At 37.2% G+C, this 58994-nt stretch overlaps 6 protein-coding genes across 12 annotated transcripts; 2 read left to right on the forward strand and 4 right to left on the reverse strand.

Moving 5' to 3' along the window:
• Nucleotides 1-580: 580 nt before the first annotated feature.
• LOC125241303 (HIG1 domain family member 1C-like) lies at nucleotides 581-3599 on the reverse strand. The gene is made up of 3 exons (XM_048149709.1): nucleotides 3406-3599; nucleotides 3199-3296; nucleotides 581-2982 (listed from the first exon to the last, which is right to left on the reverse strand). The coding sequence occupies exons 2-3, from the start codon at nucleotides 3290-3292 to the stop codon at nucleotides 2789-2791; spliced, it is 288 nt and encodes a 95-aa protein (XP_048005666.1). The 5' UTR covers nucleotides 3293-3296; nucleotides 3406-3599; the 3' UTR covers nucleotides 581-2788.
• Nucleotides 3600-15732: 12133 nt separating this feature from the next.
• On the reverse strand, nucleotides 15733-28996 carry LOC125241421 (beta carbonic anhydrase 1). The gene is made up of 5 exons (XM_048149902.1): nucleotides 28863-28996; nucleotides 18161-18245; nucleotides 17888-18075; nucleotides 16793-16981; nucleotides 15733-16415 (listed from the first exon to the last, which is right to left on the reverse strand). Exons 1-5 carry the CDS (start codon nucleotides 28953-28955, stop codon nucleotides 16206-16208), a joined length of 765 nt encoding a protein of 254 aa, XP_048005859.1. The 5' UTR covers nucleotides 28956-28996; the 3' UTR covers nucleotides 15733-16205.
• LOC125241420 (serine/threonine-protein phosphatase 2A activator-like) lies at nucleotides 28399-31668 on the forward strand. 6 transcript variants are annotated; one of them, XM_048149898.1, is made up of 2 exons: nucleotides 28399-28441; nucleotides 30345-31668. In XM_048149898.1, exon 2 carries the CDS (start codon nucleotides 30345-30347, stop codon nucleotides 31332-31334), a length of 990 nt encoding a protein of 329 aa, XP_048005855.1. In that variant the 5' UTR covers nucleotides 28399-28441; the 3' UTR covers nucleotides 31335-31668. The 6 variants fall into 6 exon arrangements, with proteins under 6 accessions (XP_048005855.1, XP_048005858.1, XP_048005853.1 ...); XM_048149901.1 differs by lacking the exon at nucleotides 28399-28441 and adding an exon at nucleotides 28571-28594; XM_048149896.1 differs by lacking the exon at nucleotides 28399-28441 and adding an exon at nucleotides 28683-28847 and having other exon boundaries at nucleotides 30345-31667.
• An 8000-nt stretch (nucleotides 31669-39668) lies between these two features.
• Nucleotides 39669-41955, forward strand: LOC125241842 (zinc finger MYM-type protein 1-like). The gene is made up of 2 exons (XM_048150504.1): nucleotides 39669-39795; nucleotides 40454-41955. The coding sequence occupies exon 2, from the start codon at nucleotides 40507-40509 to the stop codon at nucleotides 41953-41955; it is 1449 nt and encodes a 482-aa protein (XP_048006461.1). The 5' UTR covers nucleotides 39669-39795; nucleotides 40454-40506.
• Nucleotides 41956-44603: 2648 nt separating this feature from the next.
• On the reverse strand, nucleotides 44604-47894 carry LOC125241607 (HIG1 domain family member 1A, mitochondrial-like). Its single transcript, XM_048150168.1, has 3 exons — nucleotides 47739-47894; nucleotides 47502-47604; nucleotides 44604-46310 (listed from the first exon to the last, which is right to left on the reverse strand). The coding sequence occupies exons 2-3, from the start codon at nucleotides 47593-47595 to the stop codon at nucleotides 46093-46095; spliced, it is 312 nt and encodes a 103-aa protein (XP_048006125.1). The 5' UTR covers nucleotides 47596-47604; nucleotides 47739-47894; the 3' UTR covers nucleotides 44604-46092.
• Nucleotides 47895-50675: 2781 nt separating this feature from the next.
• Nucleotides 50676-58768, reverse strand: LOC125241606 (ras-related GTP-binding protein A). 2 transcript variants are annotated; one of them, XM_048150167.1, is made up of 8 exons: nucleotides 58712-58768; nucleotides 58516-58587; nucleotides 58331-58430; nucleotides 58038-58255; nucleotides 57564-57730; nucleotides 57380-57473; nucleotides 55931-56083; nucleotides 50676-54115 (listed from the first exon to the last, which is right to left on the reverse strand). In XM_048150167.1, the coding sequence occupies exons 2-8, from the start codon at nucleotides 58525-58527 to the stop codon at nucleotides 53936-53938; spliced, it is 924 nt and encodes a 307-aa protein (XP_048006124.1). In that variant the 5' UTR covers nucleotides 58528-58587; nucleotides 58712-58768; the 3' UTR covers nucleotides 50676-53935. The 2 variants fall into 2 exon arrangements, with proteins under 2 accessions (XP_048006124.1, XP_048006123.1); XM_048150166.1 differs by lacking the exon at nucleotides 58712-58768 and having other exon boundaries at nucleotides 58516-58698.
• Between the last annotated feature and the right edge of the window lie 226 nt (nucleotides 58769-58994).

Genomic DNA, 58994 nt, shown 5'->3' on the forward strand with positions numbered 1-58994 from the left:
TACGTGAAATAATTAAGACATACTTGATACGTGAAAAATAAATTAAATTTGTTTATTTTTTATACATACCTTTTATTAAATAGTTTTGTTACCATAAATTATAAAAACAAAACAAATTGTTTCCTTTTCGTTTCACGTATCAAGTAGGTATTAATTATTCCACGTAGGTATGAGTAGCTTACTTTTGAAGTCATTTGTACATGATTAAATTGATTGATGAATAATGATTACAATAAAATTATTTGAATCACCTATAAGCAGCGTGACGTTAAATTGATGTCATCGGCATGAAAACGACGGGGCCCGATAATGATGTTATTGTTAGTAAATTTTATTATAATCCTAGCTAGGGTAAATTGCCAGTTAAATTGTTAGGTTGATTATGTTGTGTCTTTGTGACATGGGAGTTTCCTGACTGGCCGCGTTCATGACATCCGGTAAACGGTGAGGTAACCGAGAGCCCTATCCAGTAGGGACGCAGAGGCGACAGGGAACACTCATGACACACACCTCCTTCAGTGATAGTTGTTCCAGATCAGCGTGAGGTATCTAAATGAATGAGGCAGTTAAATAATACAAATTATTTGGTTCATCAAATCTATTGTTTCATTTATAAGTTAAGGGTGACATCAAACTTGTTCTGGCTCAAAATAAGTTATTTTTACAGACATTAATCAAGGGGCCAATATACCTTTTGGTTACCTTTCGTTCACTCTGCATTATTTTTTTGCGGAGAGTTGCCTACACACGACCACACCGCACCTGTAAGATGGGCACCGCCGATGACCTTAGTGCGATACGGTCCTCGTACGGTCATGTTTTAACAGCTTTACGAGAAACACCAGACCACAGAATAAACGGCACAAGCCGGGATATTAAATGACCTTGAATTGCGCGCCGTTTACGTCCAGTCCGCGTACGACTGCGAGCTGCGTGCGGTCGCAATGTTGCACACAAACACGAACACCCGATAAGCCTCGCGCCGCGCCGCCTCCCTGCAGCTACAAACGCAATAGTGCCTATGGACGTGCAGATAATTAAAAATGCAAACTTATATGAAATTATGACTATGACGTTTACACAGGCAAGGCTATCAAAATCGTTGCCAACGTAGCTTGGTCTGAGTCTAGCTGGTTTGAGCTGACTGGTTTAATAAATGAAACGATCATGAATCATGACATCTGCAATAACGTGATTGTTTAATTTATTAGTGACTAACATTTTTACTTATAATCTAAAAGACTAGTTTTTAATCACATAGACCCATTTCAAATTAAGCTGCAAATCTTAATAGAAAATAAGATCACTAATTAAGTATTAACTATAATCTAGATCGTCATTATCATCACAGTTAATATTATACACATTAACATTGTTTTGTTTGTGAGATTTGTTTAAAAACATCGGAACCAATAGCTAGGTACTATCAGCTGCAAAAGTGCATGGCGAATTTATCAATGAATGCCTTCATAATTTCTCCATGCACTTTTGCAGCTGATAGTACATTGCACTACAGAACGTGTGAAGCCCGTTCCACATGCAAAACTACATACCGGATGTGGCCTACAACTGGTGCATTCAACCAAACTGTATGATACTCCTCAATCTGACCAACATTGGTTCAGCAACTTTTAAAAATTACTTTACTATTTATTTAAACAACCTTTGTCAGTTTATTAGTTGCAATTTTGTAATATTTAAATAGTGTCAGTCAATTGTAAATAGTAATTATTAGTGTTAAGAGTAATTACACTTCAATGGAACAGTGCAAATCAATATTTATTTATATATATATATGTTTATTGTATACCTACATTTGAGGACTATCGTTAACATACGTTTTAATTATTCACTCCTGTTACTGGCCACAACCAGTATAACTCAGATAAATTTAGTTTTATTTGTAAAAGGTGAGCTCACGTGGGGGTAGCCTCTAGTAAATAATAGATATAGAAAAAAAATACAAAACATATCTAAAGAGACCTATTCATATAGTTTAAGTATTTGTTTATAAATTGCATGGACAATGGGGTTGGATCAAAGCAGTCACCACATAACGCCAGCATAGCAGCAGCAGCTGTCAATCCCTTAAATTGGCTCAAAAAAAATTTTTGTTTTGGAAGCAGCCATTCAAATGAAAATCTCATTGAAGGAAGTTTGGTACAGGAGCAATAATCCTATGATGGCACCATCAATGAAAAACTTTGACAACCCCATTTTATAGGTATTATATTATTTCCCCACCAGCCCCTCCTTGATGTTATAAGTGTTATGACCTTATGACTAATTACGAGTATTCATCTTTAAATGTGTTATGCAATTTTATAAATGATTAAATAAAGTAATAACATTACTATTACAGTTTTCATTATAGAATTACATATTTGATATGTGGCCAAGCTGCACTAGGGGGTTTATAGACAAAAAATAATGTGTGAACATTTTATAGGAAATTTGGCAAGATTGCCACATCTCACTTATTTATTACCTAATCAATGTCTAAAATAATATAACAACATCTTAATTACAAGCGAATTATTCTTGTACATACTACTATTTCAGATCTAAACACTAGATTAACAGGTGTATTCATTTAAAGATAGCATAGCACATTAGCTTTCATTTTTTGTTTCATATTATGTAGTTGCCTAGTATGAAAATAATGACTTGTTTTTGGTTTGTGCTGTTGTTTAATTTTAATATACTGTAGGTATAAAATACCATTTTATACTAAAACTGTTTTCAAGAATAGTCATGGCTACTAACAAGGAAAGTTGAAATGATTTAATTATTCGTCTTTTTTAGTATCCTTAAATAGATGCTGCTTGGCTAATGTGTATGCCACACCTATGGTCAGACAAGAAACCACAGTCCCCTGGGCAGCCACACGCAACTGCATGAGAAATACGCTTGTACTCATTTTACCTCGAGTTTTGAATTTATAAGCCCCCACTCCACAAACTCCAATCAGTCCTAAGATACCTAGCAACATAAAAAAAACCACAGTTAATAAATATAAATAAAATGTAATGAGCAAACCACGTAAAAAAAAAACTTTATAATGGGGAAACATCCTGAAGAGAAGATCGAGATTATTATATTAACACTAATTACTTCAAGAAATAAAAAACTGACCTAGTCTCATATTTTTGATAATTTTAGTCTTAGTAGTTTCGGAGATGAAGGGTTGTTACTTACCTATAATCATGAAAGGGGAATCCTTAGACTTTCTGGCCAATTTATCTGCCTGAGATTCATCATTATAATTGAAAGCTGGCCGAGAGCTTGCCATAATTCTGTAATAAATAAAAATTACTGTTAAACACATTTGTGGATTTCGTGGTTTTAAAAGTATATGAAAATACTTTCGGCTAAATTTCCAGTATGCAAACAAAATTCACTTACCTAATTATTAAGTTGTGGACTAGCAGGTAATTTATATAATATTTAAAAGAAATCCTTACATTGCATCACTACAAAACTATGGTCAAGGTTATATCAGTCAGATACGTTACGTCATTTTTTGACATTGGCTCTGGAGAGAACGCATGCGTTCAGTGAAAAAAAAAGAAAGCGTGCGTTCAGTGGGGCGTTTTTTTCTGAAGTATAGTGCTAACACACGACCGTATTCAGTCTGTTATAATTAGGGAATCTGAGGCACGCCACAGACTGGTGCCCACAGACCAACCCCTATAGACATCCATTACAAGACGACTCGCGGTCGCCAGCCTTCCTAGTATTTGCACTGATATAAGCGCGGGCGCTCGCCGTGCCCGATCAGTATCGACCAAGTAACAGACCCGAAAGCAGCGCGTGTTTTTCGCACTAAAAAATTGGAAAAGGGTATTTTGATGCCTTAAAGATGTCCACCTGTAGTGTGAAATGGTGTGGAAAGGTAACAAGAAGCTCAAATTTAAAAACAGACGGCATTACATTCCACAAATAAGTCATATTTATAATTTATTCAGAGCCGGCATAGGTCAACTTACATTGGCCACTTACGCGTCAGTAGAGGGACAGTCATACTTCTGTCCCTTTTCATCTGGCGCGACTGCCCGCCGTCCTTGAAACGGCCAATCACAGCGCGCTTAATACATTCCCCGCCCGCTCCTCGCACCCCAAACACTGGTGACTCGTATCGCGAACAAAATATACAAGATTTCTACTCTATAGGAGGTTATCTATGCTGGTGCCTAAAGCCTGATCAGGAAATATACACATTTGTATATTTATATACGACTATTGTCAAGAGGGCACTGTTATAAATTCACGGGAAGCATGGTCGCGCGATAAAATATCAGGCCGTCCCTATCGCACTATTAGTAAGTGCGATAGGGACGGCCAGATGTTTTATCATTTATCGCGCGACCATGCTTCCCGTGCTCTGATGTTCTGCACGGGAAGCATGGTCGCGCGATAGACGATAAAATATCAGGCCGTCCCTATCGCACTTACAAATAGTGCGATAGGGACGGCCTGCTATTTTATCACTTATCGCGCGACCATAATTGCCTGCCTGTTGTATACGGTGACAGTTCACTAGAGTATGAAAAAAAATAGTTCTAATGAAACTCCGCAACATGGCGCTTAGTCTTGATAGATCAGTCAATGAATGCTCAAAAGGGGGGTCTAGGTGGAATGGCCGAAAGCAGAAAGTTTCACTACGGGATGTTATTAGGGGTAGTTAGGAGACATACATACTAAAAGTCCTCGGACTTTGGACGTGAGCTCGAAGAGGGGGGATGAAAAAAGGTCCCATTTTTTGGTTTTTTACTCATATTTAAAAAACTATGCGTCATACGAAATTTTGGTTTACCACACCTTGAAAGCTTATAAAATTCTCTATAACTTTGATCTAGAAACTTTTTTTCTATTCTCAACCATTATCTAGGTATGAGCACCTAAAAACTGTAAATTTTTTAAAAATCGTTTCCCCCCACTTTTTGCTTCATACATTGCTCCATATCTTGCAAAATATTTATCTTAGACAAAAGTTTTCTTAAAAAATCTTGTAGATCATTCAAATACCTTTCATAATATGTATACATATGCTTCTGGGTCATGTACCGTTGAATAATTATACGACTTTAAAACGAAATGAAACAACAAAAATGTATGTGATACTGATAAACGTGTAAAATATGTATTTCATGAACATGATTGTATTACGATGCTGTATAAATGCATTCACACAACAGGTAACAATACAATTAGCAGTATATAAAGGCCTTCTCACACCCACATCTACCACTACTAGTTACAATCTGTGGTGCACCGGCAAAATATTGACTTCAGTATTTCTTCCGGAGCAGCTGGTACTTTGGTTTGCACAGGAATCAGTAATTTGCTTTCGTTCCGTGCCCATTCCCCATTCATCATCCTCCTTGCGTTATCCCGGCATTTGCCATGGCTCATGGGAGCCTGGGGTTCATTTTGACAACTAATCCCAAGATTTGGCGTAGGCACTAGTTTTACGAAAGCGACTGCCATCTGACTTTCCAACTCGAAGGGTAACTAGAACTCAATGGAATTAGTCCGGTTTCCTCACGATGTTTTCCTTCACCGAAAAGCGACTGGCAAATATCAAATGACATTTCGCACATAAGTTCAGAAAAAAGTCATTGGTATATTAGGGAGGGAGGTAAAAAAAGTGTGGAATACTAATTAGAGCTCCTGGTCGTGACCGTGTTTCGTGTACCCGTAGCCGAATCTCCGTTGCCGTGTTACTCGGCAACGGAGATCCGCTCCGTTTGCTCCGTGTGATTCGGCTACGTGTAATTAAGATACGTAGCTACGTGTACACGGAGATACGTATCTTATTTATACGTAGATCGGATCCAGTCGTGACCGTGACGTTTAGTGTAGATTTTATGCGTGTCACTAAGACCCCCGAATGTAATGCAAGGGGCGAGTTTTTAATTTCAGTTTCCATATTTTTGCATTTTAAATAAAGTTTTAAGAGTGATCAAAAATAATAAGATGCAAATATTATCATCATCATCATATCAGCCGAAAGACGTCCACTGCTGGACATAGGCCTCCCCCAAAGATTGCCACAATGACCTGTCCTGCGCCACCCGCATCCAGCGGACTCCTGCGACCTTCACCAGGTCATCAGTCCACCTTGTTGGGGGCCTACCCACGCTTCGCCTTCCGGTACGCGGTCGCCACTCGAGAACCTTTCCGCCCCAACGGCCATCGGTTCTACGTGCGAATATTATTTTGGAGGCAAAAATAATAGACCAGTACAAATTGTAAAAGATGTGTATCAAAAGAATTCGCGTATAATCAACGTATAAAAAAATAGGTAAAATTCTAATTTTCATTCACATGACACAGACTATAATTAATCAACTTTTTTTAAATAATCTAACATGTACAGTCAGCGTCTTATAGTTGGTAGTATCCGAAGTAGTCAAATAGTTTGTTATTTTTGCTTTCACTTAACTTCACAAACAATAGGAACACATGGTACTTAACAGGTAAATCCCAAAGCCTTGAAGGTAATTATTATCAATGGCCCGCAAACTATTGTTTGTTATCTTTATCTGCACGTGCAACTATTTCTTAGTATTTTCACCGACGAAAGACGGTTGTCCAGCCAGTAATAATATTTATGAACAACGGTGTATATTATTATTTCACTTAAAATACTTTTAAATTGTTGCATTGGTCTACCTGTAGCATTTCTTACTAGGGAGTAAATATTAATTAGAGATATTAATATATTTATTTGGATGGACTTTCATATTCATCGACATCCCCAAGTAGGTACCTAGTACCTACCTGAGGTGCGATTTTTGATTCTCATCGGGTGGCTTATTTCGTACTAAATAGTCATCGGCTGCATACAAAACAAGGCACCGGTGAGATTCAAAAATCCCACCAATACCACCTCTGGTTTTTTTTGTACAAACTCATAATGTCTGGTTATCAGAGAACAGAATAATACCAATATGTAATTACTTAAAAAACATCTGGAATCAAATCAATGCAAAGACCACGAGTATAACACATAATGCGAAGGGTCCGTTCGACACTTACAAGCTCTCTTTCAACAACCGAGCGGAGCGGAGCCGAAGCCGAGATTCGCGGGAACGTAGCCGAATCCAGAAACGGATACGTATCTTTGACGTGACCGTGTAGTACGGGATCTTAGCACCGCCGGTGCTAAGGCTACGTAGCTACGGTTCCGCGTGTAACACGTATATCACAAGCCCTAATTATAACTTACACGTGTTTTAATTTACTCGCTGCCTCTTTGGGCGGGATGATACTAATCGGTCTTCTTTGTTTGTTTGAAATGCTGTCGGTCTCACACACCTTACTACTGTCAACACTGCAATTCTCTATTACTTATAACTTTGTGTGTTACTGTGTTTGTTGTCCCAAATAAATCAAACAAATTGAAACCTGTTTCTTCCATGTCATCTGGATCAGATGTGACAACTGTATCTTAGACAATATCCTCCCCGCCGTTATCATCCCTGTCTTCCTCTATCCTGGGGGTGTCGTTGACTTTCGATCCGGAGGTTGCGGGTTCGAGCCCGGCTCGTACCAATGACTTTTTTCTGAACTTATGTGCGAAATGTCATTTGATATTTGCCAGTCGCTTTTCGGTGAAGGAAAACATCGTGAGGAAACCGGACTAATTCCAATGAGTTCTAGTTACCCTTCGGGTTGGAAAGTCAGATGGCAGTCGCTTTCGTAAAACTAGTGCCTACGCCAAATCTTGGGATTAGTTGTCAAAGTGAACCCTAGGCTCCCATGAGCCGTGGCAAATGCCGGGATAACGCAAGGAGGATGATGAATGGGGATGGGCACGGAACGAAAGCAACTTACTGATTCCTGTGCAAACCAAAGTACCAGCTGCTCCGGAAGAAATACTGAAGTTAATATTTTGCCGGTGCACTACAGATTGTAGTAGTGGTAGATGCGGGTGTGAGAAGGCCTTTATGTACAGCTAATTGTATTGTTACCTGTTGTGTGAATGCATTTATACAGCATCGTAATACAATCATGTTCATGAAATACATATTTTACACGTTTGTCACATACATTTGTTGTTTTATTTCGTTTTAAAGTCGTATAATTATTCAACGGTACATGACCCAGAAGCATATGTACACATATTATGAGAGGTATTTGAATGATCTACAAGATTTTTCAAGAAAACTTATGTCTAAGATAAATATTTTTCAAGATATGGAGCAATGTATGAAGCAAAAAGTGGGGGGGGAAAACGATTTTAAAAAAATGAACAGTTTTTAAGAGCTCATACCTAGATAATAGTTGAGAATAGAAAAAAAGTTTTTAGATCAAAGTTATAGAGAATTTTATAAACTTTCAAAGTGTAGTAAACCAAAATTTCGTATGACGCAAAGTTTTTGAAATATGAGCAAAAAACCAAAAAATGGGACCTTTTTTCATCCCCCCCTCTTCGAGCTCACGTCCAAAGTCCGAGGACTTTTAGTATGTATGTCTCCTGACTACCCCTAACAACATCCCGTAGTGAAACTTTCTGATTTCGGCCATTCCATCTAGGATCGTTCGTTGACCAAGCTACGAGGAGAATTTTAAATCTCTACTAGGTACGCGATTTGGTTCATTTCGTATTCTTATTCCGTTACATAATATGTTCAAGACTCGAGAGAAGAGAAAAAGAAAAATCGAAGAACACTGAAATCACTCTTCTATTTTTTTATTTATTATTTTTTATTTATTAATTTTATTATCTTTTCACTAAGTGTCGATTTCCTAACTCGAAATAAATTTGATCCACATACAAACTGCCGTACCTTTTTTAACTCCCTAAAAAGACGATAATCCGAAAACACTGAAATTACTTTTCTTCCATTTTTCCATCGTTTTAAGTTGATAACTCAAAATAAAATTTGTTCCCCGTCATACAAACTTCCATTCCTAACACATACCTACCGATATAAAAATCAGCCATGAAGATTTAATTTAGCACTTCCTTTCATCTTCAGGCTTCAGCACTTGGTGCCAAAAAAACGTGCGACGTCAAACGCCGCAGAAATGCAATATATATCTATCGCTCTTGCGTATTGGCGCGACAGAGACAGACTGCAGCCATTCGGCTACGAGGCCTGCGTTTTTCCGCACAGACAATACGTACTTTTATACACCGTGCTTTTTTTGATTTCTGTTTAATTCGACAGCACGTTAGCCGGCGAATGTCAAAATAAATAACATTAGGAAGTAGTGAAGGTTGTGATTCACTTGTTCAGTTATTAATTTTTATTTTATATTTCAATAACAGTAAGAGTTATTCATACCCTAGTTTCTTAGAGAAATACTTATAAATTGTATTTGAGCTAAAGAACCTTCCCTTAAAGTTTAACGGAAATCAATAAAAACAGGTTGTATAAATGCCCCCTAAACCCCACAAATCCCTTGGTTTTTTGCCCATGGGCAACTTTGTCGCCGCAACGGCCTATTTTGTCTCTTGGATGTGTTTTTATGAAACGATGCATCGCTACGTGTAAGCACTTTTATACTAGTAGTAGCTGCGCTGGTACCCTAGTGTAAGAGCATGCGACTTTCGATCCGGAGGTCGCGGGTTCGAACCCCGGCTCGTACAAATAACTTTTTCGGAACATAAATAAAATAAATATTATAGGACATTCTTACACAGATTGACTGAGTCCCACGGTAAGCTCATGAAGGCTTGTGTTATGGGTACTCAAAATACTTATATAAGGTCAGTGCGGGCAAGACCGGCATAGTTTATTTGAAATAAAGTTTGAGTGGATAAAACTCTATAATTAATGCAGTCTGGCGTAATGCGCATGGTCCTATGGGATAGAAAATATTATATTTTACAAAGCTTTTACAGTATTTTGGTGAAGTAAGGTACTTTTAAGTGATAAAAATCACTTTTTTTAAGGCTCGGCGGGTTGACCGTCCTCCCGCGATGAGCACAGAAAGACCGTCTAGTGCTTGTTGTCGCGTAATTTCATATGAGACTAAGTTCCAAAATCATGATCATTGATATTTTACGTAATAACGGGGCAGAATGTGCTAAGTAAAATCCATAAACCTACGGACCAAATTGACAAGTAAGTGTGAACAAATGTTTCCACAGTTTGGCCAGTGTCGTTCTTATCGATATTAAAATTATTATGACATCGTAGGTTTAAGGTGCACCCAGACGAGACAATCAAATTGGCAATTTGATCGGCTAATCAATATACCAACTTTTTGGGTCACTATCAAGTTTATCTTATCGCTAAACGACTATTTCGGCTAGATGTCAGAAAATGTAAATATACAGTCAGCATAAAGTCAATTCAGCTGGGATGACTTGAAAGTAGAATACTCAATCAGCAAGAAGTTAATTTAACTGGATGGCTAAGACTTAGAATGAATGAGTAGCCAAACGTCTGGAAATATACATAGTCCGTATGATTAGCATATCTAAAAAGTCAAAAGTGAAGTTAGTTAATTGACGTCAACACAGAACGCTACAGTAGCAAAACGTCCGGAATTATAATGTGTCATGGACGTCATGGTTTATAATAAATATGTAACAGTTCTTATTAACAGTGCGAGAAGGTTTGAATTCTCAAGGCACTTAAGCATTTTAAAACCAGACGTTTTGCTAACGGGTCGTTTGGCGTTTATTCTTTTTAGCAATAAAAACATTAAACAATCCAGACTTTTTGCTCCTCGACTGTTTAGCGTTCATGTCTGTTTTGTAATACAGACATTCGAAGATGAAGATGTTTTGCAGTTAGATCATTTTAAATTGTTACGTTTTAAGATCCAGACGTTTTGCTAAAGACGCATTTAGCATTCATGTCTACGTAGCCACAAAGACATTTATTTATTTATTTATTTATTTAGTAAAAACATGTTTGCATGACATTACAGTAAAACCAATGCGTCACGAAACTTAGATAACAAAAAACAGAGAAAATAATGAAAACAAAATTAAAAATAAAATTAAACAATTGATTTGGGCGATGACGTCACAGCGTGGCTCCGTTGCGTCGTTTGCCCCGGCGACCAGTGATCGACGTTATTCCTGGTGAGCATTGGAACCATGTCAAATAACACAATCCAGACATGTCAGCTATATAGTCTTTTAGCGATAAGGTAAATTTGATAGTGACCCAACTTTTTCAGTGATTTCGACAGATCAAAAGGTCTGTAGACCCCTAATTAGAGATATTTTTTTTATTTCAAAGCAGCAATAATATGATATGAAAATTATGTAGATATTTTTTATGATACTTGCCATAGCTTGACGGATACTTTATCCACACAGATTTGTGATAAAATTGAAAGCAGAATACACCGCCTGGGAATGAATAATATTTTATAATAAAAACTACTAATAAAAATGATCGTCGGACAGGGTATTTTATTTTTTACCTACAGGCTCGGGAACCTTTTTATGTTTTAAAACTAGTGGGTAAAAACAAAAACGCATGGTATCATATACCGAGGTAACCATCCACTACCTCGAAAATAGAACAAACCAAAATGTGTACCTCTTATTTGAAATTAATATATACTTATTCTTGATTTTAAACTTGTCTGTTATATGTACTTTACAACTTGTCGATATATTGTTATCGACATATACCCTTCACTATTTTTATTTTGCTGTTCCTGGTAACACTTTACCTGTCAGTCATTTGTCAATTTAGTCCGTAGGATTGTGGATACTACTTTTAGATAACTATTAAAATAATGTTGAAATTTTGAACATATAAGCATTTTTCTATTTATAAGGCAAGACCGGCATATGTCCCGTAGATGGGGTTCATAACCTTTTCTTTTCAGGTCCAGATATTGCATAATACTGTTTTTCCAACGAACACCTGCGAATACAATTTGGTCACGATATTACAGGCTTATATAAATCCAACTACTTATCTGTTTTTGAAACTATGTTAATTAAGAAAACGTAATAGGATATTAAGATACGTGAATTAGTTTGGTAACATTTCTTAGCAATGCTTGGTTTTGCTATAGTCACTACAGTATGAATGAATGCGTAATTTTTTTTCGTCACACTCGCACACTAAATGTGATTGTACACGCAGGCGGAGCGTGAGTTATAGAAAAATCGTTCTCCCAAGGGAGTTGTGAAATTTCTAGTACCGTATTCAATTCTTTTTATCTTTTTACATATTTTTATGTTCCAAGTGTGATGAAAAACATTGTGTTTAACTCGGGGAGTATGAATATTACAAACTCGAGTCTTGGAGGAGCTGAGTGGTTCTTTTCTGTTCAAGGATTTTATGTTGCCAGTATAACATATTAATTCAATGAAAAGAGTTTTGACATTATGTTTCATGATCGTTTATAAATTGTTGTAGATTAAGTTCGTACTACTGATTTGCAGTAGGTACATTCATTATTAATATTTTGGTAATTTCCTCATAGGTGACGTGAAAAATTATATATGTCACATGGTAGCAAAATTATTTCCACCTTGAGCGTTAATACTTGAATCCCTCACTACGCTCAGGATTCTAATTTTGAATCCCGAGCGTAGCGAGATTAGAGATTCCTTTACTTCGTTCAGGATTCAATAAACACCCTTTGCCTCATTTTGCTCGATTACGACTTCAAAAACTCAGTAGAGATTCAGATGTCATTAATACATAAATATTTACATAAATATTTGTATACTTAATACATAAATATTTGTTTCAGTTATTAAAAATAGCAAACAATATACAAGTCATGTCTATACATTCTTCCGAAGAATGTATTGATAGAATCTATTTTTGATGCACTTCCTAACGCCAGCGTATATCGACGAGGAAGACGAAATGATTTTGCTTGAGAAGTGCACAGTTTGTGCCACTAGTCATAGTTTCGATATGACCCTCTGTGCCTCCAGGGTTCAGTTTCTGCCGTCTGACGAACAACCTTTATCAAATATGTTTTGTCAAGGGTGCGCAAATATTATGTTTTCTGTTTAAATAAATAATTGGATTCAAAATGCTTACTTTTATTTCTAAAATACATAACTCTCTTTTGAAATATTTGTCGCCGCATGTTACACAATCTATACAAACACTACCAACTTAAATATGATGATGAGTAATGCAGTGTAAGTTGGCTTAGTTCTGTTCACCACTTATAATTCTTCACAACTATGTCATTTTTATTTAATACTTTCGAATGATATTAGTAACAGTAACACCATACGAATCATTACCAAAACTGTATTTCGAAGTTAAAATCAAAAACGGTACAACTATCATAAGCAAAAAACGTACTTATATATTGATATTGTTTACACTCGACTTATTTCCAATAAAGCCTAAAAAAGGTTGGCAACTCCTTGTTTATCGTATGCCGGTCTTGCCTTTCTCTTTTATGCCGGACTTTCTGAGTAGGCACAATTTCTAAGTTACATATTTCAGAACATAAAACAAGAAATTGAACGCGTTTTGAGTAGATTAATAGAACTAGTCAGAAAGAACGGTTATTAAATGACTACGTTACATACATGATATACAAATATTCCGACTGCTTCTATTTTATTTTAATTTTTTGCGGAACCATGTTGAACTCGATGCTCGAGTTCGAAACACGAATCAAGTTTATTGTTAACTAGTGTTCGTCCTAGGGATATGTATTCAAGACCAATGGCTTAAGGATGAAAAACTGGTATACCTTCGGAGGTGTGAGAGGCGTAGATATATAAACACAAAAGTTATTGTCAATAGACGGTCTTTCCGGGTAGACGGTCTTCCTCACACTGACTTTACATAGAAAACATCCATGACTCAGGAACAAATATCTATGCTCATCATACAAATAAATGCCCTTACCGGGATTCGAACCCGGGACCGACTAGGCCAAGCCGGTCGTCAACAACAACAAATGTCATTTGATATTTGCCAGTCGCTTTTTGGTGAAGGAAAACATCGCGTGGAAACCGGACTAATTCCAATAAGGCCTAGTTACCCTTCGGGTTGGAAGGTCAGATGGCAGTCGCTTTCGTAAAACTAATGCCTACGCCAAATCTTGGGATTAGTTGTCAAAGCGGACTTCAGGCTCCCATGAGCCGTGGCAAATGCCGGGATAACGCAAGGAGGATGACGATGAGTAGGTAGTTGCAGCGACAAGTTGTCCGTCCTACAGTCGAGTTCATAAATATGTGTACAATTCTTCACCTTAACTTAAGGTGAAATAATGTACACATATTTACGAACTCGACTGTACAAGAATAAAATATTACATACCTACTTATTAGAAATTATCACTTTTAAAATCGAATGTCTTGTGAGTGTAGGTACAAGATTACAATTGCTCGCGTAATAACATTGCTTGTGGAGCATGATTAGGTATTAAATGAAAATTGCGAAGTATTTTTCATGTTGAAATTCAATATGATCTGTAATTGTGGTCCCATCGTAAGGCAATCAATTTATTAACAATATAAGTTCAGATTCTAATAATATACACATATTTTTAAAGTATAAAAAATATAAAAACAATAAGCCAGTATATACAAAACTACTCATAGTCAAACTTAACTATTTACCTACCTAAATGTTTCTTATAAGTTATAACAAAATAGTTTTAAACGTTTAAAAAAGAAACAGCTTTTTATTTGCTTAACTACACTTAATGAATTAGGTAAAATCACTATTTTTAATTTAAGTTTTCATAAATACGAGTTAAATTATCAACGTTATAGCTGTAAGTAAAAGATATATAAATAAATAAATGAATTAGACAGGTTTTTCATTATTCAAATATATGCTATAGGAACAAGGTAACAAACTATAACTGGTTGACAAAGCTTTCGGGAGTACATAGCCGAATGGAATTTTAAGTTGCAAAAATACAGCTTAGGTCTGACAAGACCAAAAATGGCAAATCAATAATAATAACAAGAATATCTGTTTGTGGTATTAAAACTTGTGTAGGTAATCCACTCTTAAAACTAACTTTGCCACCGGATGGAACACTATTTTTTCACCACACCAACACGAGAAAATAACTAACTTGGTATGGTATACAGGGTGTCCCAAGACTATGGGACATGAACGGAAAGTACCTTAAATATCGTAGATAGGGTATTTTGCTACAAGAAGACTTTAATTTATTAACATCAAAGTAAATCAGATCCATCAATTTATTACATTTATGATTCAAATACATAATTATTTATTGTAATTTATTAAATAAACCACATTTTTTAATACATAATTTAATAGCAAGCACGATATATATCGGGACAGCCAAAGCCCATACAAAAGAGTGTATCCCTGAAATGTAGCCTTTTAGGAATAAAACTAGATGGCGCTGTTTCGCAGCCTGGAAGTGGCAAAAATCATATTTTCCCCAAATATTTTTGCGTGTTTTTACATTAGAACAAATGACATCTTTCTTTATTTTAATATCATGTCAATAGGTATCACGTCAATACACATTTTGAAAAAAAAAAATATTTGTAGGCATCATCAGTGTAGTTATGATTGATAGTATAAATTTAATAGGTGGCGCTAAAACTACGATTCTTAGTATGAACAAAGACATATGTAACTCCGTATCTTAGACAGATAAAGTCTAAGAAAAAAACGTACCTCAAAACCATACAGAAAAAGGTACGGTGATCTAGATGGCGATACACCTTTGGGGGACATTTGGCTAGATGGCGCTAATATTAATATTTGACAGTTTAACACACATCAAGCTAAGAATATGGGCCAAATTGTCAAAACTGAGGTTCAAAAGTTTTAAGCTTCTGTCGAGAGATTGCTGTCTATGCACTGTGATTACACATTTTACTTTGACAGTAACTCTCTATAATACTCGATCTTCTTTGGTATGAAGATTGTCAATCCTATATATATCATCCTTGTTTAATAGTAAGCACATCAATTAAAATTTTGTATGAAATTAAATTACATTGCACTCTTGTGGACACGAGAGCCTTTACCAGTGGGTGTAGTGAAAATAACTATTACTTACGTTCCAGTCTTTCCATTGTTTCATGTTCTAACCGAGGCAACCTATCGGCATAATCTACAAACCAGATCAAATGCATTCGGCTGACTAGTTTTTTTTTCTGGTTTCTACGACGTTTAAGTATTTGTTCTGTCTATTAGAGTAAGTAATCGGCGTTGTTCTTTGCCGCGATATTTCATAAGAAACCTGAATGATGTCCTACTCGTCTGGCAAAATGGTTCAAGAAATATCGTTTACGAATAATATCTTCTTATTTCAGCTAAAATTGTTTCATATGTAGACTCGTCGATGACTACAAACGTTTTGGCTCGCCTGCTGAAATAGTATATGTCCCCGGTAAAGATGTCAAACCAGAGTGCGTGTATATGCAAGTCATGTTTTTGTAGCCTTGATTTCAACATACCATAAGAGGCAATATTTTGAAGCTGTTGTAATGTATTAACCTGAAATTTTTTAAATAAAGCATAAGTATTTGAATATTTAAATAACTTGACATACCAAATGACCGTTGAGATTCTATGTATGTAGGTAATTTTGAACTCATTTATATCCATCAAAAGTGAGAGGCGTAGTGAGAGAGAAATAGTAAATTAAATTTGTAAATATTGTAAAAATAATTATCTACATGATATTTAATAGGATTATGATAGTAACTTAATGGAGCTATTATATTGTTAACGGTGTTGCTACTAGAATCCAAAATTACCTACATCGATTTTCCTTGACGTTTCCCGCAATCGTGTAACGTATTCTGAACTCATGGTAGCTACTCAGGTAAAACTTCGTAACTTTACAATTGAATGGTTATTTAAATACTTACCTGTGATAATTTGTCTTCTGTACAAAATTTGTTTTCAGGGTCGATATATGCTACAAATTTCGTTTGCGGTGTTTCAGCTGTGAACAACATTGGTTTTGAGAAATCGCCGTCCATAGCGATGAATTTGTCCAAACTTGTTTGCCCGTGATTACATAACCAAGATCTTAAGGGAGACATTCTTCTCTGTTCCTGCAAATTATAATATTTATTTTTTAATGTTAGCTGTTCCCTCTATGCCTGCTTCGTATTCATTTATGTTTTACATCTTTCTTCGGTGGTTAAATTGAAAGTAAAAATCTGAAAAGTTTTTTTGTGAATAAAAAAAAATTCAGGATACAAACACGATTATATTTTTCCTGTAATATTTAGCATAAAACCAATGTATCCTAAAATTTTCTTAATTTTTCGTTGGTAAACTTCGGAGATAAGGGGGGGGAATGGTTTTTTTTACGTTTTCTTTAAAAATACTTTTTTTTTTCACAACAAAAAAAATATATATAAAAAATAGTTTATTTACGTTCAATTTTCTAACGATACCCCATTTGACCTAGTAACTTGAAATTTACAGTTTGCGCTCCTTTCATTTTGACCATTTTCTACAATTAAATTAATAAATTTAAAAAAATATACTTTCTATTTGTAGAGAATTACAATGTTTACAACTATTCCAAATTACACATATAAGATGTTCGCGAGGAACCCGCATAACTTTAACACCGTATTTCTGATCACTTTTGAAGACCAAAATATCATATAAACATTTCTGGATTTCGCCTAGTTTCAGAGTTAAATATTGCCAATTAAAAAAAGCATCTTATTGTTACTCAGTACAAAAGGCCTTTTTAACGGCGTTGATGCGCCATTATGGGGCATAGTAACTTCATGAATAACATTTACTTAATATGAGAAATTACGTCACAAAAAAAAATTGGTGACAATTCTTCAAATTCATAGAATATTTTTTCTTTTTTTTGGCCTCTGAAACGCTCGGTTCGGTTATATAAGTTATGAGGGTTCCTCGCGAGCACCCTGCATATATAAAATAAGTGCTAAGAATAATAAAGTAAGAATTGTACATTTTAATCATTAACAAACCGTGTTTGACTCTTCCTTGCTTTTTAATTTGTATAAGAGGTTCATAGCCTTGCAGTCACTATGTCCGCACACAATAATGTGCCTTATATCGTTAATTATGCATCCAAGTTCCAGCGCAGCTGGTTCACAGCTTGTCATCTCGTCTACGAAGTGTTGAGAGTGAGGGATAAGATTTCCAGCATTTCTTACTAAAAAAAATTACATTTAATTAAAAACCCAAACAGTCATTTGATACTTAACGATATTCAAAAATTCTTAATTATTTTTACAAACCAACAAACATGTCTCCTACACTGGTTTCCGTAAATCTAGTAGGAATCATTCGACTGTCCATGCATGTGTAGAATACTGCTTTAGGCTAGAAAACACATGACATACAATAAATTGATACAAGCCCCAATGACTTTATAAAAATATTGTACCTACTAAGATATTGTCAACATCATCCATTCATGTGATGTCTCTACTCTAGGTAGATAGTTAGATTTGAATTTTACTTAGATATTTCTATATACGTTACAGTGTATGTTTTGATAAGGGGTCACCTAGAGAGGGCAGCCACCATCACCCGTGCTGTTACGCGAAAACGGTCTTAGAAGACCTTTCCTTGATTCCAAATTAATGAGGATAAGCGTTTATAAATGTTGCGAGAAACATAGGTACAGGTGCGAGCAAAAGGTCAAAAGTTAGTAATTTTCTCGTATTTGTGTGATGAAATATTTTGTTTCACTAGAGAGCAAAATTTGTTTGACCTTCCTGCCTTAAAACCCTCGTAACACTCTAGATTCCACTTTTCGGATCACATTTAAATCCACAAAATCAATATTGGATGGTCGGTAAAAAAATAGTTTTTGTTGGAGGTAAAGTGCATTAGGGTAATTCCGAAAGTCGTCTAATTACGAAAGTCGCATAAAATCACCATTATTTCAAGATTCCCCTATCGGAATTATCCGAGCATTTCTGTCATTCGGAATTACCCTAATGCAACTGTACATATTCTTTCAGTTACTACTCACAAAAAGTAGTTTACTTTTGTAAATGGTAATAACTCTTGAAACTAGGGAATATTTTAGAAAATGTTATGAGATTTTAGTCTCGAATTGTGATCAGGAATACGCTCTTAAAATTATTTGGTTTCCTCATGTTACACCGTGTATGAGTTTTTGATGTTTTAGAGTAGGTACGTTATCACTGGCTCTTTCAGGTAAAAATTAATAAATACATAAATATTATAGGACATTCTTACACAGATTTACTGAGTCCCATGTGACCCATGTCCCATGGTAAGTTCAAGAAGGCTTGTGTTGCGGGTACCTACTCAGACAACGATATGTATAGTTCACTACTACCACATCTCGGACACTGGCGATCAAATATATGAAACAGGCGCGTTCCTAGCACACATTCTAAGCTCGTGTAGGTGAACGCGTACCATGCTTGTATGAGTGAGATATGACAGGTCGACTGTTCGCGTTTTTGACAGGCGGTAACTATGGGGTAACCGAGAGGGGGTGGGCGGCACTTTCAGCGGGGAGCGGGAGTGGCCATACTGTACGATAGTACTCTTTATTATACCAAGGACCATTTAATACTAGACTGATATAGCCCATACAAAAAAGCGTACCCCTGAAAAAAGCTTAGTTTTTGCTTTAAAACTAGATGGCGTTGTTTCGTAACCCGGGAGTGGAAAAAAACATATTTTCACACATATGTTTACTTGTTTTTATATTATACTATGAATAACTATCAAAAAACTTTATTTTAATATCAAAATATTGGCTCAAAACATAATTTTTACAAATTATATTTTTTGGTCGGCCTCGACGTAGTTGTGATCGCTTCGCTGGCTAAGTTTGTTCGCATGTTGTCTAATTATTGCCAAATAAAATGACTAGATGACGTTGGTGGACTAGGAAAATGTCACATCCGTTTCGTTGTTCATTAATATAATATACTTAGTGATAATAAACCTATATGTTGAGCTCAAATACGTTCAACAAAACGCAATCATTGTGCTAACAGAGATCCAGTGACATCTGACATCCATGTCACATCACAAATGTCATTGTATGATTTATTGAATATTCATAATATATGGATATTAAATATTTTAGAATCGCAGCAGCAATGCGAGTAGAGATACAGAATTAATAACTGTATAAATTAATAATTGTATGACCAATGACCTCATACATAAAATTACCAGTTTAGGTGACAGAAGGCGAATCCAATTTGTAAACATTAAATGTGCTAAGGAAAAGAATCTTTCCGATTTTCAACGGGACACGGCTGAAGGGGCGAGCTGGTTTCGACTGCGCCCATGCATCTCAATTGTCCAGAAAGTTCATTCGAAGATCATTTTGCTTATAATAATCTGAGTAATCACAGTGAATGGTTTGACAGTATTTCAGCTAACATGTAGAGAGACTTGCTAGCTTCGTCGGTCAGGCTTCGTCTTGGACACAACGCCGATAGTTAGGCCGCCAGGTGTGGCACTTTGGATTACGTTTTTATAATAAATTAATGATAGTTTGTATTGTTTTGGTAATATATTTTCTACTCGTATACTACTCGTTTGGTACTCGTATAAACCTAAACTGAGATAATAAATGAATAAAAGGAAATAATTAGTGAAACTCTGATATAAGTAATAATTAATGAGACTAAATGCGTTTTCACATTATCCGATCCGATATCGGATGTAGGACTGATACCCCATACATTACAGGCGCTATCTTGGATTTTTTCCATTTAAATCCTTCCGACATCCGATATCGGATCGGATAATGTGAAAACGGACTAAGACAATAGATACCTTGTTAGTGTTATATACCTATGCCTATGTATATCCCACCAAAAACATTCTGTAAAAAATAGCCGTCTCGATGGAGCTGCTTGTTTATCTCTAAAAAGTAATGAAATCTACATAAAGTTCCTTACTGCGATTTCTTTATTATTATAGTTAACTAGCCTTTGCCCGCGGCTTCGCTCGCGTTAAATTCGAAAATCTCTCCACAAACTTCCATCCTCCATTCTAAGGAAGTGGGGGATATAAAAAGAGACAAAAAGTAGCCTATGTCACTTTCCATCCCTTCAACTATCTCCACTTAAAAAATCACGTCAATACGTCGCTCCGTTTTGCCGTGAAAGATGGACAAACAAACAGACACACACACTTTCCCATTTATAATATTAGTATGGATGTTGTGTGACTTGGCCGTTGAAGTGTAGCGGTGCTGGCGACAGATTGGTGCAATGGTGTCATGGAGCACCTGGTTATAAACTTCTTTATACCCTTGTGTATAAAGAAGTTTATAAGTTTCATATTCGATGGTCCGAGCTAAGGTTCGTAAAGCCATGAAGCCGAGCTGATAATCATTGACGCTAAACGCCGATCGAAACGCAGTCTGAAGTGGGTGATAAACGTACGATACGAACAGGTATGCGTACTTATGGCTCGACCACCTTTTTCGATTGTGTGTCACCGTAAGTACGCGTAAAAACCGCTGCGCATAGTAGTCGACCATCCAACGCGTACTTGCTCGTACGCCTATCACCCACTTGACGTCGCGCCAACACTTTATGGAAAAAGCGGGTTTTCGACAACTAACTACCAATAAGATTTTAGACATTCAAAAATCTTCAATAATACTCAACTGTTTCGGTCGCACTCGTTCAAATATAGGATAGGATTGGTATGAGCGAGACGGTCAGGAGATTGATTGTCAACATGATATCTATCATAAACACCGTTCGAAATGGCCTCATTAAAATCTAAATTTTAAATATATTGAAAGTAATATTACTAATCATTGACGTCACGCTCAAAATGAAAGAGATAGAAAATTTGACAGTATGGTACTCTTTTGCATGATTGTCATAATTCAAAATAAGAACGATGGTTTGCGTTGTAAACAGGGACTGAAACATGACACGGGCCCCTAGCGTCATCTATATACTTTTCACTGTATCACTTGTAATGCCGTTGAACTAGCGCGTGCGTATTTTAAAAAAAAAACGACATTTTTATTCAAATGACACTCTTAGTGACATCTAGTGACATAGATTTACGGCTGCCAACGGGGTACGGTATTTAGTATGGACTCTGCTGGTCCTTTATAATCGTCCTTGATTATACTATGCTACTACTATGTACATAACACCCATGACTCAGGAACAAATATCTGTGTTCATCAGCATCACATAAATGTCCTTACCGGGATTCGTACCCACAACCCAGAACCATCAGCTTAGCAGGCAGAGCTGGCCAGGTATGCTAGACTGGTCGTCGAAAAATTTATTATACTGAATCGTTTTTAACTGGCTGCTTTTTTGTACTGACGGAAATATAGTCGGTCGAGCAAATCTTGTCACTAAAAAACCGGCCAAGGGCGTGTTGGGCCACGCTCAGTGTAGGGTTCCGTAGTTTTCCGTATTTTTCTCAAAAACTACTGAACCTATCAAGTTGAAAACAATTTTCCTAGAAAGTCTTTATAAAGTTCTACTTTTGTGATTTTTTTCATATTTTTTAAACATATGGTTCAAAAGTTAGAGGGGGACGCACTTTTTTTTCCTTTAGGAGCGATTATTTCCGAAAATATTAATATTATCAAAAAATAATCTTAGTAAACCCTTATTCATTTTTAAATACCTATCCAACAATATATCACACGTTGGGGTTGGAATGAAAAAAAATATCAGCCCCCACTTTACATGTAGGGGGGGGGTACCCTAATAAAACATTTTTTTCCATTTTTTATTTTTGCACTTTGTTGGCGTGATTGATATACATATTGGTACCAAATTTCAGCTTTCTAGTGCTAACGGTTACCTACTGAGATTATCCGCGGACAGACAGACATGGCGAAACTATAAGGGATCCTAGTTGACTACGGAACCCTAAAAAAGGCGGCAAATTTGATAACTGTAGGAGCGAAGGTTTGTCGGCCCATAGGAATATGAATTTCGCGCTTTTTAGGGTTCCGTACCTCAAAGAGGAAAAACGGAACCCTTATAGGATCACTCGCGTGTCTGTCTGTCCCTCTGTCACAGCCGATTTCTCCGAAACTACTAGACCGATTTACTTGAAATTTGGCACACGTATGTAAACCTGTGGCCCAAAGACGGACATGTAATATAATTAAATGAAATTAAACGAAATTTAATCATAGGGGGCACTTTTGGGGGGTAAAATTGAAAAATAAAAATCAAAGTTATTAGAACTATATTGTGCTACATATCAAATGAAAGAGCATTTTATAAGCATCTCAAATATATTTTTTTTATAGTTTTTATTTTGGTAATTTAGAAGTAATTTAAGAAAATAAGCAAAAAATGACCATTCCCCCCCCCTTATCTCCGAAACTACTTAGCGTAAAATTTTCAAAAAAATACACGAGATAGCCCTCTACCTGTAGATTACAGGAAAACCTATTAGAAATCTACAGTCAAGCGTAAGTCGGAGTTAAGAGAAAAAAACTCAAATTGAGATTTTCACTCACTGCCGCTGCAAGTACTTATTAAATGTTTTGAAATTTTGTGAGCGCCATGGACAGGTAGAAAGAAATTCATTTCTGTTTAGAAATTGTTAAAAATTTTAATCATTTGCCAAAATGACTTAAGTTCCTACTAAAAAGGAGGCGCTTATGACTGTTTAGAACTGCACTGACCATAATATTGCCCACATAGGTCCAAAAAATGGTGTATATATACGAAAACAAAAAAATTGTGCCACCGACAACCAAAATCTGAAGTCTATTTGCTCTATCTCTTATAGTTTCCAAAATATACGCAAAATCTTGATTGTACAAATCTAGTGTACGTTGCTATTACATGTCGTCAGGCGCTCATGACCTTTTTGTATGGAAATGTCGAAATCCAACTCGCACTTGACCGATTTTCATAGAAAGTTGTGTTTTATTATAGTTTTGAAGGAGGTTTCTTGTTTTTAACCACCAACGCAAAAACGACGGAGTGTTATAATAATAATAGGTTTGACGCTTGACATGTCTGTCTGGCATCAAAGCTCCCGAATGAATCAATCGATTTTGATTTAGTTTTTAATGTTTAAGGTGAATTCGTCGAGAGTTTTTTTTTGTATCACGTAGGTGGCAAACATGCATACGGTCCGCCTGATGGACAGCGGTCACTGTTACATATGGACGCCTGCCACTCAAGGAGTGGCACATGTGCGTTGCCGACTCGACTCATTAGAAACTTGTACAAACCTGTACTTAGAAGGGACCTGGGTGCCGACGACTCAAAGGACCGAAGGAAGGAGGAGGAAGGAAGGAAGGAGGAAGGATCTATTGTCCTAATTACTTCCGTAGGTCCTCCAGTCGTCAGCATACCGCACCCTCGTTGAGCTCTGGCTGCCTTACTCACCGGCAGGAACACAACAATGAGTAAAGTCTAGTGCTACTTGACTGCGGTCTTTTGTAAAGCGGAGGTAATTCCCCAGTTAGACTCTGCTCTACCTTAGAGTACGCTGAGTACGAGTATATTCAATTTAGTATTAGAGTTATCAGTCAAGAAATTCAAATGCAGCGCCATCTATTATTAGTTTCGGCAACTTTTCATGTGACTTTCCATGCCTAAAGGTTCGCACAAGTCTCAAGTCGCGTAAATGGGAGAGGGTCTTTCGCTTTCAGAAACGAGCTGTCAGGATCGTTGCTCAGGTACCTGTAGACAGTAGACACTCCGGCCAAAGAGCTCTTTAAAAAATAAGAATCCTTACACTCATTACACTGCCTGCAATAGTTATCATGCAGGTAGCCATTTATCTAAGAGAGAACTTGGCAGCATACAAAACCAGGGGCGGCTCACTCCGCGATTCTATCGCCGCGCTACAAGTACATGTCAGCGGCCGCGAGTTCGCGGCCCATTCATTGGCGACGACCTTCGCGCGGCGCAATAATAGTTATTTATAGAATCATGAACTTGCGAGTTATTTATAGAATCCTCAACTTGCGAGTTTTTTAACACACGAGAAGTAATAGTTATTTGTTATACAAGGGGGCAAAGTTGTATTTTAACGCCGAGTGTGGAATTGAAAAACGAGCAAGCGAAAGGATTCTATAGTTGAACCACGAGCGAAGCGAGTAATAAATAAATAAATAATAAATAATAAATAAATATTACAGGACATTCTTAATACACAGATTGACTGAGGCCCACGGTAAGCTCAAGAAGGCTTGTGTTGTGGGTACTCAGACAACGATATATATAATATATAAATACTTATAATACATGGAAAACATCCATGACTCAGGAACAAATATCTGTGCTCATCATACAAATAAATGCCCTTACCGGGATTCGAACCCAGGACCGCGGCGCAGCAGGCAGGGTCACTACCGACTGCGCCGGTCGTCGGTTCGAGAATAGAATCCTGAACTTGCGAGTTTTTTAACACACGAGAAGTAAAATACATTTGCACCCGAGTGTAACTAACACAAAACTTTTCCCCTCACTACAGCGAGGAAACTACAACGCAAAAAATGCGTTAATCACTGCTTCCAGTATGCGTTTATTACTAGATTCACCTACTTTTATCAATTTTAAAGCAGTTAATTTGACTTTATTCAAGGTCAAATTAAAGTGGATAAAATGCGTTTTTACCCGCTGGTATTAAAGGACAAAACACGTGTTTCCGAGCTAGTGAGTGGAAAAATACATTTGCACCCGAGTGTCACACAAAACTTTTCCCCTCACTGTAGCGAGGAAACTACAACGCAAAAAATGCGTTTATCACTGCTTCCAGTAGTTCCACAGGTGGTAAATGATCTTTATTACTAGATTCACCTACTTTTATCAATTTTAAAGCAGTTCATTTGAATTTATTCAAGGTCAAATTACTTTACCCACTAGTGGATAAAATGCGTTTTTACCCGCTGGTATTAAAGGACAAAACACGTGTTTCCGAGCTAGTGAGGGGAAAAATTCAATGTTGGCTGCTCGCGTGCGGTCCGTTTGTTAATGTAGGTAAGAATTTAGAATGGCGTCATTTTGTGAACATCAAAGGAGTGAGCCTTCTCTACTTGTACTATTATACATATATTCTGTGACAAAACTAACAACATGTGTTCCAAGTACAACATTCGAAATGCCGGAAAGTTAGTAGTTATCGACCGTAAATTGGCGAAATCCAATTTACGGTCAAATTAACACATGTGATGGACCCTGCCGTCTATAATAAATTGCCGCAATATGTGGTTGAAGCTCCTAGTGTGTCGAACTTTAAGTACCTATCGCTTAAAAAATTGGCTGGTCGAGCACCCGTTCTACACTTATGACAATTTTTTTATTACCTAATTAGAAAAATATTTTTGTGCATTTTTTATGTGAATATTGCCTTACTTTTTGTAATTTCAATCTTCTGTCTATTTATTCTCTATAAGTATTTTTGTTGTATGAATATTATTTTTTTAAATCAAATCTTGACGTGTAAAATCGCGTTACAAATTTGAATAAATGAATATGAGTATGAGTAGTATGATTATTTTAACCAATGAAAGTTTGTACGGAACCCTCGGTGGGCGAGTCCGACTCGCACTTGGCCGGTTTTTAGTGACAGGATTTGACCTGACCGTCTAGCTTGATAGACTTTACTTAATTAGTATAGACGATCAACCAGAGCTTGGCACAAAAAAAAGCTTGAAATTATTAAAAAATGGAAAACGTAGGGCTCAGTGCCCAATTGACGTTAGTGGGAGTGGGAGCATCAATGAGCCATATGTGAACTAGCAGGCACAACTTTATAATATAACAGCTTGATGAATGAACTAGGTTAATAGTTCGAACACACGACCGAACTGAACCATCGTATCGCACCGTCGTATTGTCCGCCTGTGTGTCTGTCCGTATATCATGAGCAATGAGTTAATTAGGTATGATATTTTTAATTATTGTTCTGGATGTTTAAATTCATAGCAAAATCGGTAAGCATGGAAACGTAAATGCACAATCTGTTATGTCGTGCAACACTTCCATGGAGAATAGAGGTAAGGAGGACAATCTGTCGAAGTGGAACAGTCGCAAAAATGACCAGCTGAGGCCTATTAATTGCAGTTACAAATCTCTCGGGAGGAAAAAATATCTGTAGAAAAAAATAAAAAAGCTCTCATCAGGATTTGAACCCGGGACCTCTTGCTCCGTAGGCGGGGTCACTACCGAGAAGGCTAAGAGATTGTCAAACCGTTATGCACCTGCGATTGCAGCGCCACCTATCTTTTCTTTAATATGTGCACTTCTGATACATAAAGAGGTTGCTCCTTTATCTCTATTCTTCATGAACACTTCCTTACTCGTAATGTGTAGACAACGCTTAGACCGGAAACAGACAGGCTTAAGGCTTGCCACAGACAGTCTTAAAAATTCATAATATTAAAAAAAATGTATGCAAATTGACACTGACAGATCTGTCAGTGTCAGTTTGCATACATTTTTTTTTAAGATTATGTATTTTTAAGACTGTCTGTGGCAAGCCTAAAAGCTTAAAAGACTTAGGCTTCCCCCCAGACAGTCTTAAAAATTCATAATCTTAAAAAAAAATTGTATGCAAATTGACAGTTCAAACTGACAGATCAGTTTGAAGTGTCTTGTCAAGTTTTTTTTAAGATTATGAATTTTTAAGACTGTCAGTTTGAACTGTCAGATTGCATACAAGTTTTTTTTAAGATTATGAATTTTTAAGAAGGTCTGTGGGAAGCCTAAAGCTAGGAACATACTACGCGGACGTCCGTCGTAAAACGACCGCGACCGCGACCTATCAGTGTGCACGGAACAAAACATCCAGAGAGCCAGATTTCGATCGGACGTCCGTGCGCTCAAGGCCACGTCCGCGTCCGTCGACCGATAGTTTGCACGGTTATGTGTATTTCCATTGTCCAGATTCCCGTCCGCGGTCGATTCACGACGATCCGCGTAGTGTGTTCCTAGCTTCTAGCTAGGAACATACTACGCGGACGTCCGTCGTAAAACGACCGCGACCGCGACCGAACAGTGTGCACGGAACAAAACATCCAGAGAGCCAGATTTCGATCGGACGTCCGTGCGCTCAAGGCCACGTCCGCGTCCGTCGACCGATAGTTTGCACGGTTAAGCTAGGAACATACTACGCGGACGTCCGTCGTAAAACGACCGCGACCGCGACCTATCAGTGTGCACGGAACAAAACATCCAGAGAGCCAGATTTCGATCGGACGTCCGTGCGCTCAAGGCCACGTCCGCGTCCGTCGACCGATAGTTTGCACGGTTATGTGTAATGTCATTGTCCAGATTCCCGTCCGCGGTCGATTCACGACGGACGTCCGCGTAGTGTGTTCCTAGCTTTATGTGTATTTCCATTGTCCAAATTCCCGTCCGCGGTCGATTTACGACGGACGTCCGCGTAGTGTGTTCCTAGCTTTAGGCACGCCACAGACAGTCTTAAAAATTCATAATCTTAGAAAAGATGTGTATGCAAACTGACAGTTGAAACTGACACTGACAGATCTGTAATTTTCAGATTGATCTGACCACGGAAATATAACTGACAGGGAGAATAGAAGTATAGTAAGTATATTTCTAATCTCCATAATAACTAAAGGATCTTACAGATTGTACACTAATCTTCTTTTTCAGATTATGAATTTTAAAACTGTCTGTTGTCGGCCTTACACATTACTAGTTAAAAAGAAAAATACAGTTTTTTTGCAGTAGTTGCAGGTACAGTAGCTAACCAACCAATGAATTTCCCCTCGTAACGCAACTAACCAATGATAATGCAGCAATGCCAGCAATGCTAATGCTCATCTCATGATGACATTGTATTGTCAATGTCATTAATGTATATGCAATTTTTATTCTCGAATTATTAGAATATCTTGAGTTATTTTACAAAGGCTTGATCGTAAATGAAACCTTTTAACTAATTGGAGAAAAAAACTTCTGTGGGACTTGTGAGATTTTAAATTATAAGGTTAGTCTTACTTACCACTGGATTGTCTTTAACTTGTTGAAACTGTTTCACCATGCTTGATCGGTCCAACACACGATATCTCATGATGCCACGAAGAATCCTTTCCATTTCGATTAATTATTTATTAACACTGGCATTAAATTCCTTGTAATAAAACTGCGTTTGCAAGTCATTAAACTTGGTTGTGGACGGGTTGTAGTCGGGTCAGATTGACATAGATGACCTTCGTTATTGAGCTTATCGCGTCGCAGCTGAGCTAAGCGGGTAGCAGCGGTAGCGAATAATTACTGTAGGTTACGTCTAAGTAGAGCGCATGAGAAAACGTCTATAGCATTAATTAGTCATAAAACACTTATAACTTCAACTTTATTATAATCATTGTTAAGTTCTATTATAGATGTAACCTATAGGTATGTATTTCGTGATGCATTTACAACACAATAAGATACGCGTTCAGAATTGTAATAAGTATTGAGGATTCCACTGGCAGTGAGAAGTCCCACTTCTTAATTATTTGGCCTTATAACCTACCCTTTGTAGCACTAACTTTGTTCTTCTATCTGAATGCACATTGCCTAGAATTGTATGTATTTTCCTAATGTCATTCATGTTAGGTTTGGGTCAGAACACTCAAAACTTAGTACACAACTTTGTAATTTTTCAATTTATTGTGTTTAAATATCTAAGAATGTGACCTATGGCATATTATGAGACAAACGAAAACTTGCATCAGTGTCATAAATAAAAGAACATGCATTTGTATCTTACAGTACATTTTCATTGATAACCGAAAGAGGTGTATTTTCATGGTGCTAATATACTTTTTCTAAAGATACACATTTAATACTGAAAACATGACATTTACTATACATCAGGGTTTTGGGAGTGGAAATGATTTACACTAGCCCAAAAACAGTGAGAACGATAAACAACAGCCATTACTTCAACATTTCTAGGTACATTTAGAGCCAGTTACATAATTTAATCTATATTTCAGTAATTCAAGTTACTATAAGCAGAGTTATAAATAAACAAATTAATTCCTGCTATGACTATAAATGATTTTATGATTACATTCCCAGGCCAGACAACCCAATAGAATGAATGACAGAATATTGACAAACATTTTGTGGTCTGGGGCAGATATCTCCTTTGGCGGAGAGGCCTTGATCATGAATCATGAGTTTTTAAAAAGTATATAATTCTTCTGAATTTGATTGAGTAGAATATTGTCATATTTTATACCCATGTAAGGCAAATTTGGGAATTTAAGAGTGATAATTTTTATAGCTTAAGAAGCTTGAATATTTTATATATTCTCTATATAAAGACTTATTTAAATGGCTCAAATGTAAGGATTATTGTTTGTGGTCTCATTATTTGCATTATAACTATTTTAAGGTTGCTCCTTATACAGTGGTCACATACATAGTATGCCCTTGACCATTTGTTATTTTTAAAATATACAAGTTTACATTATGTATGTAAACATTTCAGATGGATACAGAGTGTGCAATTGGTGATGGTAAAAAAATGGAAAGTAACATAGTCTCATCTGTACCCCCAAACCATCGCTTCATTGAGCCAGAGAAGGCTGTCAAAACCATCACCGATATGGCTGTTTGGGAGAAGTCCGAGGCATACATGGAATATACGGGATTTATTGCGACCATCAATGAATCTATCAAAAGTAAACCTTTATCAGTGGACTGCAAAGTGAACAACAATGTAATGCAACTATTACAAGTACTGGAAGAGATAGGTAAAATGATAGATGAGTTTCCCCCAGTTGAGCAGCCACAAAGATTTGGAAACACAGCTTTTAGGGATTGGCTTGGTAAAGTAAAATCCAACACAACAACTTTGCTACAGAAAATGATGCCTGAGTCCATCCACATGGCCATAACAGAGATCAAAGCTTACCTTGAGGAGAGTTTTGGCAACGCCACCAGGATTGATTACGGAACTGGACATGAAATGGCTTTTGTTATGTTTCTCTGTTGTTTATACAAAATAGGCTATCTTCATTCAGAAGATAATGTGGCAACTGTGTTTCTAGTATTTAATAAGTACCTAAATACTGTGAGAAGATTGCAGAAGACATACAGAATGGAGCCGGCAGGCAGTCATGGTGTGTGGAGCTTAGATGACTACCAGTTTGTGCCGTTTATTTGGGGAAGTGCTCAGCTTATTGATCAGCCAAAGATATATCCTCCTGTAAAGTTTCTAGAGGATGACATCATTGATAAGTATGCTGATGAATACATGTTTCTTTCATGCATAAAGTACATAAAAGAAGTGAAGAAAGGTCCATTTGCAGAACATTCAAATCAACTGTGGAGTATAAGCTCGGTGGGCTCATGGGCAAAAATCAATCAAGGTTTAATTAAGATGTACAAAAAAGAAGTACTCAGCAAATTCCCTGTGGTGCAGCATGTGATGTTCGGGTCCCTGCTCCCCATCAGGCGGTTCCCCCTGCACCAATGAACAAGCTCAGCTGTAAACCACAATATGTATTCCATGCAGAAAAATTGACAGTCAGCTTTTTTTGTGCCAATTTGGAAACTTTACGTAATAATGAGAATAATAATCAATTGCATGTAGGTATTAATAATTGAATATAATAGTGATGAAATTATTTACTTGGATAAAATGTATTAAAATAATTTTACTTTTGACCTATCCTAAAACCTGTTTATTTATTGTTTTATTGTTTTAACAAATCAAATAAAATCTGTATTAAAAATAGATTAGTATAAAGATTCACATTACCTTTACTTAATTTATTTTCATGTGATAATAATACATAATATGAATTTTATATACGTATTTTATTGACAACTGATTGTCACTTGTTTTTTGCCACACCAGTTATTTTAGTAAAAAAAATATAACCGACAGTGAGGCTACCAGGATCCTGTGCTGCCACAAAAAACGGTGTTTATAAGATCATCCTTCGATTGCAAATTATTGATGATTGGATGTGTGAAAGAAGTAATGTTTGTCAATCTCTGCGTCGTTTTCGTGTGGCAGCACGGGATCAGGTAGGGTAGAGCTGCCCTCAGTGTCCCACTATCAAAGTTAATCAAAAGACAACCTAGATAATTATCTATTGTAAATGTGTAGTCACAGTGGATAGACTGTCATCTTTCGTGACACATGGTTATTTATAACATTTCGTCACTACTTTGCAAACATCTCGTATTCATCACTGCTCCTCAAAGTTAAAACGCATTAAGTATTTAATTATTTATATATGCATTTCCAGTAGTGACGATTTGTACGTGATTTGTATCTCAGCTCGCCCCCACCCCCTTATAATATTTTTCACCACACCAACTGGTAAAGGCTTTCTTTGCCATTCGAAAACAGATAGCAAAATTGCATTTAATCCACAAGGGGGCAAAGTAATTTCATACAAATTTTAACTCGATGTCTTAATCTGGCTGCTAGATTTTACCTAGATAAATTTTGAATCATAAATATTGAATAAATTGACGGATTTGACTTATTTTGATGTTTTATAGTCAGTATTTTGTTCGTGTTGGTGTGGTGAAAAATTCTGTGTTTCACTCGGTGGCATAGTTTGTTTAACCTTCGTGCCTTGATACCCTCGCAACGCTCAAGATTCCACTTTTTGAACCACTCGCTACGCTCGCGGTTCAATATTGGAATCTTTCCCTTGCTCAGGTATCAATATTGGCACGTGCGGTTAAACAACTACTTTGCCCTCTTGTAGAACAAATAACTATTGTCACACGGTATGGTAGTTACTTATAGAATTTGATAGTCATTTAGAAGATGATAATCATTACCTAGGTATTTAAAAAAAAGAGAGCCAGTTGTATCACGATGGAATGTCCGTCAGCTGTATTTCATTGGACCAATATTAATTAATAGGTATTAATTATTCCTACATACAGTGCCGGCCCGTGCACTCGATCAGGGTAGAGTGAGTTTGTGTTTGGGCGCCCTTGGCAGGGATAAAATCGCGAGCGTAGCGAGTGCGAATTTTTTTTTCATATTTAGTAATGCCATAATGTGAAGATTAGCGGAATACAAAATTTACGGATTTCATCACACAGAGTAAGAAAGGGACAAAGGGTTAAACAGTCTCAGCCGCACCCTATATGTATGCCGCATGTATAAATGCGAGGGGCTGAATGTGGATATCATGTACATTAAATAACAAACAAAATAGAGTACTATAGTGACCAAGTCGGGAAAGCAGACGAAATGAAAACGCGAGTGTCGCGAGCACGCAATTTTTTCTAAGTAGATAGCTAAAAGATAACTGGTATGAATAGTAAGCGCGAGCGAAGCGAGCGCGAAATTTTTTCTTATTGAAGAAATTTATTAAGACTCAACCCGCTAGACGAGCTTCCAAGCTTTTATCTCCCGCAGAGCTGCGGTCTTTGGCATATTTTAGGGTATTTTGACTTCACAGGGCGCTTATGTTCCCGACTTTTAGGCCTTATATTTCGCCATCAGAGTTATAGTTTAATTTATTATTTCATACTAAGAGATAATTAAGACACTTACTGCGGACTCGATCGTCACCGTCGGGATGCCCATTTCGGTATTTTGCCACTAAGTGCCCTCCGGGATCCTGGTGCTTTAAAGTTCGCTCATCATCTCCTGTGACTCGTACAAAATTGCGCCTATCTGAGACGTTTTGCGCCTTTGGCTTTATGAGGAACTCCGCTTTAGACTGTCAGATAGACTCATATTTTTGCATTTGGATAGCGACGTAACTCTGTCGTTCGACCGCGCAACAAAGTGGTTCCTCCTTTTACGGCGCCCTAGCAATAGCGCCCTTATGAATTTTGGTATATTATGTTGGCATTGTGGTGCAACTTTCCACTTAATCTAAATTACAAATCTAGATTTTCAATAGGTGGCTGAATTCATTCAAGACCATTCTCCTCTCGCCATTTTGTGATATGTGCGCGCCCACGCAATGTATATTTTTTTGTATGGATTTTTCCACATTCTCGATTTTGGCGCCCCCCTACCATGTGGCGTCTAGAGCGGCCGCTCCACTCGCTCTATCCTTAATCCGGCCCTGCCTACATAACCTGTACAACTTGTACTCGTAAATGCTCCATCAGCTCCATTACTAAATCTGAGCCAACATCCCAATCCAATACCCTTCAGATGATCTGCGCGTCATCCTGGCACGCAATCAACGCATTCTGTGAAACTGAAACGTCGTCGTGGAATATTTGCTAACAGGAAAATCTTCTGTACATAGACAATAATAACTAAGGACAGGTAAATGGACCTATAATGGTAGGTACATCAACAAGTGCAGTAGTGATTGAATACATCAAACTTCGAAGAGCTTGGATGGAAAATAAAGTTATTATCTATGATCAACATACATGGTGACATGGTGGATATTTTTTTTCCCGATGTGAAAAAGAAATATGGAAGAGCTAAAGCAGCAAATGGAAGCGCAAATGGCGCTGATACAGCAGTTACAAACCCAACTCGCGGCACAAACTTCTGCATCATCAGCATCAAGCCAAACAATAAGTTTCCTGCCCGGCATGACCACGCCGCCGCCACAACCTTTCACCTTTAAAGCTACCGACTGGGAAAATTGGATCATCCGTTTTGAACAATATCGTGAAACAACTCGTTTGAAGATGCTACCAAGCGAAACACAGGTAAACTCATTACTATACATCATGGGTGCTCAAGCCAATAACGTCATCACTTCGATGAAACTGAGCGAAAGCGACATGAAATCTTACGATATCGTCAAAGCCAAATTTGAATCCTACTACTCAGCCCGAAAAACTAAAATGTATAGTAGAGCAAGATTCAACCAACGCATTCAAAATGAAAACGAATGTATAGACGACTTCATAACAGACTTACATAATATAGCAAAAAAATGTGAGTTTGGAACACTCGAAGAGGAACTTATACGCGATCGTATCGTCGCCGGCATGAGGGACACGGAACTCTCGAAGGCTCTTCAAAACCTTGAAGAAGAACCAAAGCTGGAAACTGTAATCAACAGAGTCAGACATGCGGAGATCGTAGAAGCCAATAGAGCTACACTTAACCCAACAACACAGACCCCAGAAGTAAATTTCATTAATAAAAGGGTGAGTGCTAAAAAGCCTATAAAACAAACGGGAACCTCCGAATCCTGCAGAAAATGTGGACGAACACCGAAGCACAAATTCGCTGACTGCGAAGCTGCTAATTCGACCTGCAAAGGCTGTGGACTAAAGGGACACTGGCTGGTTGTATGCAAAAAGAATAAAGAAGGCAAGAAGGAATATAAAACTGTCAACGAAGTAACAGAAGAAGATTTTTTCTTTGGAAGCATAGAAACTTCAGAAAAGATTATCGATTCAGTAAATTCTGCACCACGAGCAGCCCGCTCCAAACCCAAATATGCCACTATATTTGTAAATAGCCAAAAAGTAAAATTTAAAGTTGATACAGGAGCATCAGAGACCGTCATAAGTCCTGAACTGCGCATTAAGCTACAACTGCCTCAGCCAATTGTAATAGAGGAAAAATTGTTAGGCCCTTGCAAAATAACACTCCCCTCAAGAGGTGTATGCCGCAACATTAAATTGACATGGCAGGGCAAAAGTATGCTCACAGATGTGTATGTGCTTGCCGACCAACACACACCATTACTAGGTCTTACAGAGTGTGACAATTTTGGCATTGTGAAATGGCATTCTAAAATCGAAATTATGCAAATATCCAACCAGATACTACCTGAAGAGGAATTCCAAGAACTCTTTACTGGACTAGGTGTCATGAAAGGCCAATACTGCATAAAATTGAAAGAAAACGCCAAACCATATGCTGTTACTACTCCACGGCATATCTCCATACCAATAAGACCAAAAGTAGAAAAAGCACTGCAAAACCTTCAAGACATAGGAGTAATCGAACCTATAACTCATCCAACAGAATGGTGCGCTCCAATGGTACCTGTCCCGGACAAAAATGACAACACCAGTGTACGTGTTACAGTCGACTATACAGAACTGAATAAAAGCGTCATGAGGGAATACCATCCTTTGCCAACCGTGGAAGAGTGTCTTGCACAACTTGCTGGATCCAAATACTTTTCAAAAATAGATGCTGTAAAAAGTTACTTCCAAGTTGAACTTACTGAAGATTCTAAAGATCTAACTACTTTCATCACCCCCTTTGGAAGATATAGATTCAATAGAATGCCAATGGGCATGAATTCATCAAGTGAGATTTTTCAACGAAAAATGGCAACAATACTAGCAGGAATCAAAGGTTGTATAAATCATGTAGATGACACCTTAATATATGGGAAAACTGTACAAGAACATGATGAAAACCTCAAGCAAGTCCTTAAAGCCTTACAGAGAGGAGGAGTGACCTTAAACAAAAAAAAATGTATATTCAGAACTAACGAATGCACATTCCTGGGTTATAAAGTAACAAATAACGGAATACAACCCCTACAGGATAAAGTAAAAGCAATAAATAAACTTCCAATACCTGAAGACTTAACAGCATTAAGAAGCTTCATGGGAGCCGTAAATCAACATCTCAGATTCCTACCAAACATAGCAGATGTGACAAAACCTCTTCGTGACCTGCTAAAAAAGGATTCCTCGAGAGAATGGAATGCAGAACACACTAAGGCATTTCAAGAAATCAAAAAGTTGTTAACTACAGCCCCTCAGTTAGCACACTATGACCCAAATTTAGAAACCAGAGTCTCGGCAGATGCATCACAATATGGAATGGGTGCAGTGATTGAACAAAAACATGGAGATGTTTGGAAACCAGTTCACTTTTGGTCATCCGCATTCACACCTACTCAGCAGAGGTATGCAATGATTGAAAAGGAGGCATGTGCAACAACTATGGCATGCGAACGCTTCAAACTCTACCTACAAGGTTTACCAACATTCACTCTGAGATCTGACCACAAACCCCTACTTGCCATATTAGGATCAAAACCTATAGCAGACCTGCCTACAAGACTTCAAAGGTTCAGAATGAGAATGACTCCATTCAACTATAAAATAGAACATGTCCCAGGAAAATACATGTACACAGCTGATATGCTATCTAGAGCCCCACTTCCAACTGAAGAAGAAGACAAAGACATCCTTGAGAGAAGTGATAAGCTTGACGAGACAACATTCCTGAGCATTCACAAAGAATTGCCTTTCTCTGATGATCGTCTTAAAAAAATAAAAGAAGCTCAACAAGAAGATGAAATATGCAAGAAACTATATACATATATAATGCATGGATGGCCTAATTATAAAAATATTGAAGAAGAAATAAAGCCATTTTGGAAACATAAAGAAGACCTTGTTCTGACCAATAAATTAATTACATGTGGATTAAAAATATACATACCTACAACACTAAGAGAAACTATAATTGAAAAGCTCCACACTGGACACGTCACTGCTATCAAGAGCCAAATGCGAGCCAAACAAGCAGTATGGTGGCCTACATGGGAACATGACATCACCCTATGGTCAAACAAATGTGAGTTCTGTGCTAAAATGACCACACAAAGGCCCGAACCTCTCATACCAGGAGATGTACCTAAATACCCATTTGAAATAATAGCAGCTGATTTATGTACTTACAAAGGAAAAGAATACCTTGTCGTAAGGGATGTACTGTCAAACTACCCTGAAATAGTATCACTAACATCTACTACTTCTATGGCAATAATCAACCACCTAAAGTGCATTATGGCCAGACATGGTATACCCCGCATCTTAAGATCTGACAATGGCCCTCAATTTGCTTCAAAACAATTCAAGCAATTTGCAAGAGACTGGGAATTTACACATACCACCTCTAGCCCTCATTTTCCCCAGAGCAACGGAGCCGCGGAAATAGGAATAAAGATTTTTAAGACTATATTTGATAAAAATCCAGAAGATCCTCTACTTGGACTACTTCACTACAGGACAACACCCAATAAACTAGGAGTTGCTCCATCACAAATTGCTATGTCTAGACTTCTGAATACAAACATACCAACAACATCTTCAGCACTGAAACCAAAAACACAAGATATAGAGTACATAAGAGAACAATTACTGAAAAGAAGAGAAAAAGCTAAAGAAAACTATGACAGAAGGCATAGAGCCAAAGAACTACCTGAATTAGAAACTGGAAAAAGAGTATTCCTACCAAGTGAACAAATACATGGAACAGTCACTGGAAAAAGAGAAGAACCTCGAAGCTACAACATATTGACAGAAAAAGGAAGTGAAATGAGGAAAAATAGGAAAGCAATCATTGAACTACCTGATCAGACTAATGGTTTAAAGAAACAGAGCCCTACCCCTGCTCTCACACCATCTCTGCCATACTTGTCTTCATCACCAAGTCAAGAGCCCGTCATATGTATCATTCCAGAGGACTGCAATCAACCAAATACAATTACAGACCAAACAGAGACTATGAACCACTCGCCACCGACAGAAGAACAACGTCGAACATCATCACCTGTAATGAGACCAAAAACACCATCAGCGGAGATCTCAGTAAGCAGTCCCATACAAGAGCCCAACTCTGAAACTGTTTATGGATCACCACAATCAACTCCTGTCAATACCCCAGAGTCATCATCATATTTGTCACTCACAAGTTCAAAGACCTCACCAGAAAAGGAAATCATTACCACCAGATCGGGACGGCATGTAAAACCCACAAAAAAGTGTTTGTGTAAAGACTGTTAAGAAGTGATTTCCCTATTTAAGTTTTAATATTTCATTTAAAATTAAGAACATTAATAGTGTTGTGTACTCAGTGAATTTGTACTTAAATTAGTATACATCGTAAATAAGGAGAAGTGATTATTAGTGCAAAGTCAAACAGATAATTATTTCAAGACCTTTATTGTTATAAAATACAGAAATATCAATTTTGTTGATTAGCCTATTGTAAACTCTCGCCGCACTAAACTGCTCCTAGACTGAAATTGTTTGTAGATCATTTCTTATAGCATCACGTAACAGATTAATTAATGTCCTAATGTTTACGTGCTATGATTGTTAATTAGTAAAAAAATAAGTTGTTTACTACTTTATTTTAGGTTAGAATCTATTGATATGTCAGTGTCAATCATGATATGTAATGTCAACTAGTGATGTAACAGTCGTTTTCAATAACCGGTAACTAGTGATGTCTTGGAAAGGCGACGGAGCATTTTAAAAATGGTTGAGAAAAAAACAGGTATAGTAAGGTGATATCATTCAACTGGAGTCGTTAATAACTAGCTATGTACACTATACATACGTAGTTAACTACTTCAGTATAGGTGTACAGAGACATTGAATATGTAGACCTTCCTGAATCATTATAATATTCAAAAGCGAACCGCATGAAAACAAATAGACAGACGTGGCGGGGGACTTATAAGAGTTATATTATAAATTATAAGGTTTACTTAGTGACTGATTCGCTTCTTATATTACTACTAGTACTTTCGAAATATTATTATGAAGTATCAACCCTTCATTTGAAATATGTGTTAAATTTTATCATCCGAGACTGAGTAAAAGATATGACTTATACGTGTCGTGAAGCCTTAATGGCCCGTCACGCATGATGTATAAGTATTATCGATAACAATTTGTGCCGCTGTGGCCTTAGCTGTTAAGGTACAATTGTATACTGTAAGTAAATAAATAAATAAATTTACCTACAGGGTGGATAGCGACAAAGTGGTTTATCAATGTGTAGCAAAATTAGGTATCTACATATGTACCTACTCTATCTACCTGCCTACTATTTACAGACATGCCGACCGTAGCGGAGGTTATAGTTATTGATTGTTTTGTCAACTATTGTCATTATTCGTATAAAATGACATTAATTTAAAGTAAAATTGTGTGTGAGAGTGAATAAGGTTATTGTTGATTTGTTGTTCGTTGATAAACTCGTTTGGGTAAGTTAGAAAATTGTATTTAAAGATTTAAGGTCCATCAGGCAAAGTGAAGTCAAGTACTAATGAGGAATTTTCAGATAGAAAATTAAAAAAAGAGAATATAAGATCTTATAGAGATGGTGCCCTATGCGTGTGGTATGTCAAAAATAAAGATTTATTGATTGAACGACATATAAATATTACTTTTTCGGCTTTTACGTAAAGAAAGCGTATATTTGCTTTTGACATACATGTCACCTTTTGATCAATCCTTGAACGATAGTTTTTATTTTCTAATTTGCTGTCTGAAAATCCCTCAATAATAAACAATAAAAAAAAATAACGAAAAAATGGCTAGTAAGATAGCCGAAACACGAAGTTTTCCGAACTACATATACAGGATGTAAGTGACAGCGTTGCGAAAACTTTAACCATAGCTTCAGACCATCATCCTAAATATCGTACAGCAAGAACGTTTGTCGGAAATAAAAAAAAAAAAAATTGACTTCTCGTACAAAATCAGCGACCAATTTGAATATTTTGTATGAGAGGTCGGTTCTTGCTGTAGGTTGTTAAGGATGACGGTCTAAAGCCTTGGTTATAGTTTTCACTAGGGTGTCACTTACACCCTGTATTATATACTTATCAGACTAGGCGTGATTCGCGATTCTTTTTTCAGAAATATTACCTGTCGGTTACCGTAAGCTAAGGACTCACGCTATAACAAACAACATGTCACAAAAACGTCCATCTGGTTCTGAATTTCGTAAGAGAAAACGCGTTAGAGAGATGGAAGCAAAAAAAATGGAAAATACCTTACGAAAGTGGACAGTCACACAACAAGAAAACAGTCAGGAAGATGTGTCCAATGATGACGTTTTGGCCCTCACTGGTATGTCTGGAACTAAATCTGGAAACAATTTAAAGATAATATATAAAGAAAAAGAAGACAACCCAGTCAACCCATCCCAGCAAGACTTGACCTTACCCATCACCACCAGTCCAAGTTCTGAAATTCAAATTGAAAAAGCAGCTGCTACTGATAAGATCCAGTTAGACATAAACGATCCTGTTTCATGGTTACCATTAACTGATCACATTCGTTGTTTCCTTGTCGAGAAAGGTCCTGATCAAGGAAAAGTAAGTCAAAATATTTCTTCAACTGAAGACGCAGGACGAAAATTTAATATACATTGGTTTACAAAAAAAATGAGCAATGGCGAGATGGTACCCAGGTCTTGGTTGATTTACAGTAAAAAAAGAGATGCAATATTTTGTTTCCCATGTATACTTTTCGGTTCTTCCTCGACTAAGCAAATAATGCCGGCCCTGGCTGATGCACAAAAAGGATTTAATGATTGGCGTCATTTAAGTCCACGTATTCCTGAGCACGAAAACTCTACATTTCATAGAGAAAATTGTATTAAGTGGAAAATGCTTGAACAGAAAATAAAACGTAAGACCACAATAGATGCATCCTTACAAAAGGCTATTGATCAAGAAACAAATAAGTGGAGACATATTTTAAAAGTGTGTACCAACATACTTTTGTTTTGCGCGGAAAATAATTTACCGCTCAGAGGCTCTCATGAGCGTATTGGAGAATCAGGATCTGGAGTTTTCTTAAGTGCCGTCGATATGATTTCAAAATTCGACCCTGAACTTAGAGCGCATATTGAATCGCTTCATAAAGGAAATATTTCATATTTTACGCCTTATATTCAAAACGAGCTTATAGATATTCTTGCCTCTGAGGTCAAAAAACAAATTTTAGACGATGTTCGTGCGGCAAAATACTTTTCCATACTTTTTGATTGTACGCCAGACGTATCGCATAAAGAACAGATGTCACAAATATTGAGATTCGTAAAAGTATCCGAGCAGAAAGTTACAATCGAAGAACGGTTCATAGATTTCATCCAGTCTCATGAAAAAACGGGCGAGGGATTGTCGAAAGAGATTTTAGAGAAATTAGAAGTTGATGGATTGAATATTCAAGATCTTCGTGGCCAAGGCTACGACAATGGTAGTAATATGGCCGGTAAATATAACGGAGTCCAAGCCAAAATAAAACAAATTAATGAAAATGCTGATTATGTGCCGTGTGCAGCGCATTCTTTGAATTTATCTGGCGTACACGCTGCTAGTGTCACACCTGACATGATCACATTTTTGGATTAATCCAGAAAATATTTGTGTTTTTTTCGAGTTCAACGGTCAGATGGGAAACTTTAATGAAATACTTAAATATTTCTTTGAAAAAACACGCCGACACTAGATGGGCCTCTAAAGCTAGGGCTGTCAAAGCTTTGAACTCGCAAATACCCCAAATCTGGTGTGTGCTAAAGATTCAAACTACCAATGATTACAATGCTGAAACAATTTCTGCAGCTAAAAGCATAATGGACCAAATTAATTATAAATTCATATGTACTCTCCAAATTTGGGATAAAATTTTGGAATCTGTTGACAAAGTGAATGTAGCTCTACAGTCTAAAACTATGACTATCGACAAAGCTTCTGAATTAATAAAGGGATTAACAAACCAGATACAAAATATTCGCGAGACTATAGACATTGTTTTCGAAAAGGCAAAAAGATTTGTGAACAATGTGGCATTGAAGACAATTTTCCTGAAAAGCGACGAAAGCGAGTAAAAAGACACGATTTAATTGAAAGTTCAGACTCCGGCTACGACATTACTCAGCAACAAAGTTTCAAAATTCAGATAAATGAAGCAATAGATACAATCATTTCTGAATTAAAATGGCGATTCGAAAAACTACGCGACATACATAACTCTTTCGGTTTTTTGACCTTAAAACACATTACTACATATTCGGTTGAAGAACTAAAAAAATATGCAGCTGATTTGAGCATCAAATATTCTGCAGATATAAATGCGACAGAATTTTGGTCCGAAATAGAAACTTTGAAGAGTCAAGTTGAAGCGACTACATTATTTGATAATTGTGAATGTCAGTCAAGTATGGGTCTTCTCAAAGCTATAGTGGAACTGGATTTAAAGGAAATGTTTCCCAATATAGTAGTCGTTTTAAAGATATTTTTAACGATGCCAGTGACTGTAGCTTCTTGCGAGAGATCGTTCAGTAAGCTCAAATTAATAAAAACGTATCTGCGCTCGACGATGGGTCAAGAAAGATTGTCTGGCCTAGCAATTTTGTCGATTGAACGCGACATAGCACGGCTCCTGTCATATGAAAATGTAATAAAGGACTTCGCAATGAGAAAAGCGAGGAAAGTAAATCTTTAAGTAATCTTAAAGTAAGTACTCATTTCTGTATTTGAGCAACTATTTTTGAATAAACAATTTTTATCTTAAAGAAATATACTAAGTAGGTACTTACATACTTTGGTTAACAATAAATAGATAGATTTATTTGTATGCACATTTGTCAATTTTATTTTCAGAGCCTGGTTAGAGCATTTTTCAGGGGCGCAGTTTTGAAAGCTCGCACTGGGTGCATAAAAGGCTAGTTACGGCACTGCAGACATGTAGGTAAATACTTCGTAGGTTTTGCAAAGTTCTGTTATACCTATTATTATACTTAAATTAACTGCTAAAGGTGGGTGTGCAGTGTGCACCTGTAGCGCAACAGCGCAAGCGCACTCTTATTGCATGGCTGCATGCACTTTTCCTGTTCTCGCTGGACTTCCCCGGCCGCACAATGCGCAGCTAATCGGAAAGGGTAAACGAGGATGACTCAGCGGCTGAAATACACTACTACGAGGGCTTTGTACATTCCGCGTTGTATGTATTTTAATTTTACGACATTTTTTAAGAATTTTGTCTACGTTTCGCACTCGTACCGTAATATACTTTTCAGTACAGATGGTCGTTTTTTTACGCACTAGTTCGAGAAGTGGTTCATTATATGCCAGGTCGAAACTTCGGAGACTCATCTGTACTGAAAAACGTCGTACGATACACGTGCAAAAAGGAAATTCGTAACTCGTGTCGATTTAAAACACTCCCTTCGGTCGTGTTTTAATTTATCGCCACTCGATTCGAACTTCCTTTTTTACGCACTTGTATCGTAATGTACTATACTGTAAGTATTACAGGACATATAAAGCTACTTTACTGCATTAGTGCGCAAAATAGCACTTTACGTTCTTAGGTTGGGTAAGAGGTAATTTATCAAATTCCACACTTGTAAGGTAACATACTATTTAAAACTTTTTTACATATGACTACTATCCATCACAGAAAAATACCGGTGGTATGAAAAAACATGAAAGTAAACTACTTATTTTTTTTAAATTATAAATGGGCTTCCTCTTGACCACAGACTAGCCAAAGGCCATAGAATGAGATTTGCTGCTATTATCAATTATCATAGATAGGTATACCAGTCATTATACTCATAGTAAATGTATGTCCAGCAGTAGGTACGTACTTAGATAGGCATCTGGGCATTTTCAGAATTTGGGTCCCCCTAATTAGCGTAAGTCGTTAACAAAAATTAACTCGCTGTCAGTTTTGTGACTTTTGTGACGATAGTTAAGTATGAAATTTCAATAAAAATATTGTTTTTGTGTTAATTGACATAAATATTTAAGCGATAGGTAATCTATATTCAGAATGTGAGAAAAGTAATTTTTTAGACGGATTTTATGCTTAATTGTCGTCACAAAACTGACAGCGAGTTAATGTTTGTTAATAACTTACGCTAATTGGGGGGACCCAAATTGTGAAAATGCCCATCTATTAAATGCTTGCCGGATAAAGTGCAATAAAAGCTAAATAGGTACATAACATAGGGTATAAATAAAAAGCATGAAGTGAAAATAAAAATATACATATAGATGTTTCACAATAATTTAATGCAGTAACACATATTAACATGTATTAACAAGAAGACTCGCCGAACTCCGTTATTAAATTTATTACAAAATACGCAGATGTAGGAAATATGTAGTAAATACATAATAATTGATAAATTTAATAATGGATCAGACCCCAAATCAGTAAGCTCAATATGGTTTGTGTTGTGGGACCCATGGGCGGGTAGGGTACCCAGACCCACTACCAGCCCAGATGATAGGTCGTTAGACCCAGCAGCCTAGATAGGTCGTTGAAATCGAATTAGTGCAATAGTATACATTTTTATTTTATTGTTTTCCATGGCGTACATACGCATAGAAAAATAATTTCTTCGAACTCTGAATCAGACCTACTTAAATAGATATTCGTAGGCTAGGATCATCTCATCGGTGATCACTCATCAACATCATCACATATTAGGAGTAACTAATACAATAAATAAATAATTTAACAACGCAGTTTGTATCCAGAATTATTGAATTTTACAACCTCGCGCTCCGCATATCCTAAAGAATCTTCGCGATGTCCCTTGTGGTACGGCAAAGCAAGGCAACCCTCTCTTTTGAAAACACTGTCGTATTGTTTAGAGTTATTTATTAGGAAAAACAAAAATATGATTTATTTAATTAGAATTAAATTTCAAACGCCTCTCTTATAGTTGTTGGCTCAAATGCATGGAGACACGAGTCACACGAGACACTGTAGGTACCGTCAGTAAAAGACACCAAAACAAAACGACAGGTGATTGTCCAACCAATTTACTTTACTAAATAATAAAATATGTCTCAATTGTTCAGTAGTAGTAGATCGTGCAATTGAACTGTCGTTTTAGGTTCAGTCATATAAATATAAACCCAAGCTAAAGTATGGAGTTACAGTAGAATTCAGAATTATGTGTACATTTATTTATCTTAGCTCTTTGCAATAAGGTGAAAAAATGAACACATATGTATTTATGAACTCTACTGTAATTACAAGGTACATTCCGCCTTACAACACACACGCTCATTATCATCACAATAAAATTACCTAATATTTTGGCGCTAAGATAAATGTATTTACATTAAAGCATATATTAATCCTTAAAGGCAATAATATATTTTACAATTGTAATAAATACCGGCACTTACTAAAATGTAACACATAGGTAATTTAGAAAATAAGTAAGTACCTACCTAAATAACCCGTGGTACTATTTGTTCAGTACTGGTGGTCAGCATAGAAGTATTACCTTTCTGCGTGTATTAGGATGTTTAAAACCTACACAAATAAAGTATATCACAATTCTTGCCTTGCTCACTAATCTCACTTCCTCGAGCACCAACATTATTTATACCTAAAATATCATTCGCTTTGTAAAATAGACAAACGCGGGTGCAGCGAGAACGCCAGCCAAGCTCTATTGTGCTGACGATTGCGGAAGGATTGAACTAAAACAGCCAAGCAGATTTGCAAAGATGATGTGAGCATCAGTGTTCGTTCGGTTTGATGGTGGCGATGATATCCTCCTTGGGCTTGAAGAAGTGGTTCCTGAAGAGCGTGTAGGCCATGCCGGCGGTGAGCGCGCCGACGGCGGCGCCCTGCGCGATCACGCGGAACTGCATGAGGAACACGCTGGTGCTCATGGCGCCGCGCCGTTTGTACTGGTACGCGCCCGCGCCCACGGCCGCCGCCAGCCCGCCCAGACCTGACAACAACAACACTCATCTTTACAAAGATAAATAACTAATCTAAATACTATGGAGCCCTCGTTTTCATACAGGTATGTAGTAAATTCACTGCCGAGTAACAATTTCTGGTCCTATAGTAGTCGAGAGAACGTATCTTATCATTATCACACTAAGCCAGTTGCATTATTAACTACATTTGACAGACACATCATCGTCACGCAGCAGACGTCTATGGAACTTCCCAAACAATAAAATTTAACGAACGCTTTAACGGAGACAGACGGTTGGTGCAACCGGCCCGAAACGAAATGGTCCTATATGTATATGTATAAATAGCCTAAATAGGTTATGGCTAGCGAAATATGTTTGATAAATTTTATAGTTAAAATATTAAAATGAATGTAATTATGTACAGTTTTTTTGTTTAAAATTAAAGTCTAGATACATACCTAGCAGTAATGTTGGTAAATTACAACAAAAATGAAAAATTACTGTATCATAATTCATATCATAAAAAAATCCTTTTAATGGCAACATATTCGTACCAGTTATCGACAGAAAACCACTAAAAACGTTAATATAGCGTATAAAAAAATCTGAGTATACACCGTGTTTCTATTGAGTTCGGTTAACTTTAAGGCAAGATTCTTTAGGTAGGTAAAATACAATTATTTTCTCTAAGGAACTAGCGTTTAACTCTACGGTTATCGAGTCCTAATAAAAAAATAACTTAACTACTTAACATGTGTGTGACGACAACCTTTACCACTTTCTGATGTTATTTATTTTGACATGTGCCGTCAGACACTTGACAGTTAACTTCTATGTTATAATTTGTTATCATCTAGGTATCTCTATTCTTCATGAATATAATTAAGGCCCTCACACTAACTAATTTATAGGTATCCTAAGTTATGTTTATGTATGAAAACTACAAAAAGATTTCGAATTTAGCAAAAAGCGATATACCGGGTGGTTATTGTTAATGGATCTAACTGCGTGTCGAATTTAACGTTCACTATAATATATAGTAGGTAAGTACTTATATAAAACATCACATCACATTTGTTACGTTGTCCATCATGTGCCCGGAGTAAAAAAAATCATATCTCAATGCCATTGTCAACCGATAGTCACAGCTGACTAAGGTTAAGGTTATGTGAGGCAGACGTCAGCAGGTACCTATAGCTTATAGTCGAGGTACTTACCAATAACCATAAACGGAGATTCCTTTGATTTACGTGCCAATTTCTCACTTTGAGACTCTTCATGGTAGTCAAACGCAGGTTTACCTTGGGCCATTTTAATAATCTGAAAAGAAAACAGCACTAATGTAAGTAACACTAAAATTCTATAAAACGAAATGTTGTGAAATATTTATAGCACCAATACAATTCGGTACCAAAATGAATTGATATTTAATGGTTTACGCAATTAAAAATTACCTATAGGATTTAGATTGATAAAAGTGAAAAGTATTGTAATGTTAACAATGATATAGTGGCAAACGAGCGCCGTAGCTTCAACAACGCGAGTGAGACTGACTGACGGTGCGGTGCGGTGACGGATGCTAGTAGCGCCAGTGCCCGTGCAGACGGCAACGCGGCGGCGCGGCGCGGCGGCGGGGAGGGGAACCTCGATTAGCGGGTGACGTCAAGTCATCGTATGGAGGTACGTATGCGATGATGTGACTGGTGCCGTGAGGAAACTGCCGCTGCCAGCTGCGAGCGGGTATTTACCGCGAGCTAAGAATGTATCCTTCGTCTCCGCTTCATTAAATTCCTGAAAACGATTAATATACTTCTTATTATAGATCGTGTCCTTCATTCCCGAGGACGCGTGCGTTGATTCATACTCGTAATGCCAAGAATTAAAGGTTAGATTTGACAATTTGCGCGTCATTCTGAATGATACGAACTACATATATCGACACCGGAAATTTAAAATGTCGTAAGTCGTGTAAGTATTACACTGACTGCGGTTTTAAAATCTTGATACGACTCTTAATAACAAAGTTATCTAGGATGGTTAAAGTTTGTCGTAACTTCCTAAGTTTTACAAGGGGTGAAAATAATGTTTATCCGCACGTGCCTTATTGAACCGCGAGCGTAGCGAGGGTTTTAAGGCACGAAGGTTGCTACCGAGTGAAACACATACAAAATGTTCACCACACCAACACAAGGACCTACTATAGGTATATCAAAAACTAAAACATTGAACTAAGTAAATCAAATCCATCAATTCATTGGTCATGTATGATTCAATATTTGTATGAAATTACTTTGCACTCTTGTGGATAAAATACAACTTTGTCATCTGTTTTGGAAGAATCATGGGCCAATCATGGATGTCTTTTCTGTTAAAGTCGTGAAAAATATTATGTCCTAGTATAGTTTCGATCGAATATAGTTATAGGTTTTTACTTTTTACGTATCGTGGTGTTAAGGCCGTATGTCTTAGACATTTTCAAATACCAATGTTGTAAGACTAAGACACTACACGCAAAATTCGCAGCTCGTGTCGATTTCAAACACTACGTTCGTGTTTTAAGTTATCACTTATAACCACTCGTTTCGACTTTCTTATTTATCGCCCTTGTTCGGGTCGATGTTTAGTTTGTTATCCGGTGTACCTAATAGATGTCACTGTTACAGACGGAAACTAGATAACGGTTAATATTATGCAAGAAACTGTCAATATAAGAATAAAATGTTTGGTATCGTAGCAATGTGTTTAAACAAAGTGGTCCTTCGAACCGGATATGTATCGATCACGCACTATTATGGTTCTCCTGACCTGAAAAGTCGTTGTTTGACCCTTACGACATACGGAACATCCAGTGTCGACAATACTTAGGTTCATTACTGCTGATTATCAGTAGGTAAGCATTTTATCCTATTTTTTTTAAAGGACACACATAATAGTAGGCACATTGTAATTTCTCTTCTTTATTCTATACTTTTTAATCCAGCAACTCCCCGTTATCTCAAGGAGTGTTTCTCTTATCTTAATTCAATTAGATCCTCTCAAAATTTCCTTCTATCTGTGCCATCTTCATCTTCCAAATTTTATAATCGTTCATTTACTTTCCAAGCTATTCAACTGTGGAACTCTCTCCCTGTTGAGTTGAGTTAAGACGTTCTCAATCTATTGCCTCTTTTAAATCAAACCTTAAAGAATACTATCTTTCCCTTCCTTAGATTTTATGAATGACACTGTTGTTTGTTTCTTTATTAATATAAACCTTTTTATATGTGTATTTATGTGTGTATGTTTATGGTTATACTTATTTATGTATGTCTATTTGAATGAGTGTTTTGTGTTGTTTGGTTGTATTTAAATTCTACTTCTCATATTTCTTAGAGCCACCTACCATATATTCTGATTATATTAACTCCAGTGCCCAAAGGTTGTCTGGAAGAGATCGCTCTTAAGCGATAAGATCGCCTGTTGTTACCTCTGTTTAATTTGTTTTGGTTCTTGTGTATTACTTGTAAACTATGTGAGGTGTGCAATAAAGAGTATTGTATTGTATTGTGTATTAAGGGCGGAAAGTGAAGGATTACGAACTAGAGGCTGTTTGAATGGCTTTAATAACTCGAGTTTGTAATCCTTCAGCCGCCCGTGGAGGTTAATGCTTGCGGCGGCCGTTGGAACTAATTTGACTCCATACGATTATCCTCCTGGATCCTGGTACCCTCGTACGAGTACATAAGGTTTGAACTTTTACAAGAATAAAAAAAGTTCTAAATTCATAAGCATTTGCCAGGCATCCAGGATCAGGGGCGCCAGTCGTGCACAGCGAATACCTAATAAAAGACAGATAGAGATTAGGAAATTAGAGATGTATGTATGTACTTGCTGTTATTGTAAGTTTCTTATTTAGGGATTGGATTGCTTGGCGGGATGTTCTGCAGCAAAACTTCATTTAGCTTTCAATCTATAAACAATAAAGTTGTACGTAATTCCCATTTGGAAGGAGTATATAGCGAGTGTATTCCATACGGGCAAATATCTTAATAACGATTAGTATTGGACCAAAGGAGCCTAATTACATGTTTTGTTGAATAAATGAGATTTTTTTTTCATACATAATAATTGAACAGGCAATGTATGTCCACATCAATTAGCGTACCTACCTAAACGTCATTACATGGCGTTTATGTCATATCAAATTAAGTTGGACGGCGTACTTTGCTGCTTGGCCAGATTTCAAAAAAATATTACTCTTAATTAATAACAGTTTTAACAAAATGATTATCCTATACCATTCGTATGATCAGATAGTATAACCTGTATAACTGGATACATTATTCGCCCGTATGCAATCCACACGCTGTAGTTGAATCGCGTAAGGTGCTGGTAAGAATAAAAATCTAATATTATTAAACATTTCATATATTATTCCAGTAATAAAATAATAACTTACACAATAGGTACAACAGATCGCATGCGGGAACACTGGCCGGGAGCCGGATTAGCATAATGAAAGTGAGCTGTAACAAGGTTTGATTTTATTGTAAGAGTCGCACGGCCGGCGGCCTGGCTCGCACACGGCGATCAAATTGTATGGGTGATGATCTGCCTGCACCTGGCTCGGCTGCGCTTGCCCATATACTCAAGCTTGTCTTATACAATTATAACGGTCAAATAACCTATCCCGACGTATGATGATCTCTAACACACTGACAGTTCAGTTTTATATGGAGTAATTTACCCGTAAAATATTTTGTCGACATTTTGTTCATATAGGAACATCAAATTTTTTAATATGAAACGTCAAAGTGGGTACCAAAAAAATTTAAAAGCATAATTAATAGTTACTTGAAGGTACTATCATAGGAATATTTCGCCGTGATAGGTTTTTACAAAATGTGTCCAAGCAGGCACGCATGGTCGCGCGATAAATGATAAACCATCTGGTCGTCCAGGCACTATTCGTAAGTGTGATAGGGACGGCCAGATATTTTATCATTTATCGCGCGACCATAGGTACTTACCTGCCTAGTCAATATAATTTTATTAGCGCCTTTTAGCAAAAATCCCAACAAGTTATATAAACTTAAGAATCTTTTAGCAACAAGCGCGTATAAAAGTAAATAATGTTTACTACACATATACCTTATTCATCCATCCCACATCGAGCATCGTATCATGCAGACTGCTATATTATTTTAGGGATGTCAAATCGTCAATCAATAGGCAATAATAAACTTATTTTAACAAAAACATTCTACTAAAATAGGTACTAATTGATACATTTTTGGTTTGAAAAATTTAATAACTGTCTAGAAGATTTTCAATCAATTCAAGGGCGGGTTCTCGTTTTGATGACTTCGCGTCAAGATAAAACACTCAGGTACTTTATTAGCAATACAAAGGGGCAACCAGTCTTGACGTGTCTGTTCATTACCTGTATTTCTCAGAAAATGTGATGTAAAATATTTTAAGAAACACTACCCATTTGTAAAAATACTTGTCATTATTATGAGTTTTTATGAAACTCCATTAAGTACTATGTGATGACGGGCTAAGGGAACGTACCCAAATTACGTGACACGGGGGGAGGGGGGTCGTCAAAAAACTACGCTTGGTCACAGAGGGGGATATTGGCCCAGCCGTGGCCAGCAGTGGGACGCATATATAGGCTGGTGATGATGATGCAGGTTATGGGATGAAAATCATTGTTTAAAGGCCATTGTAAAAATATTAAATTGACACACGAATATTTATTGCCAACTTTCTGCAAAAATCGATTAAAAACTTCATTTATAACGCAAAAAACGGCACAAACATGGTCACGTAGTTTGGGTATGTTCCCTAAGAATTTCACCATCCCCTTTCTTCCTTGGGGTGTTGTAGAAGCCGACTAGGTGGGATATGGGACCGTTCAATTGTGGTGTGGGCGATGAGCTAGCATCCTCTCACTGCGATATCCCTTTTTCGTTTTATTTCAATCTATCAATTGCTAAGAGTGGCACTGACACTTCCGCAGTTTCATGTGCTCTGCTTTCCCCTACAATATTTACAACCTGACGTTATGTTATGTATGTCCATTGATGTGGGCGAGTATGTAAACTTCAATACGTTGTTATGTTTATGAGGGCAATAATTAAATTAAGGCTCTTAACAATAGATCTGAATGGGCAGAACATCAGTAACTTAGTTGCATATCATGCACATACTGTTCTTATACATACTACGGATAAACTAAACCTGAGTCCTAAATCGATATTTTCCTTTATAATTTGTATGTCCATCAGTATTCTCAAGAGTGGTTACCTGTTACTTTTTGATATTTATCTCTATGGGTATTTAGATTTCCTATTTTAAGGTCCCATAGGTCACGCACTATACATCTTTGGGGTTCACCGTAGGGAATGCAAATAATCGGTTAAAACCGTTTCCAGTAAGCCTAGCACACGATTGGCGCGACAGTATCTCGCCCGAGTGATACACTTCGTCTTGCTAATTACTATTGTATTAATCATTAGAGGGAGGGACGTGTAGTCTATAATGCAGGTTCGGCCTATTAGCGGGTAGCGGCCGGTAGCTAATATACATTAAACAAAAAAATAAGAAGTCTCACATTATCACAAAGTTTCATCCTTGTTAATAAGAGGAAGGTCTAGCGACTCTGGCCTCTTAAGCTATTATATTGTGTTTTTTTAGGTAGGTAGGGTATTTGTGCGTCAACCATACGTGCCTTGCCTCTAGCTTGTGTGGCGTACATCAGTACCTCGAACGTACCGGACGTTCAAGGTCCGTTCAGTACCGGCGCGGGCACAGCAAGCAGGTTCTAGTTAGTGGTTTTAATGTTTTCTGCATTTAATCGGGAGGATTGGGTCGTATAATATATAAATAGAGAATATTGACATCATTTCAGATAAAGTGAGAAAATACCATTATCAATGGCTGTACAATGTGTTAGTATTTGAATTAACCTAAAATATACTTAAAAGATTGAGCTAAATATAAAATTAAGATTTCATTTTGTATCAAATTGTCATTATAAATCTATAAGAGAATAAATAACTAATATTCGTAAATTAGTAATGCCAAAGAATGAAAGAATATGCAGAAATAAATAGGGTTATAGTGTCTTTACATAACGTTTACAGTGTCACGATAAGAGTAGGAAATAATCATTTAATTGACGTGAAAATATGGAGCAGGTCAAGTTTTTTTTCTTTTATGTTTTTGTGTAAGAATATGGTAAGTAATATGTACTTCTACCTACAGAGGATGTGGTGTTCCGGATATAACTGGCCACCGAGTCAAGCTTTGCAAATCCTTGTACCATATTTCAGCAAAATAAAGTTATTTGTATTTGTGATATTTGGTAGCGGTATAAGTAAATCCCTAGGATTTTTAGAACTCATCAGACTACGATATCTTGTCTAGTGCTCAAAATAAACTCGATACGAGAGACAAATAGTTCACGAACTTGTTCAGTGTTCACGTTAGGTTAACAGCCTTCGCTGCAAGGTGAGGAAATAGATAACGTCAAATGAACCGTCATACTATAGTAGAGCGTATGCCACCGAATATGTAGAGGGTATGCCATTAATAGTGTGTGCAGGGAGCGTGCCCCAGCAGAGTGGGTAAACCTGCCGCCTCGGAGTCGCACGAGCGGCGCGCGTCACTGGTAGTGCGGCGGCGCGCTGGAGGAGACCTTCTCGAGCTTCTCGAAGTGCTTGCGCGCGTTGCGGATGTTGATGAGCGTGGCCTCGGACGGGATGCGCGGGTCAGACATCTCCACCATCACGTACGTGTTGCTCGTGAAGCCGTCGATGAACGCCGCGAACACGCTGTTGCGGACCTGCCACACACACTCTTGCTTTCAATATTTATTTTAAAACAATGTAATGTCAAGTTTAGATACAAAATGAAGACGGTGAACCCTTATTTTTAACGCATTCACTGCCACCAACGCATATACGCGTTTTCCTTTCACCCAGTGCCTTCAACGCACAGACGCGTCCATAGTATGTAGTGACTTTCATCCAGTGCCTTCGACACATATGAGTTCTGCACTTTGATGTGTTCCTGTATGAATTAGTATAAACATTATGTGCGTTTGGGGCACACAGCAAAGTGTGGCACCTGGCGAATGGCCAGGAAAAGAGAAGGCAGTGAATGCGTTAAGCAGACGTGTTTCATCAAGTTAACAAAGTCAAACAAATCATGAAAAATATGGTTTCATTTTCAGAGGGAACTTGCCTGTACTTTAAATAAAGTATTTTATATCATGCACGAAAAGTATCATATAATTATACGAAAAACATAGATAGCAGTTCTTTTTCAATCCTAATTTCTATTTAATAAACCGGATTAATAAATCGTTCAAATTCGTTTTGATAGTTCTTAAAAAGCAACTGATTTGACTAAAGGCAAAGTAGCCTATTGTAATTTTAAATTGTCAACTGTAGGTATAGATCCACTACCAGGGTGTTTTTCAAAAAATCCCGAATATCGAATTTCACCAGATCTGGCAGGCAAGTATGGTCGCGCGATAAATGATAAAACTTACAAACAGTGCGATAGGCGGCCTGCCGGCGTATCATGCTTCCAATTTTATCACTTATCCATGTGGATAAAGTATCCGTTACGCTTTGGCAAATATGTCAGTGTGAGAGTGACAGATGTCTTATCCACGTGGATAAGTGATAAAATTGGAAGCAGAATACGCCGGCTGATGTTTTATCATTTATCGCGCGACCACGCTTTCCTGCCTGCCGGCGTATCATGCTTCTAATTTTATCACTTATCCACGTGGATAAGACATCTGTCACGCTTTAGCAAGTATGTCAGTGTGAGAGTGACAGATGTCTTATCCACGTGGATAAGTGATAAAATTGGAAGCATGGTACGCCGGCTGGACGTGTTTGAGAAGAGAAATTCTGAGAATAATGAGCCCAAACACGTCGAGATCTGGTGAAATTCGATATTCGGGATTTTTTTTTTAAAACAACCACCAGTGCTTGTTTAGAAACCAATTTCATTTGATTACGAGTACATACAAAGTAGGTATGTAACTAAGCATACTAAGAATGATTAGGTCTACAGGCCAATTCGTAATAGATGGTAATAGCATGTTCCATGGAGGTACAGGCAGCATGGACGACCAAGGTGCTTTTACTTTTTTGAACATTTAGGTATGTTATGTCAGTATCGCATCGTGAGGAAACCGGACTAATACCAATAATGGCGCAATTTCATTAGTCGATAACTCGTTCGGTATATAGCATACGGGGAGTCCCCGCAGCGAGATAACAACCAATCAAAGTGGTGCAATTGAATTGGTCGTTAACTCGTTCGGTATGCAGCATACGGGGACACCCCGCACGCGAGATAACAACCAATCAAAGTTACTGTCCCCCCGTGTGTGTTGATCTCCCCGAATGCGGGCCCTGTGGCACGCGTTCCAGAACTCTCTCGTACCCCGCATGCGGGCCCTGTCGACTAATGAAATTGCGCCATAAGGCCTAGTTACCCTTTGGGCTGGAAGGTCAGCTGGCAGTCGCTTTTGTAAAACTAGTGGCTATGCCAAGTTGTCAAAGCGGACCCCAGGGTCTCACGAGCCGTGGTGTGGTGAATGCCGGGATAGCGCAAGGAGGATGTATAGGGTGTATACCTCCATGCTCTGGAACTGCGCGGCGAGCTTGGAGCAGGAGAGCTTGAACTGCTTGACGATGTTGGAGACCTTCTCGAAGCGGTGCGCGTCGCGGTGCGCGCGCCGCTGGCAGTGCGACACCACCAGGAACGTCGCGCGCTCGAAGAGCAGCACCTGACCAACACCACCACATGTACAATAAGTACTAATATTATATTTTTGCTCAACAATACATATAAATAAAAAACGTCCAAGTGCCAGTCGGACTCACTCACTTTCTTTCAAAATAGTTAAAATAATCTCATGTTACTAATAAATGTATAACCAAAGACATATATAACTCCCTATAGACAGAAAAAGTCTAAGAAAAAAACGTACCTCAGTACCATACAGAAAAAGGTATGGTGGCCTAGATGGCATTACACCTTTGGGGTACGCTCAGCTAGATGGCGCTAATATTAATATTTGACATTTTAACACATATCAAGCTAAGAATATGTGCCAAATTGTCAACTGAGGTTCAAAAGTTTTAAGCCTGTGCCAAAAGATGGCAGTCTATGCACTGTGATTACACATTTTACTTCGACAGTAACTCTCTATAATTCGATCCTCTTTGGTATAACTAACTCTACAGACTTGACTAGAAGTATAGGCACTTGAGCGTTATTGTATAGAGCGCCATCTCTCGGTGAATTGGCTAACGAATTTGCGCGACCTGTATGAGTTGGTTTTTCAGAGATAGTTCTTTATATTGTTATCCTAATTCAACAGGTTTTAATTCATTTGAAAGTAGATATTTTACGTTAATTCCATACTAATATTATAAATGGGAAAGTGTGTGTGTCTGTTTGTTTGTCCGTCTTTCACGGCAAAACGGAGAAGTTGAAGGGATGGAGAGCGACATTGACTACTTTTTGTCTCTTTCTAACGCGAGTGAAGCTGCGGGCAAAGGCTAGTCTCCTATAAAGTTAAAGGTTTGCCATACATTGTAAAGATAGTTAAATTGAAAGTTAAAAACAGAAAGGTTTTTTGTGAATTAAAAAACAGTTTCCAATATACAGATACGATTTTAGTTTTCCTGTAATACAGTGATTTGACACTTTCACAACCAAGAAGCTACCTGGTGGACACTCCTAAACTTTGCTCAGTTGCCGGAGAACCAGCTTCTCACCATACAAGCAGACGGTTATAAATTATGACCGGTTTCTGATGTAGGGCACTATTTTTTGTCTGGTAGTGAATGCGTTAAACTCTATTTTGTTAAGCACTATTTTGGTTTTTTTTTTCTCAAGCTGGATCTGTATTATAATATTACATATTACTTATTACAGAATTAGTTATAATTCTTGTCATTGAGTGACACATAGTTTTAAAATGAAAATGTTTCTGTTTGTATGGGAAAGTTAAATTGGACTGAGCTTACTGCAGATACGCAGGTGTTGCAGGTGTACGAATGAGAAATGGACTTACCTCGTCAGCATCCACAATTGAGGCAAACTGTTTCAATGACGACTCTAACGCTTTTACATTAGGTATAAGTTTATATACTATGCTTGACCAGGCCCTGGAACAAATATGAACATTAGAATCCACATAAATCAATGGGCACTTTCTAAAACTTGAAACAGTAGTTTAAAAAGTATATAAATATTACTTGTATAGTGTCTCATCCCATATACTGGTCCGGAAACAGGTACACTCTAAGGGTTTGGACAGTCGCTTCAGATCCTCTTCTCTCTCTTTAAATATTTCCTCCCTTGTTTCTTCCGGTATCAAGTCCATTTTGTGCACCAGGCAGAATATCCTAGCTTCTGGTGAGTTCTGGAATATTTACTGTGTATTGTGTTATTCATATTTAAGTTGCTTAGAGATAGAGATATTTATTTTGCTTCCAAGTACACAGAATAACAATTATAATGGTAACATGGACCCTAGTAGGGTATTGCAAAAACAGTTTCAAACTTAAAACTAGGTTACAGTATAATAGTTAAAATAAGAACTTAACGTTGTTTCAAATGTACATATTCTGCATTGCAAAGTACAGAAAGGTATTGGTATCTTATGATAAAACATGTTAACTTATTGGTAGTTATGGATACTTATGGGTAGTTGTTATTGGTAAAGTTACCTGAAGAATAGCTTCCAAGCAAGACTGATAATAATGCATGTCCTTTTCCATTTCTCTGCTCTCCACATCAAACACATATATAAGCACTTCAACATTTCGGAAAATGTTGTCCCTTTGGGAAGCGAAATAATTTTCCATGAAGGCTTCCTGTCCGCCGCAGTCCCACAGGTTGAGCACCAGGTTGCCGAGGAAGCGCACGTGAGAGTGCTCCACGTCGACTGAAACATTCAGGCACACTCTAAGCGTCAACACAAACCCTACGAGGACTTCACAACAAACTAGTAGCAACTAACTTGTAGCGCCCAGCCGTCGGGTGTCTCTGGCGATGTAGTTGGCGAAGATTATAGACCTCATACTTGTCTTCCCTGAGCCGCTCTTTCCCATTAACAGTACCTTAAAATAGAAAACGATCACTAGTTTAGACCAACAACTATTGTTCAATAATAATATGGGACCATCAATTAATATAAAGACGTACCTTTTTCTTCATGTTGACAAAGTTTGAACTACGACTAGGCCTTCAACTTTATAAAGATAGCGAGTTTTTAATCTGGAACACAGTTTAATACACCTTGTTAAGAGCATAAAACATCGAATATCATTTGATTATTGATCTGTCCTAGTATGAATTATTTACTTTAAACAATTTAATTAAAAATGTATAAAAAAATTACAAATAACAGTAGGCGTAAAAACACTGTTGGACAGTCGTCAACTCTCGTAAGTCACTTTATGTCATAGAACGCATAGACAAAGAAATATTTTTTTTAAACAAAAGGCCCGTCCAGACAACTTGTTATAATTGACAATTTGATCATATATTTGGAGTGAATCACATCATATTATATTATATTACTTATTATAAATATATTATGTTATCATCCGAGCGTTCGAATTTAAAAGAAATGCCCGATCGTTGGTCCTGACTGGTCTCAAAAGTCGAACGCGTACGGCAAA

Source organism: Leguminivora glycinivorella, chromosome Z (assembly GCF_023078275.1).
Source record: "Leguminivora glycinivorella isolate SPB_JAAS2020 chromosome Z, LegGlyc_1.1, whole genome shotgun sequence".
Taxonomy (NCBI): Eukaryota; Metazoa; Arthropoda; class Insecta; order Lepidoptera; family Tortricidae; genus Leguminivora; species Leguminivora glycinivorella.

Bases quoted from the DNA above. Each gene is read 5' to 3' on its own strand.
- LOC125241607 (XM_048150168.1), bottom strand. From the start codon at position 47,595: ATGGCCCAAGGTAAACCTGCGTTTGACTACCATGAAGAGTCTCAAAGT. The intron at 46,311-47,501 runs GTAAGTACCTCG...TGTTGTTGTCAG, and splicing joins ATCTCCGTTTATGGTTATTG to GTCTGGGCGGGCTGGCGGCG.
- LOC125241303 (XM_048149709.1), bottom strand. From the start codon at position 3,292: ATGGCAAGCTCTCGGCCAGCTTTCAATTATAATGATGAATCTCAGGCA. The intron at 2,983-3,198 runs GTAAGTAACAAC...TTATGTTGCTAG, and splicing joins TTCCCCTTTCATGATTATAG to GTATCTTAGGACTGATTGGA.
- LOC125241421 (XM_048149902.1), bottom strand. From the start codon at position 28,955: ATGGAAAGGATTCTTCGTGGCATCATGAGATATCGTGTGTTGGACCGA. The intron at 18,246-28,862 runs GTAAGTAAGACT...TGTGTTTTCTAG, and splicing joins AAGTTAAAGACAATCCAGTG to CCTAAAGCAGTATTCTACAC. The intron at 16,982-17,887 runs GTTTGTTAATGA...TATAATTTGCAG, and splicing joins GCAAGGAAGAGTCAAACACG to GAACAGAGAAGAATGTCTCC.
- LOC125241606 (XM_048150167.1), bottom strand. The intron at 56,084-57,379 runs GTAAGTCCATTT...GGTGTTGGTCAG, and splicing joins CAATTGTGGATGCTGACGAG to GTGCTGCTCTTCGAGCGCGC. The intron at 54,116-55,930 runs GTATACACCCTA...TGTGTGTGGCAG, and splicing joins CGCAGTTCCAGAGCATGGAG to GTCCGCAACAGCGTGTTCGC.
- LOC125241420 (XM_048149898.1), top strand. From the start codon at position 30,345: ATGGATACAGAGTGTGCAATTGGTGATGGTAAAAAAATGGAAAGTAAC.
- LOC125241842 (XM_048150504.1), top strand. From the start codon at position 40,507: ATGTCACAAAAACGTCCATCTGGTTCTGAATTTCGTAAGAGAAAACGC.